Below are 61,097 nucleotides of genomic sequence, written 5' to 3'. Positions count from 1 at the left end.
CTGCGTATTTACATGCAAGGTAACCCCATTTCCCAGGGCCCAGCCCTATCCAATTGTCCAGTGCCAGTGCAACTGTGCCAACGGGGCGTGCCCTGCATCCTGTGGTGGGGAGGCAGTCACAGAGGCCCCCTCGGGGCTGCATTGTGGCTGCACCCCTGCTGGAAAGTTGGATAGGACTGGGCCCGGAGGCTGCAGGTGGCAGAGATGGGGGGGGGGGGCTTGAAACCGGCTTGTTCCCAGCGCCAGCCGTCGAGGGGCCCCTTTTCTGCGCCCCAGCCTGACGCTCCTGCGCTGTCTCCCGGGACTGGCTCCCCCTCGTCTGGGCTACTCTGCAGGGAAGATCGGGTTGCACGGGACCGCTCTCCTGCCCTCCCGCGCCCCGCCCTCGCCCCGCCTTCTTCTTGGGGGCCCCAGCCGGGCTTGCTCCAGTCTCCTCCCGGCGCAGCAGCGATGCAGTCCTCGGCGCACGGCGTTGCCATCCCCATGCAGCCCTACCCCGACGGCAAGGAGGAGGCGGGGGGCGCCAAGGCGCGGGCCGCCCAGATCCTGCGGGTCAAGGACTACGTGCTCTGGTCGCTCTGCAGCTTCGGCATCTGGAACGCCTGCTGCCTCGGCTTCGCCGCCCTCGTCGCCTCCGTCAAGGTGAGCGCGGCCGTCGGGGGAGGGGAGGAGCCGCTCCCTGGGAGCTCGTCGCTTGTCCTCCCGAACTCCTCGTTGCCGTCTCGCAGCCCAGTCCTATGCATGCCTACTCGGAAGTAAGCCCCACTGAGTTCAATGGGGCTTACTCCCAGGAAAGTGTGCATAGGATTGCAGCCTCGGTCTCTTCCCGGAGTGACTCCTGCTTCCCTAGACGAGCCTCTTCCCCGCGCCCACTCGCTGGCGATGCCGAAAGTCCCCGGGCGCAGTCCTCTCTGCGGGGTGCTCAGCCGGACCTTCCTTGTTTCAGGGCAGCCAGGAATTGCCCAGCCTGGGTCAGGAGAATAAGGAGAGTGACTGATGATGGTTAGTCTTGCTGAGGCTGTGTGTGTAGCACCGAGAGGCCATCTCTATGCGTGTCTACTTGGAAGTAAGTCCCAACATAGTCAGTGGGACTTACTCCCAGGTAAGTGTAACTAGGATTGCAGCCTGGGTGAGGAAGGCAGCCCCTTTGAACTAGCTGAAATTAATTCTAAGAATGGGAAAGGGCAGCAGAGCTGAAAGGCAAAATGCTGCTGCTATGTGACCTTGTCCCACTTGGAGTTTGGTTGTCTGATGGGAGCTTCTGCCCCCTTGACTTCCTGGCCTCCTTTGCTCCTGTCCTGCTTCAGCCTAAAACAAAACAGCCTAAAAAAAAAAAGAGAGAGAGAGAGAGATAATAATAATAATAACAACAACAATAACAGGTATTTATTGGTGGTTGTACAAAATTTGTTTGTAGCCCAAGGTAGTGATGGGAGGGGGTGGGAAACCTTCACTGCTTACTTATTGTGTCTGCGGCTTCTGAGAGAGCCACTAGGAGAGGGTTTAAAAAAAATAATTGGCCACCTGAACTGTTGCTGGATAAGCAGCACCCTGATTTTTCTGTCCTTGAGGAGCTGGGGTTTGAGACTGAAGAAAGAGAGCCCAGCTCAGAAAGAAAAGGCCACCCTGACTAGCCCCGGCCCCTGTGCTGGAAACAAGTCTCTCTTCTTGTACAGGCAGAACAAAAGATGCGATTCCAACCACAGGGTGCCACAAGCAAAGAGCAGGCACTCAGCAAAAAGGGGGGGGGGCTTTTGGAAGAAGTAACTTGCAAAGCCAGGTGCTACAGGGGAAGACAGAGGCTTTATGACTTGTCTCTCCACCCCTTTCTACCCTGCTTTGATTCTGAATCAAGATTTTTGAAGGGCATATTTCCCTATCTTGGTGTAACAAGTCTGAGTAAGTACATATTTTGCACACATCATGTTAATCACAAGTGCCCAGAACATGTAACTGTAGCCTTCCAGCTCTTCATATATGGTAGTTAAAACATAGACCTCTTTCATGCTTTGTGTATAATTGTAGTATCTTGGAACTGGCTTTGGTCTGACATTCTCAACCTGGGGCTGAACTGGCTGGAGATTTTGACCTCTTTCGTTCAGTTCCTGCCTTTTACTGCTTTGCTTGTTAGCTAAATCTTAGTGTATTTCTTTTTCTCCTCTATGTTCTAGTCACCCTATAGCATAGATGATGTGGGTCATGCGTTGGAGAGACATTTCAAAATGGGGACTCCTGCTTTGTTGGGTGTTGGCATCTCTGACTCTGTAATTCCCAGAGAATTCCTGGACCAGGGGTGGGAGGGACAAGAGATGGAAGGAGGCCTCAGAAAGCAAGGAATGGTACCAGGTAAGGGGCCAAATAAGAGGGGTGAGAGAGGGAGACACTGCCAAGACATTGGGAGAGCCCAGTTGTCACAGGGGTTGCCCTTTTAGGAGTGCTGCTTCTGCCAAGGTGTCACTTGGCTGACCCCCTCTCAACTGCTGGGCTGCAAAGTGACATCTCTGCAAAGTGGTTCTATTAAAGACATGCATGATAATTGGGCTCTCCCATATCTTGACAAATTTATCAAGACTTGCACATTTTCTCTTATGTTGTTTGCAGCTAAGGAGTTTCTGTGTGAGTGTGGAAAAAATAAGTGGTTTTCACCCGACATACTCATTCTCTCATATTCATATAATGAAAGTTATTTAGACCTATGTATAGGGCATTAGAACATAAGAACTTAAGAACAGCTCCACTGGATCAGACCATAGGCCCATCTAGTCCAGCTTCCTGTATCTCACAATGGCCCACCAAATGCCCCAGGGAGCACACCTGATAACAAGAGACCTGCATCCCGGTGCCCTCCCTTGCATCTGACATAGCCCATTTCTAAAATCAGGAGGCTGCACATACACATCATGGCTTGTAACCCGTAATGGATTTTTCCTCCAGAAATTTGTCCAATCCCCTTTTAAAGGCATCCAGGCCAGATGCCGTCACCACATCCTGCAGCAAGGAGTTCCACAGACCAACCACACACTGAGTAAAGAAATATTTTCTTTTGTCTGTCCTAACCCTCCCAACACTCAATTTTAGTGGATGTCCCCTGGTTCTGGTGTTATGTGAGAGTGTAAACAGCATCTCTTTATCCACTTTATCCTTCCCCTGCATAATTTTGTATGTCTCAATCATGTCCCCCCTCAGGTGTCTCTTTTCTAGGCTGAAGAGGCCCAAATGCAGTAGCCTTTCCTCATAGGGAAGGTCCCCCAGCCCAGTAATCATCTTAGTTGCCCTCTTTTGCACCTTTTCCATTTCCACTATGTCCCTTTTGAGTTACAGCGACCAGAACTGGACACAATACTCCAGGTGTGGTCTTACCATAGATTTGTACAACGGCATTATAATATTAGCTGTTTTGTTCTCAATACCTTTTCTAATGATCACATAAGCACATATATGCATACATACAATTATAAAGCAAAAGGCTTTGTCTCATGGCTTCAACCCGTGGCTTCAGTCTGCTTACATGGCAGAGCACTAGATTTGTGAAAAACAGGGTTATCAGGGCTTGATCCAGGAACATTCCAGGATTGTGTAGCCAAGAGAGGATGTTGGGGTGTGGGACTTTCAAGTCAAAGTGACCTCCTACTTTGATAATGAGTGATGGGAATATCCCACATGTCAAAGTGTTCAGGGAATAGTTGATGGGAATGTTGATGTCGAAGTGACCTAACCTCTTTTATGGAAATAATATGTCCAAAGGGATTTACTGAAAGACATAGCAACTACATTTTGGGGTTGTTCACCTCAGTGGTGTAGGTAATGAGGGGCAGGGAGAGGGTCCTCCCTAGGTACCAGCCTTGTAGAAGGGTGATGCCACAAGTAACCAAAATTGTTAAATTTGTGGTGGTTAGGAATAATACCATCATGCTATATACTGTTGGATGAGGAATTTACAGCAGAATGCAATGAAAAAAACCAGAAAACAAAAATGCATGGAGCCCTATGGAAAATGAAACTGAGCCCTGTCGTGGGTTTACTCATGAGTAGGCAAACCTGTCTTAGTCCAACAGAAAGGACAGACAGAGAGGAATCCAATGACATCAGAATGGTCTCCTTCCGATGAACACAACCTCCAAAAAACACCCAAGAAGGCCCTCCCTCCCTCCAACCAGATGAATATATTGAGCCCTATGGAGAGCTAAACTAAGTGTTTACTCATGAGTAAGCAAACATGCCTTGGCATGTGGTCAGGCCAGACAAAGGGGAAGGTGAGGCCACCAGAATGTTCCTGATCTGATGAACATGGAGCTCAATAAATGCTCCACAAGGCAGCTCCCATCCCCTAAAAAGAATAAAACAGAGACTTTAACTGGTAAGGTCATTTTTTTTCCTATTTTAGACTTGTAAAGCTAGGTAGGTCCTGATAGTGATATGGCTTAAATATAAGAACTTAAATTGAACTGGGCAGGGTTGAAAATCTTACTGATTCTTCTTTTTTTGGGGCGGGGGTGTTATTGCAGGCCAGCTACAGAGAAAATTTACTTAGGGGAACAGGGCTGACTTCCCCTTATTTATTTGTTTTTCTTTAATTTAATTATTTATCATTATTTATTTTTAATTTGCTTGATGATGTCACTTTCAGCCATGACATCACCTCCAGTGAGTCCCAGACAGATTGTCATTCTAAAAAGTGGGTCCTGGTGCTAAAAATTTGAAAACCACTGCCTTAACTCAAAATGGACCAATGTGACATCCGGGGGGGGGGGGGGGTCTGACAACCTAGTGACCAGAATTGTGGAAATGGCAGCTTTTAGGAATAATACCATCATATTATATACCATGTGATGCAGAATTGCTTGTGAACATCCATTGCTTGTGGGGAACATTGCAGAAGAACACCCATTGCTTGTGGGGAAATATTCATTGCATTTATTTTCTGGCCATTTTTATTATTCATTTCATGTCATGACTATTACTTCTCTCAGTTCCACCTACCTCACAAGGTTGTTGTGAGGGCAAAATAAGGAGAGGAACCATGTACACCACCCTGAGAGCCCAATCCTGTGCTCGGTGGCACGGCTCCACTCCACCAAGCTCAGTCGGCACGTTTGCAAGACTCACTGCCTGGCTCCCACCCGTGCTTGCCCAGCGCTGGCCGGTGCTGGACTAGCACCAGGCGGTTGCCCAGCTTCTGCGGCTCGGTGGTCTCCCAGACCGCCGAGCAGTGGCACAGTAGGTGGGGGCGGGGACAGGGGCAAGGAAGAGGCATTCCGGGGGGGAGGCCGGCTGGGGGCAGAGAGAGGACGGGGGGAGGCATGCCGGGGGCAGGCAGGAGGTGTGTCGGGGGAGGGAGGTAGGAGGGTCCGCAGAGCTCCACAGGAACCAAGGTGCTCTGGTAGGGCTGCGCGCCCTACACAAGCACCTTTACATTACCACCAACCTTTTGGTTGGCGGTAAAGTGAGTAGCCCTATTGTGGGGCTGCTTACCTTACTCGGGGGAAGGGGACGAACATCCCCTTCTCCCGAGGTTAATCCCGTGGTAGTGTGGGAGGCGCAGAATTCGGCGGCAACCTTTCTCGGTGCCGCCGAGCCTGGGCACCCCGGGCTGGCTCAGGATTGGGCTGTCCACTGCTTAGAGGAAGGGTGGCATAGAAATGTGAAAAAAATGTTGTATAGGGGGTGACAAAAATTTATGAGCCTCGAGTGGGAAATGACCTAGCTACACCACTGCTCCACCCTAGGGAGCAGAAAGAGGAGGAGCTTTGGGTTTGTCCTATTTGTCCTTGTTTTCTGCATCTCTTTGTTGCTGACAATAAAGGGGATGTCTTAACTGATCAGCAGCTGCAAGTTTTTTTTTCTAATTGGCTGTCCAGCCAAAAGAATCTAGCTGAATGGTAAAAATTTTCTAACATGAGAACAAACTGCTTATTTTTGGCCATCATCTGCTTAATTTTATTTTATTAAAATTAAAATTTATTAAAAGAATTTTGTTTTCTTTGGCAGCTACTAAACCTCTTAGGAAATGAATCCTTGGATAAAGAATGGGTCTTGGCAATGTCTTATAAAATAGGCAGGTGATGAGCATATGTGGGGAACATGCAGGAGGATATAGGTATTTTGGGAGAAAATAGTGTTAGCCAGAAAGGAAAGAAGTTCATGGGGTATGCCTCTGGCACCATTAAGATGCATCTGTATGGGATATAGTTTCTGTAGCCAGTTTGGAATTGGTTCATTATTGGATACAGGCAGAATAATGTTGGCCAAGAACGGGTAGGATAAGCACAGGGAAAGAATAGCATCACTAGTTCTGAAGAACAGTTCAAAAGGGCTTAAGATTCATTATACCTGGTTGTTGTTGGCATCCTTCAGTCTCGGAAGACTATGGTATTGCGCTCTGAATGGTGGTTCTGGAACAGTGTCCTCTCCAGTGTGCAAAGCCTGGGTAAAGTAGATATGGAGGATAGACTGTTACCCATGCAGCAAATCCCCCCTCTCCACGTCGCTGAAATGGTCCAGTGGAAAGGCAGAAGCCAATACGGTTGGTTCCAGCGGTGTCGCAGGAGTTGCCAGAACATGACTGTGTTCAGCCATGAACTGCCTCAGGGTCCGGATTTTGCCTCGAGGTTGACTCCTGAAGCCTTTTCCATAACTGGATGTAGCCACAAGACAGTGGAGGTTTGGAATCAGTTTTCCTTCTCTCAGATGAGCTGCCTTCCCAGGCTAATGAGTCCCATCTACCCGGTGGCTGTTTAGTTGCCTCTTAGGACAAGTACAGCCAAACTGAGGGCCTATTCCCCCAGCCCCCAGGGGTCAAAGCTGGTAAAAGTAACATATTCAGTAAGATCTTGAGAAGTGAGGGAGTGGCTAAGCTTTAATTGTATTGGTAATTTTATTTGGATAATGAGAAGGGAATGAGATATCAGACATAAGCCATTGAAAAATCGTTGTTCCATTTAAATTTTTTAGTACTTTGATAGGATATATTTATACATATATTTTTTAAATGAAGTCTCTTGGCTTACTTTGAATGAAAGCAGCTAGACCAGGAGTGTCCAAAGTTTTTGGCAGGAAGGCCACATCATCTCTCTGACACTGGGGTCGGGGGCCAGGGGAAAAAAAGAATTAATTTACATTTAAAATTTGAATAAATTTACATAAGTTTACATAAATGGATATATTAAAGATGAACTTATATGAACGAATGAAGGTCTTGCAATAGCTCAAGGCCTATAAAAGGCCTTTCTTTTGCTGCTGCTACTGCATCACAGATGTGAAACAGCAAGCAGTGGAGGAAGCCCTCATCCCACAGCTCATGCGAAAGGCCAAACTGTCACCCACATGCTGAGAGCAGTTGCGTCGGGCCAGTGCAGGCTCCAACAAATCTCCAGAGGGCCAGGGGTTTCCTGAGGGCCGCATTGAGAGGCCTCGAGGGCCACAAGTGGCCCCAGGGCCAGGGTTTGGGCACCCCTGAGCTAGACTGAAGCACATGAATTGCTGAGGTGACCATGCAGATGAAATCAGCCTTTGGGTAAATTTTAAAATCTCATTGTTTGGGATTTTTAGTGTCTTTGAAAATTGGTGCTATCTTTGTATTTAATACCGTAAATTGCAGGGTGATGCTCTGGGGGCATTTGAGAAGATACTGCTCCTTCTCTCCTTCCCAATATTGGACTCCTGACAGCTGGAACTAGAAAAGAATTGGTAATAATTCTGCAAATAATAATAATGCCGCAAATTGGAGGGGTATAACTGTGAGTGATTCTGGAAAGAGGGTGAAGGCCAGTATCTAAAGATTATGGATGGAGAAGGGTGAAGCTGAGGACATGGCATAACATTTTAGAGACCTGGAGTTTCTCATTTGTTCATGTCCTTTGGTGGTCAATATTCCATGTTTGTGATATCGTTACATAGGAGCCATGAAAAGTTCATGTGAGGCATGTGCAATGATGTTTTGCTGCTAATTATATTAATTTTTAAATATGCTTTACTTTCAGTCACGGGATCGTAAAGTCGTTGGAGATGTTGAAGGAGCTTCTTACTATGGCAAGAGGGCAAAGTGCCTGAATATCAGTGCGGTGATACTGAGCGTCTTGTTTGTGGTGATCTTCATTGTCCTGATTGCAACTGGAAACTTACCTTCTGTTCAGAGAGAGATATATAGCCCAAGATATCCCTCTGATTCAAACCAATATGGTGGCAAATAAATGATGCCTCCAGGAAATTCTCCCTAGTGTTGTATCCTCAGTAATGATTGCAGTCCTGCTTTGATTGTACTCGCTCTGTTTTCTTGCTTCACAAGGAATGAGGCATTCTACAGTGCAGTAAATGCTACTTGCACTCCTGAAGGCCAGAGGCTGATGTCCTCTGCTGGAGCTCAGTTTGGCCTCTACTTGCCTGCCAAGGCTCGTCACCTAGCTTACCTGGATTGTTGTACAGCAGATGTCATTTGTCCCAGTGCCTGGCTTTGGAGCCTTTCCTGTTGCTGAAGGGGAACATTTCTGATCTTCTTTTAATGAATTCTTCACTTGAAATGCGCATTCAAGTTTTTTATACTGCAATGTGAAGTCGGGTGAATTTTGAACAAATAAAGATATACCAATTGATTTTGCGTACATGGTTTTCTTGTTGATGATGAGTTTCAGAAGTGTCTTCCCATTGCAACAGAAGCAGCTGTTCTTAATGCTTGTTTCATAGATTGTTAGCACCAGACCAGATGCATACAGCTGTACCTCTGGAATGTGCTTTGTTTAAAACCCATATTCTACACAGAGCATGTTTGCACATCACCTCCAAAATTGTGCTTTTGCAACAGTTTCAGGCAGCAGTGTAGCTGGAAGGTGTGTCACCCTGACCTGCCCCCATGCCCCCTCCAAACATGACCAGAGCTGCACTCTGGTCACGTCTGTTCTGAGGCCTCCAGAAGGCCTTAGAAAGTCACTTCTGATTTTTTTGCAAAACTGGAAGTTACATTTTAAGGCCTTCTGAGGCCCAGGGAGTCTGCTTGTGGCTTTAAGAGGGTTAAGCAGTGAGGTAGCCAAATTTGCAGTTGATACTAAACTTTACTTGAGTGGTAAAGACCAGAAGGGACTATGAAGAGCTCCAGAAGGATCTCTCCAAACTGGGAGAACGGCAGCAAAATGGCAGGTGCATTTCAATGTAAAGAAGTGAAATGCAGTGGCGTAGCTAGGTCATTTGACACCCAGGGCCCATAAATTTTGTCACCCCATACAACATAATTATATCAATTGTTAATTAGTTATATTAATTATTAACTAATTAATTAATTTGCATTTTTATACCACCCTTCCTCTAAGCCAGTGGTTCTCACACATTTAGCACTGGGACCCACTTTTTAGAGAATCTGTTGGAACCCACCAGAAGTGATGTCATGACCAGAAGTGACATCAAGCTGGAAAATTTAACAATCCTAGGCTGCAATCCTACCCATATTTACCCAGGAGTAAGTCCATTGACTATAGTCAATTATTATTATTATTTTTAAAATTGTTTAATTGTTTAAAATTGTTTAAAAATTGCTATTATTGTTAAAAGATATACATAGTAGCTTGTTAAAAGTACAGGTCTGTAACATTTCCCCAGATGCAGTCACATCCCATGATAGCATCAAGTCTAATACATTAAAAATATTGAAATGAATGGGGACCCACCTGAAATTGGCTCGCGACCTACCTAGTGGGTCCCAACCCACAGTTTGAGAAACACTGCTCTAAGCAGCTCAGGGCCCAATCCTATCCAATTTTCCAGAACCGGTGCAGCTATGCCAATGGTGCGTGTGCTGCATTCTTTGGTGGGGAGGCAGTCACACAGGCCTCCTCAATGTTAGGGAACATTTGTTCTCTTACCTCTGGGCTATGTTGTGGCTGCACTGGTGCTGGAAAGTTGGATAGGATTGGGCCCTCAGGGTGGTGTACATGGTTCCTCCCCTTATTTTGTCCTCACAACAACCCTGTGAGGTAGGCAAGACAGAGATAGTAATAGTCATCACATGAAATGAATAATAATGGCCCAAAAATAAATGCAGTGAATATTTCCCCACAAGCAATGGACAAAATTCTGCATCAAATTGTATATAACATGATGGTATTCCTGAAAGCCAGGATTTCCAGAATTTTGGTCACTAGGGTGTCACCCTCCCCCCAGGATGTCTCATTGGCCTGTTTTGAGTTAACTACAGTATTTTACAAGGAAGATGGATCAGCTGGTGGCGGAAATTAACCCCAAACTGCAACTAATGTGCAGTTACCAGCCTCACTAAAGAGCGTGTAGTTCAGTGGGACCGATCCCCAAGCCAGGGGGCCTAGGTGTGCTTCCCAGCCTCAAGGCCCCTGTGCTGGGCAAAGGCGGCCCGGGACAGTTCCCTGGTCCGCTTCTTCTCGGCAGGGCTCACTGGAGAGCTTCACCAGGAGGGAGCCCTGCGGAGCAGGAGGGGATCTGCTTCTGAGTCCCCCTGCAAGGGCTGCGGGCCCAGTCCTAGCCCAGCGCCAGTGGGGCGTGCACTGCATCGTGATGGGCAGGCAGTCGCAAAGGCCTCCTCCAGGTAGGGCCTTACCAAGGGGCTGCTGGAGAGTGGCACAGGCTTGGGCCCCGAGTGGCCAAACACAGCCGGGGCCGCCCCGCTCGATGCCCAAGCCTATGCCTGCCTACTCAGAAGTAAGTCAGAGTCAGAAGAGTCAGTGCGGCTTCCTCCCAGGAAAGTGTGGCTAGGACTGGGCTGCCGAGCAGCTTCGCGAGCCCCACTCAGCGCCATGCCACGGGAAGGAGCCTCGCCTGCCCTCCCTCTGTGGTTTGTTCTGGGAGCGGAGACCGGTGGGGGGCGCTCCAAGGGCGGGATTCTTGCCCACCTGGGCAGGGCCAAAGGGGGCGCCGCACTTCTCCTGCCCTGCGGAGGAGGGAGGGAAGACAGCCAGGAGCAGCACAGCCGCCTGAAGCGCAGCAGGGGAGGAGCAGGCAGCCCAGCAACGCCCCTTCCCTGCCCTGCCCGGGAGCTTCCCGTGCCGTCGGGGAGGGACTCCGTAGGCGCCAACTCCTGCCGAGGAAGGAAGGAAGGGTCCCTGAGCAGGCGGCGGTGCAGGGCTTGCAGTGCGCGCAGCCCGAGCCGGGGACGTGCACTGCACGCGCCACCGCGGCAGGGCGAAGGAAGCGCCCACCGACAGAGGCCGGTCCAGCCCAGCAGCGTCCCAAAGGAGCCGCCGGGTCTTCTGCTCCGAGGACTGGGCGCGATCCGCACGCAGCAGCCGTGTCCGTCGTGTCCTGTTGCAAGGTTGGAAACTGGCTGTGCGGGGGCGCTCGCGTTTCTCGGAGGGGCGTTTGTTTAACAGGACGGGGCAGGCAGAAGTTCCACCGGTGCATCTCCCCCTCCCAAGATCCACTGATGGGAAGAGCTGCAATCCCTGACCCCTTCTGTCGATGGCACAGGATCAGCATCCAACAAAGGTGGCAAAGTTCCTTAGAGCCAGGATTAAAGTTCTCCACAGTTACAAATTAAGAAAGTGGCCTGGGTGGCAGAAATTCAGCCAGTGAAGCTCCTAACTGCAGCTGTCTGTTGTTAGAGACATGGGAACCCTGCAGGAGAAGCAAATGAGACATAGCAATGTTGGCTGGCCCCAACCATGAAGCAATCTGATGAAGTTCACATCTGTGACACAGTGCAGGGTTGGGCCAGGGGGCAGTGGATTTGGGGTGCTCTTTGCCCGGGGTCTGCCACTCCTCTCCAGCCTGCCACAGATGTGAGCCACATCTGTCCTCTTCCCAGTCACTCAAGCAGGAAGCAGATCATTTCCTCTCTTGCCATGTTCCAATGTGTGGATCTCCCAAACCTCAAAGTGTGGAGATTCCATTTTATTTAAGGGATGAATAAAGGAGCCCAGACAAAGGATAGTCTGTCCTATCCTGCCAACTATGCCAATTTGTCCCCTCCCAAAAATATTCTGTCTCCCAATGCCCACTTTTTGGCTAATTAACACATCCTTATCTCTAGAAAGAACAGCTGTGGTGTGCAAAGGAATGAACACAGAACTCCTTATCTTTAGCAATTAACCAGAATTTATTGCTACAAATACAAGTCCCTCTTATCCAGAGGCTTTCCCTCCCCAACACCCAACTTAACTCAGTGGGTAAAGGTACAAAGCCTCCAGTCCAAGGCCAATCCAGTCTCCAGAGCACAGTCCAGTCTTCTGCAGTCCAATCCTTCCCATAGCAGTCCACTGCAACAGAATCCCTTCCTTTGTGTCAGAGTCCTGGCAGTCCCCTTCTCCCAGTGTGTTTGTCCCATAGGTCTCAGTGCTATAGTTCTGGGTCAGGCAGCTTTGGGTCTTCTGAAGCTGCCTTTTATTTCTGTATGTCCCATTATCCAAATGCAGCTCAGCTATGAGCTACCTCATTAGCCCATGAGCATTCAAAGTCCCATCAAGGTCAAATGAAGCTCAGGTGTCCATCAGAGTCTCCATTGTCCTTGATTGATTACAGCTGTGGAGCCAGCCCTGCCCTTCCCAGAGCTGTCAACCAGCTGTCAAAACATGAAAATAGCTGTCAACACCACATCACCCACCTGATGATCTTCTGTTCTTCCATTACATAGTCCCTCTAAATAAAATACTTAAAACCTTTTTCTGGTTTTAGGAAAATCATGTGATATAGAGCATGGTAAAAGACTTGCGTTTGTTTTTTTTAAATGATGGCAGAGATGGCAACAGCATATGGTGTCAGTCCAAGTCCCTGGTCACACTGTCCCTCATGGCAACCCTAGGAGGGCATGGGCATTGGGTCTACCAACTTGCTAAACAGTTTGTTGTACAGTGGGGAGAAAAGCTCAATAGCCAAACAATATGAAAAGCCCTCTTGTGGTCTGGTTGCCCTTCGTACAAAGGTACAATGCCCTTGAGAAGGAGGGCTCTATGGTCTGTTTCAGCTTCCTTTGTATAAACAGAGTTCACACCTGGAGTTTGTTTACCTGCTTTCCACTCCACAAGCCTCAGTTGGGAATTGTGGTTACACAAATCACCATGTTTTTTGTCTGGTATAACATTCAGTGTGCATTGCCTTAGCTTCACCTTGAACGTCACCCGTTCCTTCCTCCGTGTTGACAGATTCTCGTGATGTCAGAGGATGATCCTGCTGTGTTCACATCCAGCACTCTGCCCTCGGATCCCCGCCTCCTTGCAACTGTCACCAATGCCTACGTGGGCACACGTGTCTACCGGGACATCCTCCATGTAAACGGAGTGTATAATGGAAGAGTTGGAGACACTCATCGGGCTGATATCCCCAGTCCTCTCAACACCAGGATGAATGCACCTGCTGAGGACAGGCTGAGTGAGACTTTCTCTTTGGACACAAGGACAGGTAAGAGCAGGAGCTACATCCTTCTCTCCTCATGCTGTCTGTGGTAATCACACCAGTGTCTCCTAGGTGATTTCTTAAACTGAGTATAGAGATTAGAATAGTACCTTGAAAGGAAGCTTAGTACCTTACTTTAGATGCAACCACAGAAGTGTGCTGAACACAGAGTGTTGGATTTGGGCTTGAGTTCAAATCCTCTCTAAGGCATGAAGGTCACTAGTAATATCCTAAGGTTAGTCTGATTGGTTCACTAACCTTGAACCCATCACAATATCTTAGAGTGCCTAATACATCATTCTTACATATTCAGTAAATGATACTCTAATGTGAACATTATTTTTTATCCAATAATAATTATAAACTGGCTCTCTGAGTTACAGATGGCTGTGTTAGCACTTTTGCACAGATGCAGAATATCTAGGGGTACTTTCACTCAAGCATGATAGTGCTGGGCTGGCAAGAGCTGGACGTTTCGAATTATGGTTGTTTCAACTTGTGTACAGACTCTTGGACCCTTGCCAATATATAGTGTATTGTCAGCTGTTTTCAGACTACCTTGGTCCCAACAGCATACTTCAAATAAGACTAACCAGCCTGTGTGAAGTTTGCATGACTAGACTTTACATTTCAGAACCAATGAAAGAATGAATTCATACTTGTTGCTCTCTTTTGCTTTCAGGGACTTTTAGCCATGCAATCCAGTCCCCAGATTATATAGCCACTCACAGGATCTATGCCCATCAGTCCCTTGTTCACCTTCTGGCCTTCAACATCACCATCCAGAGGTCAAGTCTCAAAAGCAAGCCCATCACCATGACTCTTGACACCCAATTCATGCCAGAGAGTCCAGACCTGGACTTGCACAGAGGAATAGATTTCCAGGGAGCTCAGTGAGTATTCTTATTGGAAAGGTTTGCTTAAGCCTGACCTAGAAGAGTCCTTCCTTCCAACGTGTTACAGATAGTGGCAGAAGCAACTGGATTCTTGTAAGAAAATTCAGTCAACTCCTAATCTGTAAAAAACAAAACCAAACCTGGTACTTTCTTATCCCAATTTCTCATGTGATTCCCCAAAATAAAACCTGACCTCTGCGCCAAAAGGAATCAGAAGAGTACACACTGTTCCCGATTGAGAAATACTTTTGCTGTACATATTTTCACTTATCCATACTGCACATATTAAGACCATCCTTCTTTATTCATATCAAGATTTTCGATATAAAGTTCAGAAACAGTGGGGAGAAGAAAGGACCAAGTCACTTGTGGAGGCAACATCTACCTTTCAGTTTACTCACTGGGTAGACCTTCCCTCTGCTTTGAGCTCTGGCAGCAGAGAAGGGGACGAAGTTGCCTTGCACCACCCTGGAAGAAGTTCCAGGAGGTTGGATCGAAGCTTGGATTTCTCCTCCTGGTAAGACAGAGGTCCAGAAAGGGCCCCCTTTCTTAGGTGTGCTCCTGCAGGCTTTAAGGGAAGCAGTGGCATACCAAGATCATTTGGCACTCCCATGACAAAATTATTTTCAGTAATAGTGATGACATGAAATGAATAATAACAATGGCCAGAGAAGAAGCGACGACACAGAACATTCTGTTTTATTGACTGGTAAGTTTGTGTATTTATATTTGTATAGTTATATATAACTTTGTAACTTCGTATATAATCACACCAATAAACATGCTTCTCTTGTGGGTGGCTGCAACCAATGCTAGCCAAATAATAGCTACAACCAGCATCACCCTGCTGCCACCATCATCTTGGGGCAGCCTCTTGTACATTCTTCTTCAGCCTGGCACCTGGGACCTCTCCCAGACACCCTCTTCATATGCCACTGAGGGGAAGTGCCCTTCCAGACCCTTGGAGGATGGAACCACTTTGGAACAAGTTAGAATTTTTCCAATTGAAATCAATGTAAGAATTATGCTTGTTATCCAGATTGTCACTACAAGGGCGGTTTTCAGGAATGGATTAGGCTCATATAAAGAGGGAATGGTATATTGTTTTCTTTTCTGGGACAATTAGAATAGTGGGGTTTGAATAGCCTCATGGGGAGAAAAAAAGAAAACAAAACATGACTGTGTGTTTGGGGAAGGAATTCCAGGCTTAACTGGCAGGAAGGAAGTAAAAGTGGAGCCATTCAGGGAGCAGGGAACTTTAAGCAGAGTGGTACAGCTGGAGGAGAAAAGGCACTCAAGGGGCACACTGGGAAATAAAAGCAGAAGGGGCAAGGCAAAGCTGTGGATTAAAGGGAAGGAGGGTCAAGATTTGTGCTGGGTGAAGATGGGCAGGAAGCCTGTGGAGGTTTTTGTTTCAGTGGTGAGATTAGAAATGGAGCTCTTTTTGTGATCTTCTAATCTGGTTTGTGAATTAAAACCATCCTGCGCTGTTTTTCTCCTCTCTGCTTTAGCTATCTCTATGGAAAGATTTTGGTCCCTGAAGTAGAGGGTGGTCCCCAGCCTACCATTCACATGATCTGGACCCCAGTGCCACAGTCAGTGACCCTTCCTGGGGAGGAGAAAGAGAAGAGCTGGGAGTTTCTCACTGCCATTGCAGAGACCGAAGAGGATGTGAAAAGGCACTTCAGTGAAGGAATGGCTTTGATTTGCTCAGGTTCCTTGTACCTTTCCCATACCCAGGCATGGGCAGAGCTCTGGGGAGGATCCTCTGTAGAGGTTGATGGACCACCTTCACTAAGGCAGGCCATTTATGGATGCCTCTATTATCTGCTAAGTGCAATTCCTCCCCTGGCTTCTTATGACTTCCCGTTCTCTGGGATCAGCCCTGGAGGCCTTTCTAATGGCACACAAGGTGAAGATTACTGGGGTCATGTCTTCTGGGACCAGGTGAGAGAAGCTCTTGTATCAGCTTCTGGGGAATGGGGGGGATTTTCCCTGTGACTGTGGCACAGAAAGGAGTTAAATACCCCTTCCCCATGTGCTGTGGAGTCAATCCTCATCAGACCCCTCTGCAGCTCCTATTTTGATTTTTTTAAAGATGAAAATCCTAGTTATGCTTTTAGTGCTGTGTGATTAATTTTTTTTTTCCCCTGGCCCCCCACACAGTGTCAGAGAGACAGTGTGGCCCTCCTGCCAAAAACTTTGGACACCCCTGGGATAGTAGATACTACTCCTGCCAGAAGCTTGGTGAGGCCCCTTTCGTGGTAGAGCATCATAAGATGTACTTGTGGGAATGTCCTAGAACAGGGGTGTCCAAAGTTTTTGGCAGGTGGGCCACATCATCTCTCTGACACTGTGTCAGGGGCTGGGGAATAAAAGAATTAATTTACATTTAAAATTTGAATAAATTTGCATAAGTTTACATAAATGAATATATTAAAGATGAACTTATATGAACGAATGAAGGTCTTGCAATAGCTCAAGGCCTATAAAAGGCCTTGCACAAAGCAAGGCTGGCCTTTCCTTTGCTGCCGCTACTGCATCACAGATGTGAAACAGCAAGCAGTGGAGGAAGCCCTCATCCCACAGCACATGTGAGAGGTCAAACAGTCACCCTCATGCTGAAAGCAGTTGCGTCAGGCCAGTGACATCTCCAGCAAGTCTCTGGAGGGCCAGAGGCTCAATGGAGACTGGGGGCTCCCTGAGGGCCTCATTGGGAGTCCTCAAGGGCTGCAAGTGGCCCCAGGGCTGGGGTTTGGGCACCCCTGTCCTAGAACATCCCAGGACCTCAAATAGAGAGAGCAAACCCGTATCATAGGCCTAAAAATACTTAGAAGATTGGAGTCTTCATGGGGGATATAAGCGTTTTCTATATTTCTGTAGGCAGAGGTTGTTAATGTCCTATGTTTTCATCTAACATTTCTATATGTTATTTAACATATTCTATGTTCTATTATTTCTATGTGTGTGTATATTTCATAATGCATAGGATACCTGGATGTACCCCAACATCTTGCTTTTCTATCCGGAAGCTGCTCGGGCTATCCTGAAATACAGAATCCGAACACTAGATGGAGCCTTGTACAATGCACAGGAGCAAGGATACAAGGTAGGAGCAGCATGATCAGGAATGAAAGGGAGACAGAGACCAAATCCTCTAGAACAGGGATGGCCAAACTTGCTTAATGTAAGAGCCACGTATGATAAACTTCAGGTGTTTTGAGAGCCACACGAGAGATGTTTGTGAGCTGCAATATTAAGAAGCATTTAAATTCTTAAAGATATTTACTCGCCATGAACGTTAAACTTAAGTTTTAATCCAGTGGACTCTTGGTTTATACCCAGTAAATAATTACAAAGCTCAAAAAATTTCTTAGTTACCGTTTGTATTAATTGTGATGCAGAAAGGAGCTCAGCCAACATATTTCCATGAGCCACATATTATATGTCGAAGAGCCTCATGTGGTCCATGAGAAACCTCTGCCAGTCAGGGAGCAACACAGAGTTGCTTCTTGGCTGCTTTAAAATTGGCCAGATGTTATTTTTATTTTTACCCTCCTAGTAGGGTTTTTTCTAACAGCCTCAGCAAAGGATGCTTTGAAACATGTCTTTATTTAAACAAATTGGCATCCAGTTAACTGGTCGTTATCAGTTTTTGCATCCCGAACACAAGTCAAGTGAGTTGGGGACTTCCACTCTGTTTCCGAGTAGGAATATAGTGGTCCAAAGAAGTCCCAGATGTGTTTCTGAGGCACTCCAAGGTTAGTGATGAGATAATTCAGTCAGTTTGCAAAGAACCTCAGGAATGGAGGCAGGCTTGCACAGGAGAGACTTTAATGTAGATTTTTTTACTTTGCCTGGAAGTCCTCAGCCATGACCTTATTATGCAGATGGTTCTCTAGATTTTCAGCATATTCTCACAGCACACTTGCCTCTTATAATGTCACTTCTAGGTGACTCTTCCAGGTTCTGTGGCTCTGTTTCTAGGGCAACTGTCTATAGTAATAAATTGTCTGTCCCACTTTAGTTTCCCTAAAAACAGAGCCACAGAACCTGGAAGAGTTTCTCAGCTATTTTCAATTACTGTGCTTCAAAATAAGGCACATTTGTGGACCTCCAAAGTAAGACAGCAGACCCGTTGAAAATCACTGCTCAAGGCCTTCTAATGGATATCAAGCGTTACTCTTGACAGGCCTCTTAAGATTCTTGGGATTCACTTGGAGTACATTTCTAGTCAATGCTGTAGGGATATTCTTGAAAATAAGTGAGTGTATCCTTAAGACTTACCCAGAAAAGGTAACTAAAATAATCTTGCATTTATTCTATCAAATGTTAGGTTTTCAAAAGCCTCTTACCATTCTGAGGCTTTAACTTATGGTTACATATTTGTGGGGCTTGTAATATTTGTACTGAAGACCATTCCAGAAGTCCACTGCTAGAACTCTCATGGTGTTTGCAGAACTGAAAATACTTAAATACTGAAAATACTCCCTGGGGCATTTGGTGGGCCACTGTGAAATACAGGAAGCTGGACTAGATGGGCCTTCGGCCTGATCCAGCAGGGCTCTTCTTATATTCTTAAATTCAAGCCACTATGCACTTGAAACTTCTGTACTCTGATGCTACTTGCTAAACCTTCATATGAATTAATTAGATCTCACTAAACTCATGGAAGAAGAGCCATTTCCAAAAATGTGCATGTGGTGACAGAAGAAAAGCAGTGCCTTAACTTTGTATGTCATGATATGTATTTCATTCTTACTTCCTCTCTTACTGCCTCTCCAGGAGCGCTCCTGGGTGCCCCTCCTTCGTCGGGAGGAGGCTTTGTTAAAGGGACAGAAGCCAGCAGAGCTGCCAGCTTCTTTCCCCTCAAAGGAAAAAGCGGGTGGGTGGGCGGGCGGGCAGCGGGGGGGAGGCTTGAGGAGGCGCCCCTAGAAGGTCAGCACTCGGGGCATTTGCCCCATCCGGCCCCCCTCCCAGGTATGCCAGTGGAAGCAGGAGGGTGTTAATTTGTGGCTACAATTTGCTCGTTCCATATCCAGGCGGGAAATGAAATACAGAAACAGCAGTTTAAAAATTGGAAGCAAGATCTTTAATGGAGCATGATTGTGCTTGTAGTACTGCCATTTAAATTATCTTCACAGTATGGTTTTGTGCAAAAGTGACCATAATTAACTTTCAGCATGCATAGTGCATAGTGAACAAGTGTCATGCTCCTGAATGAGGTAGTCCTGGGTTTGGAGTTATCCACAGAGCTGGAAAATCCATTTCTGAATGATTAAGCTTACCCGTGCCTATGGAGTATACCCTGACCTGCTCAACATGCTTTCCTTGGGTGTTGATTGTGGCAGGGTGCTAAGTTTCCCTGGGAGAGTGCGGCAACAGGTCGAGAGGTCTGCCCTGAACGTGTTTATGGAGACCAGGAGGTTCACATAAACGGGGACATTATGCTGGCATTTCAGCAGTATTACAACATCACACAGGTAAGCTGTGGCACACCTTGTGAGATATATTGATTTATTTGTGTGTGTTTTTCCTCTCTCTGTGCTTCCCCTTATCCTTTTCCCCTACTCCATGCTATCCCTTTCTAAGACAGGAAGTGGAACTAGACAGAAAATTGAGACCCTCCTCTCTCTGTGGCTCTAGGATCTGAAGCTCTTCCAGCAAGAAGGAGGTTGGGATGTGGTCCAGGCTATTGCTCAGTTTTGGTGCAGCCGAGTAGTGTGGAACCCAGAAGAGGAGAGCTACCACATCACTGGTAAATTTGTGAGAGAAGTGGAAACCATATAAAGCAGTGATTCTCAAACCTTTTAGCACCAGGACCCACATTTTAGAATGAAAATCTGTTGGGATCCACCGGAAGTGATGTCATGGCTGGAAGTGACATCATCAAACAGGGAATTTTTTTAACACCCATTATGACAAAATCAAATTAAATTAAGTAAATTAAAAGTTTACAATAAGTATAAGTTTAAAAAATTATTTAAAATAAAGAATCTTGCTAACCCTCTCAAGCATTTGCTGAGCTGTTAAAAAAAAAATCCCCAAACATCCTAAAGCCTGCAATCCTATGCACACTGACCTGGGAGTAAGCCCCATTGACTATCATTGTTAAAAGCATATACATAGTAGCCTGTTAAAAGTACAGAACTGTAACATACCATGGTAGCATCAAGTCTAATATACTAAAAATAAAATACACATTGAAATGAATGGGTCACCTGGAGGACCCATTTCACCTTCACCCATTTCAGGAACACCTGAAATTGGCTCACCACCCACCTACTGGATCCTGGCCCACAGTTTGAGGAACACTGGTATAGAGGAAAACCCTCCAATGAGATTGTTTCCTCTTCCACAAACACCACATCTGTTGAGATTTTTTTTAAAGCATACATTTTCTCTATAAAATGCAGAAAATGCATTCTTTCCTGGGCAGCCTACAGTCCAGTGCTACTGCATCTTTTTGTCATGGAGACTCAGGATGGTTGTATTTGGTTTACTTGGGTCTAAGGCATATTTCTGGTCTTTGAAGAGAAGCATGAAACGTGGGCAGAGATTGATGAAACCCTGAAGCTAGATTGGGGCAGATGGGGGGGGGGCATTTCTCTGCATAGCTCCTTGCCCCCTTGTCATCCCTAGTAGCAGAATGAATTTGCAGAGTTGGCAAGTATATGCTAATGAGATTCACAAGAACGATTTTAAACATTTCACAGAACCTGACTTTTCTTGACTTAGACTCTGCGCTGCTTTGGCTCAGAACTTGAATACTTTGTTTATCATTAGGATAACTTGTTCCTTACTGCCATGCTGTAGTGGGGGAGGAGGCGGTTTACAGGTCCTCCTTTCAGGCTCTGAATTGTCTGCCTTCTCCTAGGTGTTCTTCCCCCAGATGAGTACCATTCTGCTGTTGATAATTCTGTTTATACCAACACCATTGCCCAAAAGAGGTAAGAGATGAGTTACAAAATCACTGACCTTGCTCTTTGATCACATCTGACATCTGCCTTCTCTCTGCATCAGACTTAGAAATGCACCTTAAAATATAAAACCCAGGATCTCCATTAACCAAGTACTATCTCCAGAATGCTGTATGGGTTGTCTTTTTGACAGCACAGTCCTCAATGCCTCTTTCTCTGCAGAGGCAGAATGATCAGCTCTGCGCCATTCAAAATGATTTGAAGATTTGACACAGTAGGTTAGGTCTGGGCACTAGCTATTGTTTTATGACACAGTTTCCTGTCAGCCTTTGGATCAAGCTGCTCATGCCTCATTTCAACCTTGTTCTTGTCATTGAGGCTGGTTTGCCACCCTAATATAACGAAGAAGACAGGCAGTATCTTCTCATGAAACAATTGCTTTGTATATCTTTTTCTGAGAAGAGTGTCACTTTCTGGTTGACAGGAATGGGAGTCATTTTGAGTCTGCCCTTCTAGTGCAACAGTGTCTAAGGCTGCCTTCTTCCTCTTCCCCTATACCCCTCCTTGAGTCAAAATGGAGGCTGTGTTTATCTCTCTTGTCCAAATGGTTTAATTTCATGGACTTCCGTGTTGACTTTGGCCTTTAATGTTGCCCTTTCTCCTGAGATTTCTATCCAAGTTCTTTCTTGCTATGTATATGACATGTGCTGGCCAAGTCCAGGTTCAGCATCTAGAGAGGCTGCAGGTATCTGAAGTGAGAGAGGGAGCAGTGAAGAGAAACTGGTTGAACACAGAGAGATTAACAGGCCAGCAGCACAGGTAGCAAAATCACAGTTAAGGGTTAGTACACTGATAATTAGACAACCTTGTACTTCTTTACAGTGTTTCCAATACTTTCTGCAACACACACAAAGTTTAGTGTTGTGTAAGGCTGACCTCACGTGATCACTTTCAAGCACTTTAAGGATCAATTGGGAATCTTCCTCCTTTCATGCACATAGCTACTGTACACAGGTTTTGCTTCTCCCACTTTTAATGTTGTCATACTTACATACAGTTAGTACTGGAAAAAGGCTTGCCAATCCCACTTTCTAACTCGTAGTGGTCTCCTGCTCAACTTGGATACAGTCCCATCCCCTCATGACTTGGTTAGTGACAGATTGACAGTACACAGGTTTTTTTTCTGTTTTGCCTGTCCCACCATCTTTTCTTTCACAGCCACTTTTTCTGGGATCTCAAGACTGGAGGAAAGTCTTGTCAGTTTCATAAATATTTCCTGAAAGTGCTGTCTTTTTTCATTACAGGTTGAGCCTCATTATTCGTGTGGGTTCCATTGCAAGCACTCACGTGGATGGCAAAAAACGCACTATAACAAATCAATTTAAAAAACAAAAGTTTCTTTGCTCCGGTGACTTAAAAACACCTTGCTGACATTTGTGATGTAAGATAAGAGTAATTAAGAAGACAATCCATCAATCAGTTCTCCTCCAAGCGCTTAGAAGGGCACTTCATTCAGTCCCTCCCTTCACCAATGCAAAGTGATCACCTTTCTTTCACGTGCTCAGGGGGAAGGGAAGGGTCACCTGGAGAGAGAAGGATTGATGGATTGTCAGCCAGCTGCCTCCCTCCCTCCCTCTCTTTCTCTCTCATTAACGAGGCTATTGTTAAAGGACTGTTCAGTTTTTAAAACTGATTTTAAAGGGGTGCATTTTTCCCCTTCTCCAGGGATCAGCACATTCCTTCTCATTTGCAGTGGCCATTCATGTTGAGTCAAATCAAATCCGTGTATAAAAAATATGTGTATAACAAGGTTGGACCTGTATTTCTTTCCAGCTTGGATTTTGCAGTTGACTTGGGGTCCCAGTTGCAGATTCCTTTTCCTGAAGAGTGGAAGGAGATTGGGAAGAAAATTAAAGTGCCATTTGATCAAAGCAGGCATTATCACCCAGAGTATGATGGATACTGCCCAGGTATCTGGAGGAGAGAAAGAAATTTAAGCAATTTTCCTATTTAAAATCTCAGTGTGCATTTTGTGTTCATGTGTAATCTGTCCCTTGCCCTTTATATTTGGTGCAGCGCAGGTCAAATTGTTTACCTAGTGATTATGGTTTAATAGCCATTCTCGCTATTTAAAAAGTCAGGACATTTGTGTTGATGTGCCGTATACCAAAACAGACTCATGAGGAGGGCAGGAGTGGGGACCCCTCTAGCTATTCAGTAAAACCTTGAGTTTACAAAGCTCTTCGCTCACTGCAAAACTGGTGGATATTGAGGTCTGTGCATTTGCACTGTGCTCCTGGCTGCCATGGAACATAGGCAGTGGCAGCTTACATGTGCAAGGTGCTGGCTGTGACAGGCAGTTTTTAGGCTGCAGTTCCCTTCAGTCTGGGGCCAAAAGGAAGAAGGGACAGGGCTTGGAGGAGGCGTGCTGTTAAGTGTACCACTTCCAAGCTCAGTTCAACTTCCCTATTCTATTCCAAGGCCCTTTTAGGACGCAATCCTAACCAACTTTCCAGCACTGACCTATCCAAAATGCAGTTTGAAGGTAACAAACATGCCCTTACCTTGACGAGGCCCCCTTGACTGCCTCCCCGCTGCAGGATGCAGGATGCACGCCCCATTGGCACAGCTATGTCAGTGCTGGAAAGTTGGTTAGGATTGTGCACTTCATGTGTGAGGACAACAATCCCTTGGCCATCAATGGGGTGCAGGGGGAGAAGGGAACTAGTCAGAGAGGCCATGACTTCTGTGAATCCTGTTTGATTCCTGAAGCATCCATTAATGCCCCCTCACAGTTTAAAGAGCCTCTGGAAAGGAACTGATCTCTGAGAAGGAACACACACCATGGAGGTCCAGTTGCCTTTCCTCCCATCCCCAAGGAAATCTGCTTTAGCCAGTGCTTCTACTTGAAAAGGCACTTCCCAGCTGGAACAGAGATGCTGCTGTGGTTATGCCTGCAGCTGGTTCTGTGTAGGCAAGAGTCCTTATCCAAGGAACAAGTTGTGGTCATGGTTTGGTACACATTTTGGAGTTGAGTAGGGTTCTCAATTGGACTGATTTCCTCCACCATGAGCAATTTAATCCCGGCTCTTTGATTTATCCAAGTATCTGAAACATCCACCATTTTGAACTTCTTATGTACTGCACTCATGTGACATATTGCATTTCCACTCTGTGTGATGAAACTAAGCACATCTAAGGACCAGACAGTCAAACTTGCAACATCATGTAGTGCCAGATTTTAAATTTTTTTTAAAAGGAGGCATTGCTTTCATACCAACCCTTGTAGAATGGGTAGAGGGCAGCTTATGGCTACACAGGAGATGTTATGATGATGAATGGAGTGCTGGCCTCACTCCAGCTTTGTAAAAGCTGAGAGCAGAGAGGCTGCTTTTCTGTGATTTGTTATTTTAGGAGAGCCACATTAGGATATCCTCAGCCACTGAGAAGTCTGTAAGGTTAGGAGAAGTTCTCTGCCCTTTCCTTCCATTGCCCATGAAGCAGCTGAGAGTCCAAGAAAAGATTTGGATACCTAGGTTGGAGTTTTGAGCATAGACCAACAGATATAAAATCTGATTCTGAACATTGTTCTTTTACCTCTCTCATAATCATTTGATCCTTTGTGGAACAAGGGAAGAGGGCTGTTTTCTGAGAGTTGTCAACTATTCTAGATGACATGGCTCCTGTGCCTTTTAACAGCCACACCATGAACAGAAACTCAATTGGTGAATAGAGATTCAGTGATGGGGAATCAGTCCCTACTGATTTTCACTTTGTTTGTTGGTCACGCATCAGGCTTATTTGACTACAAGTAGAAATGTAGGAAAACTGCATTCTGCTTGCAACCAAGAACTTAGTGCTAGGCTTGGAAAATCATGCTGGTTACGTCTTGCTGCGTTCATCATCAGCAGTGCGTTCCCAGTTCATATTTTACTCTTTGTTTCTCTGCTTTGTCCTCAGGTGAGCAGGTGAAACAGGCTGATGTTGTCTTGCTTGGATTCCCTGTCATGTATCCCATGGAACCTGAAGTCAGAAGGAATGACCTGGAGATGTATGAGCCTGTGACTGACCCTCAGGGTCCTGCCATGACCTGGGTAAAGAGGGTGGAGGAAGGGAAATTAATTCAGTGTGAAAGATCGGAGGTCTTGCATGGGTTTCCTGCTGAGATGCACTTGTTCAGGTGACATGGTGGCTTCACCATGGTGCATGCTGTTAATGAGATTGGTTTCGTTTCCCTGCCAGAGTATGTTTGCTGTCGGCTGGCTGGAGCTGAAGGAGACTGAAAGAGCACAGCAGCAACTGTCGAAGTGTTTTGGCAACATCACTGAACCCTTTAAGGTCAGGCTCCTGGAAACTTTGCTTCTTGGCAGTTGTCCCATTGCATAAACCTTTTTCTCCCATTGTAAGTCAATTTCTTTTTCTCCAACTTCCTCAGATCTGGGTAGAGAACTCTGATGGATCAGGAGCTGTGAACTTTCTGACAGGGATGGGTGGATTCCTGCAGGCCATTCTTTTTGGATACACAGGATTCAGGTGCAAACTGAAAATATTTGGGAATAATATTTTAATTTTCCTGATGCTGAAATCTATGGAAATAAGCAAGATGTTAGATGCTGTAAGAAAGGTACTCTCCATGCATCAGTGAACTGAAATGAGAACAGGCTGAAGGTTCTGCCAGGTGTGATCTGTTATAGTCAGGAAATATTTCCATCTGCTTGCCCCACCTCATCTTTAATGCCTCCAAGAAATAATGAAAGGCTCCAAAGTGGTTGCAGACTGATGAAGATTGCAGCTCTGTAAACACTTATCCATGAGTAATTTCTGCTGGCTTCAGTGGGACTTACTTCAGAGTAGACATGCTTAGGATTACACCAGAAAGTATTCAGTGGGATAGACCCATTCTAAAGGGAGCCTCTTGGTAGACAAATCATGATCTCCCCCATGACCTTCTCCTGTAGTGCCTGCATAGTTACTTACATTCAGATTAAACCCATTTCTGCATTGCCCACAGGTGTAAACATTTTGTCCCTGTTGCATATATATGCAACCTTGGGCAGGGAACTGAAGTGAGTACAAGCTGCAAGTTCTACATCCTGATCTTCATCCTGTGGTTTAGTCACCTTCCTCACCCAAATTCCAGGCTGTGAGAAGTGAACAGCACCAGTGAAAGGACACTGGAGGGCAGGGCTTTCACCTCTGGATTAGGGCACAATCAGTGTGATTTAAGTTTAGATGAGCTAAGGTGGGAAGAGTAGGAGAGCTCCTTTTCTCATGCAGTGGTCTCTAGTTTATTTGCTATTGACATGTGAGGAAACGAGGTTGTATCCATCACATTTATTCTCACCACCAACAAGCAGGATACAGCTGAATCAATAATGAATGGGGACAGAGCCTTTCACCACCAGGAAGAACCCCAAGAACTCCACCCCCGGACTGTGAACAAGCCTTCTTTCTTTGAAAGGAACACAGGAAATAGCTGAAGCACCCAAAATAGACCCTCTGCAGAGACTCCCTTACTATGACACACAAGGAAGTAGAGACTTGTTGTACCTGGGGATGCTTCTTGGACTGGCCTCTTTGTTTGTTTGTTCAGCTATGCCTGTTAGCTCCCCAGTGCTGCTGCAAGATAAATATGTAGAAATAACTCAGTTGCAGTTATAAGGTAGCTATTAAAAACAAAATGGATGGCAGTCACCCTAAAAGATAAATATTTTTGGAGATGGCCTCAACCAGACTGACACATGATCAAGTGCCCACTTCCGGTGACTGTGCTGGGGGCACTTCCAGGTACGAGTTCTGTTCTGATTGCACTTCTGCTCCTCATAGTCCATTTTTTGGCTGAGCCCTGCAACCATCTTACTGACCGCAGCAGGACCATGTGGTTGGAAGGGACCAGTTCCGTGTCTGGTTTGCATTGCTGGCTTTTACACCAGGTTGGTCTGGTGTAAATTCTACTTTTCTGTGCCCACTTGCATGCACTGTAATGAATGACCAATTAGGTGGAGTACACAGTGTTCATCCGAGTTCAAGTCATCCCGTGTGGGTGCTTTGAGGGTAAAAATATCTTGCTTTGAGGGTAAAAATATCTAATAATAGAAGCTGCTTCCATAGTTTAGGCTGCAAATTCCTTGAGGTAGTGACCTATCTTGTGCTTGTGTTCCTCTATAAAGTACTAGGTACGCTGATGGTGCAATAATCAGGTGGTTAAACACATGGTTCCTTCCATCCCATTATTGTCAACTTGGGCTTCAGAGCAGTTCTCCCAGATCTTGAGCAGAGGTCATTTCCAGCCTGTTGTGTGAGATCAAGTGCCAGAGATTACAGGGAGTTTTTAAGTGAAAAGCAGGTACTTTGCTCACTGAGTTCCAGCTCCATGGTTTTTTGTCTAAAATGAAATGACATGGACAAAAGAGCAACATAGTTGTAACTGGCAACAAATCCTAGGTATCAAGATATCTTTTATTGGAAAATGGTTTCCTTTCCTAGAGCAGATTGTCAATGACAGGAGCTCCCAGGAGAAGGCCAACTGACCAAGGAGAATAGTTCAGAATGGTTAGCATGTATACACTATTTCCTGCTCCCCACTTTCTCTGTATTGGACTAGCAACTAAACAGGGAGAAGACTTTAGTTATTTGTATCTGTCAGGAGCCTCTCAGGGCTCTTGCCTGTCACCAGGATCCCCACCTGTATAGGGGCAGCTGCCTGTATGGGGCCTCCAAGGCCCTGCTCACCTGGCTTATCTCTTCTGGGCTATCTTCTTCCTCTGGGCTTCAGAGTAGAGGCAGGGAGGGGGCTTGCTCCACCCTACTCCTCAGCCTCAGATACAGGGGCCCACCTATACCTATTAATGCCCAGAAGGTGGAATTTGGATGCTACTCAAAAGTTTCAGCCCACAAGACCCCCCTCCCACCTTAAGCCCCCAAGATCACTCCCTGCTTAAACTGGGGAGTTGCAGGCTGGCTGCAGTCACTTAGCAGTCAAAGCAGGAATATATTTCTTAAACACTATCTAGCTACACCAGGGGTGTCAAACATAAGGCCGGATGTGGCCCGCTGAAGCTTTTCATCTGGCCCTTAAGTTCTCAGCTGCTGAGCAGTGCTGAGGTGGCACTGCTGAAAGGGTGGCCCGCATAATTGAAATATGATCAAGATTTGCATATTTTCTCTTCTGTCATTTGCAGCTAATGAGTTCCTACACAAGAACAGGGCCCTTATTTCTGGTATTTCTGGTTATGACCTGTTTAATGACATCACTTCCTGCCTAATGACATCATATCCAGCCCTCAGCAGGCATCATGAATGCTACTTGGCAAGCTATATGAAACATGTTTGACACCCCTGAGCTAGACTATCCCTAGCTTAAGCTACTTTCCCACAGGTGAGCAAGTGAGTAGGAATGGGTCACTTAGGTGACTGGTAGAGAACAACAAACATTTCCTATGGACAGGAAGTATAATTCTTTGTCATCAGGTTGCTTGATTGGAGGATTGGAACCCTTTTGGTCATTCCATTGCACTCTTGACCTAAGTTTGACTGCCCAGTTGTTAAGCACATGCCAGTCCTGGGATCAGGAGGTAGCCATCCCAGACAGGAAGAGAAGCCAAAACGACAAACGGCACATGTATAAGGAATAATGGCATTTCCAAGCAAAGAACAAAGGCTGCTCGCAAGATGATGCTTCTGCGTTTTTCACTGCTGAACATACAGAGGGGGTAATGGAATAGATCTAGAATAATAACTGTCAACATCTAGTATCCTGACCATTGATTCATTATCTTTCTAGGATCACTAAGAAGAGACTGAACTTTGACCCTGTTTGCCCTGACAACACAAATGAGCTAAAGATCACGGGAGTGTGTTACTTAGGAAACAAGCTGAATTTAACCCTCACCAAAGAAAGCATCACCTTCAAAGTGACAAAGTCCTCCATGGGTCCACAGTCATCCAGCCTGGAGGCTGTGCTGGCAGCAACAGGCGAGCGCTTTTCTTTATATGAAGGTACAACATCCCCATCAGTAGCTTGTAATATTGACATTCCATGTTACTATTCTTTATCATAGAATTAAATGGACAAATGTTTAAAGGGGTCAGGAGTCAATTGGTGTAGTATTGTACAAACACTCATCATTGCCTCCAGTGGTACATGCTTACTGAAACTGTTACTGGGCCTTTGGGGATCTGTATCCAGATCTTTCCTTCCTATCTCCCAAGAGTGGACCTCAGGCTACCAGGCCTTCAGGCCAGAATTTCTTAAACTGCAAGATGTCATTGTATATTGGGGCTGAAGCACAGGTGTTACACTGCCTGAACAGAGAATTTAGGAGACAGCGACTAAGGATCAAACTAGATGTGACCCTAATGTGTACAGTGACCATCTGGGTTTTGTTTTATTTTACTAAAGAGCATGTGGGTTGGGGATAATTGACTAAGAACAAAACCTGGAAGGTTAACTTGCATTTTTATAGTTGTGTCTAAGGCACAAACCATGCACTCCTTGGGATCATCTACCCACCCTTTAAAAGCACTTGTAAAAGAGGCAGGGTAGCATTTTGATGTGATATGCAGAGAATCTGTCAGGTTGACTAATTTAAGCATAAGAAGAGCCCTGCTGGATCAGGCCAAAGACCCATCTAATTCAGTTCCCTGTTTCTCACAGTGACCCACCAGGTGCCTCAAGGAGCACTCAAGACAAGAAGATACCCATATCCTGTTGCCACTCCCTTGCATCAGCAATTCAGAGATAGGCTACCTCTAAAACCTGAAGGTTGCATATCATTCTGGCTTGTAACTTGTAATGGACTTCTCCAGAAGTCTGTCCAGTCCGCTTTTAAAAATATCTTGGCCAGGTGCCATCACCACATCCTGTGGCAAGGAGTTCCACAGATTAATTATTCACTGGCTAAATAAATATTTTCTTCGCATGTTCTAATTCTATCAGTCAACTTATTTTAGTGGATGTCTCCTTTTTCTGGTGTTGTGTGAGAGGGAAAAGAACTTTCCTCTATCCACTTCATCCATCCCATGCGTAATTTTATATGTCTCAAGTGTCTTCTTTCTAAGACTGAAGAGCCCTAACTGCTGTTAGGCTTAACTGATGTTGGGCTTATTGTTGTGTGTTCTGTTTTGTGCTGCCTAACTGGCTTAGAGAGACAGTAGTGGTTGTTTTTAAAATTATTGAAGGTCACTTCCTCAAAGGCAGAGTAAGGTGGGGTGTGCCATATACATTGACAAACCAATTATGGAGCAATCCATACAAATATGCACAATTTTGTAGTGATTCATCCACCTTTTCATGAGACAAAGGTTCCTCTGCCCTGGAGTTTCCCTGATAGAAAAGCAACAAAAGCAAAGGGAGGGAAAGCCTTCAAGAAACTCCTCTTGGAAAACTTGTGGAGCAGATGAATCTTTCCTAACCGCAACTGCTGTTGCAAAAACATATGAAAGATTGCACAGAGAGCATTATGCTTGGCTTTTAAAATCCATCCCAAACAACCTCTTGAAAGCACCTTCCTGACCCTCTGTATACCTGACGGCAAACTAAATAACAGAACTCTGTGCTACCCAAAGAAGCTCTCCTGACCCAGCGTCATTGCATAGAGAAGGCTAAAAAGACAATTGCCTTTTCTCAGGTTATCAGCTACTTTCCAGCTTGTTTGTTTTTCTTTCCATTTCAGGACAGAGTGTCTCCTTCCCCAAGGCTGCTGGATGGATCCAGAAAGCATCGGTTGAAACATTATAGGCCCAACTTGTGTTAGTTTTCATGCCATGCGTGAAAGCCATCAAGTTTAGAGCCAGGCTACACGTGATGCTAAATGGTCAGATGTGCAGGCTGATGTTTACTTGTGTGTACCCGCTGCCTGTTCTCTCTAGCTTAAACCTGAGTCAATCTCTGCTGCTGTTCTCTGGCAGAATGCTCCAGTATTTCCTTGAGGGCAGGTTTCAGAAGATGGTTTTGGTTAGGCTCCTGCTCAATGCCATAGCCTATGATTTATGATGATCTGCAGGGCCTCCCCTGTTTTGCCCCACCCCCCATGTTACTGAATATCTACATAAAACCACTGGGAGAGGTCCTCAGGTGGTTTGGGGTTGGGTGTCACCAATATACAGGTGACATTAAGCTTTGCATCTCCTGTGCATCTGGTATTGGGGAAGCTATGGAAGTCCTGGACTATTTCTGGGTTGAGTAATGGGCTAATAGTAGTAACAGCAGAAGAACCTTTATTGGCATAAATGTGATGAGCTAATGAGGGTGAACAGGTGAGGTGATATTAATCAGGGTATCACATGATTGTGAATGTTTGAGGGCAAACATTAAATCCCAGCAAGGTGATATTAATCAGGAGACCTGTGACCCAGGTAATGGATTGCCAGCCTTTCCTAGATAGGTTTGCACTCCCCTTGCAAATTCTCTTGCAACCAGCTTTGCTCCTGGATGCCCAGAAGGCAGATGTAGACAGGATGTCTTTGTCCGGCTTAGGCTGTCAACTGTGTCCATTCCTGGCTCACAGCCTAATCCACTGCAACTCCCAGCACTATGATGCAGCAGTGCTGACTCTGTTGAATCACAGGGGAGTTTCAACCTTGGGAGGTCTCCTCAGGGCAAGGAAACATTTGTTCCCTTGCCCTGGGCTAAGCCACTGCGGCCTGATGTGTCAAGTTGGACTTGTGTCAGCTCTGTAGCTGGCACAAGCCTCTGCTGACCTAGGGAGACTGATCAGGCCCAGGGAGGGGGTCAGGATTTGGCATGCACTGCTGAACCTTCCCCTCCTGATCTACCATCCTTCCTGTTTCACCCCATGTGCTGCCTTACCTGCTCCAATGGGTCTTCAGTTGTGCCATGGAAGACTGAGCTGGCAGAGGCTGCTTTGCGACTGCCGTAAAACAGCCCCCGCTGGCACAGTGCATGTTACACCAAAGCAAAAAACTTTTTCAAAGTCTTGTAAAGCTAGGTGGGTCCAGATAATGTCATTTTTAAGAATGGTTCCTGGTGCTGAAAGGCTTGGGAACCACTGTGCTAATTATTTTCTAAGTCCTAAATGGCTTAGGACCAGGGTATCCGAAGACAACCCCATCCCCCAACCCATACATGACTGTCCCTGAGGTCAATTGAGGGTGCCCTCCTATGGATTGCTTGTCATGTGGAAGCTGTCAGTGGTGACTTGAGAGAGGGCCGCCTTCTCCTCTTACAGATGAAACCCTGTCTGAAACTCCAAGCCTTTAGAAATCACATGGGCTCCTTCACTGTGCATTTTCCATTATAAGAGCTAGAATGATGGCTAAGACCCATTAGCTTTACTGGGGGCGGGGGTGAGAAACAGGGATAATAAGTTGCACAGTCAATGTTTAGGTTTATCTCTGCTGCCTCCTTGATTTTATGAAGATGTTTTATTACTCTTGTTAACTTCTGTTGAATTCTTTCTTCTTTCTTTTTGAGGTTTTTTGTTTGTTTTTGTGTATTGGCATTTTGTTGTAAGCCATTTGGTGCAATTCCCACTACGAATGGGAAAGGCAAGATGTCAATATTTTAAAATAATTCTCTATGCTATGTAGCTTAACCTTCATTGGGAAATGAAGCAATGAAATGTTATGATCAAACCCTTTGATCATCAAATGTCATTGATCATTGTATGTCATTGTTCTGCTGTTTTCCCATTTAAAATAAGAACATTCACTGCTGCTTTTATCAGAAATTTCAGCAGTGATTGTATAAGTAGGAGAGTAGATACTCCGTGTTGTCATACCAGGTGCAATGGTGGAAAGTCCCTGTGTTAACTCAGACACATGTGGTGGTGTCACTTGGGAATGCAGGGGGTTCACCATACCGGGTGACAGTCTCAGCGGGTGACACCACTAGTGGCCAAAATGTTAGAACTGGAAAAGTAATTTCATGCAAAATGTAATGAAACAATGTTGATTATCTGTATTCTATCAAGTGTTACAGCCAATTAACCGAAAAGAAAAAATGCAACTGCCATGTAACAAAAAAGTGGATTTCTTTAACTAAAATCTGACCAATGAGACTGATTGTTCCAAGAGCCAATGAGGTGTTATGACACAGCAGGGAACCAATAAGGTGTTAGCATCAGTCAGCTCTCATTTCCATGGATCAGAGCTAATACTGGAAACCTTCTTCAGTTATGTGCCATCAGGTTGACAACAGGTTTTTGGCTGGCTACTGATTTGTTTGGTGACTTGTACTGTTCTGTATTAAAATAAAGTTAATGGGGGTGACACCAACCCTAGTGATGCCACTGCATTTAGGCTGAGTGTATGATACTGTAATTTATTATGTAAGGTCTGGTATGGGAAGAGGTCCATCATATGGGTGGAATGAGCTCTTGCAAAGGCTGACACAAACCCTTCTGATGCCTCTGGACACATGACAATCCGATACACTTTGATGTGTCCTTTTTCCTAACTGGGTTTAAATATGTGATCAGATAGTGACAGCAACTCTGGAATTAAGTTCTGATGTGAAACCTGGCTAGCCTTTTTCAATGTGAGCTACTCTGGGATAGGCAAGCACACTGGCTGAGCTTGCTTCATATGAGGTAGATCTGAAAGAGATTTGTGTGCACAGTATTGTGCTTTCTTCATTAACTGATGATGTTTAATTTCTAAGATGAGATGCCAGAGTTTAAACCTGCCTGAAAATGGCATCATCTGATTTGGATATTCTGCTGCTTCATCCTAGAAATGTGAGGATAGATATGTTTACTCAGTGATCAAAAGGAGTTTCTCTGCTCGTGCTCTGAGGCCACATCACCTTTATTGCCTGCCAGGAGTGTCTGGGGCAGACCACCTTATTTGGGATGGATCTGCTGCCCCTCACAACAAACCCCACCCCATTGTTCTTGCTCCCTCCTCCTCCTCCTCCTTTGCCCATCTGGCTGCTTAGGAAAACTGCTGCATGGCAGGCAAAGGCTGGCAAGGGAAGGCAGAGTGTGGAAAGCTGGAGCCTGCTCTGATGCCTCCTGTTCCCTGTTGTTCTGTGAGATTCTGTTTGAATTATTTCAATGCCATTCAAAACAACCGCTTGAGTAAGCCTCCTCGCTGGGCTGGCCATGTTACCCTCATCCAATTCTTCCAGCAAATATACAGAGTCTCCTAAACCTGAGTTTGTTTGAGAAAAGTGATTACTGGCCCACAGCCCAATCCTATCCAATTTTCTCGTGCCAGTGCTGCCGTGCCAATGGGGTATGCACTGCTTCCTGTGTTGGGGTGCAGTCACAGAGGACTCCTCAAGGGATGGGAACATTTGTTCCCTCACCCCGGGGCTGCACTGTGGTTGCACCGGTGCTGGAAAGTTGGATAGGACTGGGCTGCCATAGTCTAATGATGCGAAGGGGGCTCTTTGGACTTTAGAGAGAAATCTGTGTTTCAGGGTTAATGTGAATGGAGATGCAAGGGCCTGCTCCTTTACTGGTCTGAAGAAAAATCTTTGGCCTCTCAAAATAGTAGAATGCTCTCTGAAAGCTGCCCAATGGCCACAGAAGCATCTGTGAGCAAAAGCTAGTTGAAAGCTCAGAATTCTTGCAAGACCTCAGGAGGCGTTGCTTGCTTCCACTTTTAGACTTTGAAAGTCAACAGAGCAACCACACACAAACCAAAACCACTGCTTTGGGCAAAAGGGCCCACTCACAGAAAAAGGATCAGCACCCAGAGGAAAAATTTAAAATATACTTTTCCACAATGCCTGGCTGTGAAGGTTGTTACCAGCGACAATACAGAACAAGGATCCTAAAACTTCAATAGTTCTACTGAGATGTAAGCACATGACAAGACAAATGGTTCATGCTGATGGTCAATTATTTACATAAGTAAGCAAAAAATTGTTTGGGAAGGGAACACCTGGAAGAAGATAGGCTGACCAAGGGAAGTAGTTCCTAGTGGTTAGCATGTACACCTTTTCCTGCTCCTCACTTTCCCTTTACTGGACCAGTAGCTGAGCAGGGAAAAACCTTGATAGTTTATATCTGCTGCCACCATCCCAGGCTATAGAGACCAGGGTTCAGAGAAGGGCAGGTAGGACTAGGAGGGGTCTGGAAACCAAGTCCTGTGAGGAATGGTTAAAAGCAGTTGGTATGTTTAGCCTGGGAAAAAGAGGACTAAGGAGGGCTCTCATAGCAACCAGATATCATAGTACCTGAAGGACTTTCTAAGATGAGATGCCAGAGCATAAACCTGCTTGGAAACTGCATCTTCCAGTTTGGACATTCTGCTTCATCTCAGATATGTGAAGATAAACATGTGTCTTCGCAAACAAGAAGGAGCAGGCTTGCTTTCAATGCTTCCTAATGGCAGGGCTAGAATGAATGGGTTGAAACTACAGGGAAGCCCGTTTAAACATAAGAAAGAATTTTCTAGCCTCATAGTAAGAAAGACTTTCTCCCCAACAAGTCCCTAACTGTTCATCTTGCTGATATGGGCCCGTGGTAGAGCCTGCCAGATCATTTTGAATCTTAATTCAGTTTTAAAGAGAGTTAGCTATTCAACCTCATTCCAGCTTTGTGTAATCTGTAAGTTTGATAAGCCTCCCCAATACCACATCATTCAGATCATTTGTAAAAATGAAGAACTCAGGGCCCCAAACAGAGCCCTGTAGGACTCCAGCAGAGACAACTGTTGAGGTTGATATAGAGTCAATAAATAGCATTCACTGAGAATGGTTGTTCAACCAGCTTTGAATTCACTTAACAGCAGTACCACAGAGGCCGCATTTCACCATTTGATCCACCGGAATATCATAGGAAACCTTGTCTAAAGCTTTGCTGAAAGTTTTACTGCGTCCATAGCAATCCTGTGGTACAAGACCAATTTATCAAAGAAAGAGATGGGAATTGTCTAACATAGTTTGTTCTTCACAAATGGTGGCTCCTAGTGACCATCCCATTATTTTCCATGGGCTCACAGACATTCTGATTAATAATCTGTTCCTGGATCTTTCCAGAAATTGACAGCCGGCTGACTTGTCTATAGTTTCCCAGATGTTCCTTTTCTCTTTTTTCAAAGATGGGAACAGTTCTTCATCTCTGGTCTTCAGGCACCTTGCCCTATTCTTCATGAGTTCTCAAAGCTTACAAACAGCAGTTTTGAGATCACATCCACAATCTCCTTTGGTACCTTGATGGGGGATTTCACCCCAGAAATTCATTTTAAGTAACTAGCAGTGCAATCCTAATCTGCACCAGTACAGCCAGGCTGCAATGGCCTGTGCTGCATCCAACACAGGTTAGGAGCAGGCTGAGTGTCACTCTGGGGTAAGGGAATATATTTCCCCTTACCCCATGTAACACCCCAGCCTATACTTGGGTCTGTACCAGCTATTTAGCTGGAACAAATCCAAGAAGCCCACTAGGCTGGCCAAGAGGCAGCGTGTACTGCCGCTGTTGATCCTGCCCCCTCCCAGGCCTGATCCTCTCTCAGTTCTATGCCCTACCCAGAAACAGTTCCTCCGCATGCTCCCACCACCCTCTGCCACCCCCAGCGCCACCTGGCACAAATCTACCTGCTCCAACCAGCGCAGGATTGGGATCTGGCCTGGCCAAGCTGGCGCAGGCATCCATGTTAGCCCAGCCAGCTCTTGAGTCAGCTCAATGTGCCTTATGGCATGTTTGCAACACTCAGAGCTGGTACAGGGAAGACTGTGCTGGCTCAAGTGGTTCTCTGGATTGGGTTGCTTGTGTTTCCTTATCCTTGCTTTACTGGTCATGGTGCCTTCAGTTCTCCATTAGTGCAGGTGTTAGGTTGACCCACTATCTCCTTGTGGGAGAAGGGAAAACCAGAATTGAGTAGGTCCACTTTCTCACCTTCATCACTTACCACTTCGCCATCTTCTTCAAGTAGCACCTACCACCTCCTTGACCTTCCTTTTTTTTAGTTATAGTTTTATTTTAAAAGATAAAAGATTAAAAACATACAAACTCAGTAAATTAGAAATACCAATTAGAAATAGAAAATTGTTTTTAAAAAAGAACAAAACAGAAACTGAAAGTTGTGTGGCAGGTGCGAAGTTCTCAAACTACATTTCTTTGTTTCTTGAACTTCCTTTTCTTTCAGACATCACAGAAACAAAAAACACTTTTGTTGTCTTAATGCCTTACCAGTCTCAGCTGGTTCTGAGCTGCCCTGGCTTCATTTCTGCAGGTTTGGTCTGTACTTATGTATTCTTCCTTAGTTAACTAACCCACTTCTTGTATGCATTCCTTTTCCTTCTTAGTTTTTCAGGAGGGTTTCCCTTCTCTGAATGTGCTCCAGACTTCATCCTGGAGGCAGGATTCCTGATAGGAAATAGTACTAAGGGGACTTTAGATACCTTTCCACCATTTGCCACCAAACCTCCTCTCTCTGTTCTCTCAGGTAGGAGGTTGCATCTTTGCTTGGAGGTTGTAGACGCAGCATTCAATGTGCCCTAGCTGAGATTGCTTGAGCAATGCGCAAGATCACTCCCGCCTCATGGGAAAAAGGGATTCTCCCCCCCCCACACACACACACATATACACACTATCCCCTGCATCCTGGAAACTCTTCTAATGTATTCTTTTGCAACTTCAAGCTTGCTCTTCTTCATAAGCCTGTGTGATTGGTTAGACAGGGGGACAGTGAAGACCAAAGCCACCCACAGGGACACTCCTTCCCTGTGTCCAGATCCAGTCCATGACAAGACCACACACAGAGATTGCATTGGAAATAGTCCCACTGATGCCCTTCCCTGACATTCTCCATGTCTTAGACGCTACCTGGAGAATCCTGGTTACAAACATATGGCCAGAATGGCAATTATCATACCTTACCACTGCCCATGGTACATTGTCCTCTTTCTCCCTCTCATCCTGCCTTGTTTCCAGATAAGATATAGAAACACCAGCCCTTTCTAACTTTGCAGAGATTTACTTTCCTAGAACCAAATTCCAAATCCTGGGCCCCTGCATGCTTCAAGGCAGCATATGGGAATGTTTAAGAAAAATGAGTTCTGCCTTGTAATCAGGTTGGCTGCAAATCAAGACCTGTCTTTTTTTTTTTTTAATTAAAAACAAATGCATACCCCTAATCACCAGTAGGCCACAATGGCTGGGTGGGTCAAGAGAAGGAAAGCCCCCCTTCTATAAGAGAGTTAAGAAGGAGCTGAACTAGGAGCCCTGCTTTCCTAGGCCTAATTAAAAATAGAAGTCCTGCATGAACCAGAAATATTCCAACCGCATAGAACTCTGGCCATTTGTGTTCTGGTTGCAGGTAAAGGAGAGGCTCACTGGACCTTGTTTTCACAGAAAGACTTTTGTGTTGGTGCACCAACCAGTTAGCATTCCACTCCACAATGCTACCAATCCAAGGATCCCATTAATGGATAATGCATTTCAATTGTCTTTCCCAAACCACAGGCTGCAATATTTAGCTGATAATACTAATTTTGTTCTTGTCCCAGGGGTTTCAACAGTACTGCCAATTTCACGCTGCCACCAAGCAGAACAGCCAGAAACATGGGGGAAGACATCAAAGCGATGCCCCAGAGGGGCTGGCCACAAAGGCTTCCAAGAGCAGAACCTCACCACTGTTTTGCCGATTAAAATAACTCTGTGCCCTGGGAAACATGCAGCCCTGGCAGGGAGAGCAAGAATGTGCGGCCGGCACAGAAGACCGGAGGGTGCAAGCATGGCCAAAGACGACAGCTGCTTTGCACTCTCTGGAGCTATTTTAGAAGCAGCAGCAGCAGCAGCACATCTGCACTTGACAAGGCAAGAGGGATGCCAAACCAGTAGATGACAGGCTATCCTCCTTGTCCTGAAATGTAACCAGAAGTATAATGATGGGGGAGCCTCAAAGGAACGTTAAGTAGTGGTTGTTGTGAGCCAATCGTCACTTAGGAGAACATCATCCGATGTAAGGAAGGCAGGAGAGGCTGGCAGGCGAGATATGGATGGATATTTCCATAGTAAGGGTATGTCAGAAATGCAGGTGTGTTGATTAGTTTAGGAGTTTGGTTCATCTTTTAATTTTTTTTTCCTTTTCGCTATTAAATGGATAGAGAATTGCACATTGCATTGATCATATGGAAACTGCAAACTGACCCAGAGAGAGAGAGAGAGAGATGGAATGTCTGAATGTGAAGCCATCAGTTTCTACTTGGTGACTTTCTACAAATCAGTCCCTTTTGAGCTATGACCATGCTACTAATTCCTTAAATGTGGGGGGAGGGATTCATGAATCATACACTCTGTGAAGAGGGAATGGTGTTGATTCAACACTGAGATGATCCAACACTGCAAAGGAATGGTCAAGCAGTGATACAGAGTCAGCATGGTTCACAAGAAAGTCTGCTCATAGCTGTGAATTGTGGAGTTGCCTTATGGTTGTCTTTGCACCTGTAAATTGGGGAAATATTAAACTATTTGGGCCACCTTTGATCCACAGAGATGCTGGGAGTTGTTCAAATTTGCAAATGGTTTGGTATTATTCTTCAGGGGAGGCCTCGATGCCAATCTAGTTGAACGATTGCTCAAGAATTAAGCATCTAGTCTGAACTTCTTTCCTATTCTCACCCTCACCCTTCACAGTAGACTTGGGTTCTTTGAAAGAAGCTGAAGATACAAGGAATTGCTACCAGGCTTCTTAATTTCATTGTCCCATTAACTCTGTTCTCTCTTCGGCCATGGGGGTTGCTGCACTCCAATCAGTATGAAATCTCACAGTCCCCTCCAATCATTGTGATTCACAGCTGCAGGTTTGGAGCAAGGTTATTCTAAGGTGCAGGGTCTGTGCTTCCAGAGTATGATGGTGCCTGGTGTTTGTTACAACTAAAACAGGTCTGTTTTTCTTATTGTTGGGAATTAGGGCTTGAAAATATGCCCAAGGTGAAAGCCAACCCACCATGTCATATTTTTATCAACACAGAGATACTACCAAGTGCCCAAGATACTAGGGTGTAGTAAAATTGTTTAATTAGTTAAATAGTAACAATCAAGATTGACTGGAGTCAATATTAGGCAAGGATACAAAGACTTATAGAAAACACAAACACATTTAGCGCTATTATTCACTTGATTCCTAGTACGGGGTACATGATCTTGACTTTCCCTTGTCTTCTCCAGGTTAATAGATAATACATGTCTCCATAGATGCATCATCACATGGATAAACAGGTTCCTTCTAGGAGACACCATTGAAATGAATTAATTGTTCAATACAGGAGGTTTGTTCTAGACTTTCACCAGTAATAAAACGCACCTTTATGTACAATTTAATACACATTCATCAAAGCATGTTAATTAATACACATGCAACAGTTCTTGTAAATAAACCTATATTGAAAAAACACACTAACTAATGAGAGTCTTAAAAGACACATTGCTAAGTTTGCATATTTGTATGCAAATATTTACATATTTCTACTTGTACAAACTGAGTACTTGAATATCATGGCTACCTGCTTTCTGTATGATTACTGCCTATTTGTCTGCCATGAATGGGTGAAAGCCCAGCAGCAGAAGAGTAAACAGAAATATTAGCTAGTGAGAGAGACAAGCAATGAAGATGCAAACAGTTCTGCTGCCACGGGTGGAAAACACTACGGCAGACAGCTCAGCCTTGAAACTATGCAGGAAGCATCAGAAAAATTCCTACATTTTCAGCAACCCCAGAGGGTGAACTGTGTGATGGTTCCAAGGCACATTAACATATTGGTGTAAATTAAATTAAAATGAGCAGAGGTTTTGTATTGTACAGTGGTTGGATGATACCAGTTGACAGTCTCTGAAAGGAGTCATCTTAATGGCCACAGAGAAGTTTCGAGGCACTCTCAAGGCCTTCGGCTCACTTGTTGTCCTCCTCATTAGGAAAGAGTCTGTAGGCCAGGAAGTCCATAGACTCCTGAGCCAGCTTGGAGAGGTGGAGGACACCGGTGATCACCAGAGCAATGAGCACCAATGGCACCACCACGTTCCACAGTGTGGCTAGGACATTGTAGCACTTTGCCTTGGAGCCATAGCGGTGGGCAGCTTCCAAGTCACCAGACACCTTCTGATCTCGTGCCTGCAAGAGAGACAGAAACAACCCTGATGGTTAGAAGTATTACAAAGAAAGGCAGTGATGGGCTAGGAAACATACTGTGGAGAGTAGAACTATGGTAACACAAAGCATACTGGGTAACATCAGAAATCAAAGTAACATTAAAAGCTGAGAGCTTAAGTAAAGACATGCCCTGATATATTCAGCACTTTCAGTTCCTACAAGCCACGTGAACCCTGTGCCAGCCCCATGCTGTTCCCTTCTGCTCCACTGAGCAAACTGGGAAAACTGTATGACTGGTACATGTGGTAGAGTCCACATGGAGGAATGTTGTTAAAAGCCCATGCAGCTTGGTACTTGATCATGGTGTCTGATGCTTCCAACATGCTACACACACTTCTAAAGCAAAAGTCTGAAGTAGCAGACTAAGAAACTCCCACATGCTTAGTCAACCTCAGTGATTTTAAGAGCATTGCACAATCTAGAGCAGTGATTGTCAACCTTTTTCATCTCACACTGACAAGGTACTAAAATTGTCAAGGCACACCATCAGTTTTTTGACAATTGACAAGGCACGCTGTGCAGTTGGTGGGGGGGCTTACATCCCCCCAATGGCCCTACTAATAAATGACCCTTCCCCAAACTTCCCCCACAGCACACCTGTGGACCATTCACAGTACATCAGTGTGCCACAGCACAGTGGCTGAAAATGGCTGATCCAGAGAGTTAGCAGTAGCAGGAACGTGTCACAACCAGCTTTCCCTCTAAGCTGGAGACCTGCACAGCTTCCATCACAGGACTCTGGCGCTCAGTGACTACAACATCACTGAATGCTCCGGACCTGTCCCCATAAAGCTCCATGCAGGCACCATATACGCCTGGTAAAAATTACAGGAAACATTGCCTCACAATACAAGTTACACAGTAAAGCCACAACCAGGCTACACTTGCTCCGCAGAGCTCTAAGGTAGTGCCACCCATTCATCTTGGTTTTCCTGGTGCCTCTCACTTTGTAACACAGTTGTTGTGCACCACTCCCACACCAAAATCCCCCTCAAACCCTTCCCCAGGTCTTGGTGGGGTCTGATTGCACACAAGCCAGTTCTCCTTCTTGCTATGTTACATGGCTCTGTCAAAAATCACAAAACACACCTTGAACATACTCTCTTAATTAGTCACTGAGTTATCAGAATTTCCACATGCAGGTTAAAAAACCATGATATATCTCACTCAATGCAAACCTTCTCAAAAGTTCCTCCGTCCTCACAGGTATCTTCCCCCTTTCTGTTCTGCTTCATTTTCATCAACAATGGAATCTGAGCTTGTGTCAGTGCAAGAAAGCACATGGCACACCACCTCTGAAATTAACCCTGTCTTTGCCTCTCACACAACGGGTCTGATTCTCTCCAGAGGTGTCAACTTTCTGTTGGTTCTGCTCTTCTGACCTTAAAGAATAACCTGAGAATAACCTGATTATCTTCTGATAATACAGCAGGTAAAACCTTTTCACCACTTCTATCTCCATGCAAGGAAAGCTTCACCTGCTATCTTTCCATACTCGTCAGGCTGCTGATCAAAAAGGGTTTAGCAGCAGGGCCAATGAGTCCAGACACTATCATCTTTCAGAACACTAGCTGAAAAGGGGGGAGGCAGCTCATGCTGTGGACATTTATCCTGCTTTTGGCTCTGGGCAAATAGGTTCTGTAGGTTTCATAAATGGTTTCAAAACCTGTTTGACCAGAGACAACAGTGGGACAAAGAAATGAGTGGAAATACTATCTCCACCATATCACTCTCAATTCTCTTTAAAATTGTCACCTAGCTTCACCCTAAACAAGGTGGCAACTCCTAAACACCCTAAACAAGGTGTCTGCTTTCTCCAAAACATGCTTCAATATTTTTCTGTGCTTCTGTCCTGAGCTGATGCAGTAAATAAAATTCCAAGCATACATCTGCCTAGACTGCCAGTGGCTTGCAAGCCTCCAACAGAGACTTACCAAATGGAATGATTCATTTGGGGCCTGTGGACTGTACACAATTTTTTCTTTGAAATAATCACCTGTGCATATCTTGAAAGCTCAGGTGACATGGGCCATCGTATTCCTTTGACATCACATAAGGTGCATTTTATCACATTCACATTTGATCACGCCCCCGTTTCACAGTGGATGAAAAGTTCTTTAGAGTTCAGCAGAAAACCATAAATTACTTAAATAAATGAGCAGGAATTACGCTTTCATATTCTTGCTGCAATTCCTGATGAAACACCAGGAATTTAAAACTTAAATCTAAAATTTAATTCCAACTCCATAATTTAAATTCAAATTCTTAGCAAAGTTGTCAAATCCACCATGTGAATCTTTATAAGAAGCAGTATGCAATCTTTTGATTTCAGAATACTGTTCAGATGAAATAAAAAAGATCTTCTTAAAACTCAAAAACTTGCCAATTCCCCCATCAGGCTGGGCCAATAAAGGTCTCAGTGCAATTTCATGCACTGAATGAGACCCAGAAGGAAGTCCCATTGTGTTAAATGGGCTTACTCATAGGAAAGTGTGTGTAAGATTGCAACCGGTATCTCTTCTCCTTTCTGACCAGCTGGGATGTTTCTCTGTAGTTCACTTAAGCAGACAGAAATGACATCTAAGATGTCACAGCAGACTTTGTGCTGTTACTGTGCAGAATAACACATCACTGCAGCTGAGAATTTCTTTCCTCCCAGAATTCCCTGGAAGACACCTCAGGTAAGCAAATGGCTCTGCTGTGGGGGCCGAAGTAGGACAGTGAGCTCACTCCAAATTCCCCTACCTTGACAGAGTAGGCAAGAGCAACAAAGCCGAGGCAGCAGAGGTTCATATAGATGGTGTTGAAGATGGACCAGATCATGTAGTCCCGGGGAACCACAGGAGGCCTTACGGTGATGACGGTGGGAGAAGGGTCCTGCTTGTTGCACGTCATGGGCAAGTAGTCTTCCCGAGGGTATGAAGTGTCCATGATGCCAGCCAGAGGAAATGCACTATCTTGCGCAGGGGCAGTATCTGGAGAAGCCAGGGAGGAATGGCCCTTTATATAGCGCACAGCTTCATCCCCATCTATATATAAAACAGGGAAATTGCAGCTCTTGCTTGACTGTGGTTCTCAGAAATGCCAGCACAAGACGTGGTTTTCAGGCTTGCCCTCCCTCTGTTGAACAAGGAGGGCTTTTTATATTCATGTGGTTGGCTTTGGCTTGCTTCCCAAGCCAGAGCGCAGGCCAGTCATCAGGCACATGGCTTCAAAGGCAGCTGGACAGAGACAAGTTCTGAAAGCTGCAGGGTGCTACTTACCTACAGGTATTGCAAGTGCTCTCATATGCAGAAGCCCCTCGCTTAAGCAAAGTGTCATTGCCTGTCTCTGAAGGCTGCAGCACCATCTTCAAGTTGTTAGCCAAGAAGCTGCCTGTCCCTGCACACAAGCACACACACCCCAGCTCATTGTTTGCCCTGACCTGTCAGTCAGGCTGTACCTCTTTAACACTGATTGTCAGATGTAGAAAAAACTGTGGCACAAACTAAACAATGCAAGAAATCTGTGATTGGGACTCCTGACATTTTTAAAAACAACTTTAAAATAGGTGCAGGGGAGCTCCAGGTTTGACTGAACCAGCAGGCCTGACAAAGGGGGTCTTGAACTTTCCCACCTGATTACCATTTCCCTGGTTTAAGTTACTTCCCTGGAGCTTTTTAGCCTTGAGTGGAGTACTATAGGTGTAGGTGCTCTTGTATTATTCCCTGATCATAGGTCTAATAGCAGATTCGAAGACCAATTTAGACTGGGAAATGGCCTGGGAGAGGGAATCGTTAAGCACAACCTTCCCCCACGATGCTGAATTTTGGAATCCCCTGCACCAGTTTAAAAAGAGTTAGAATCAGTGGATCTCCTGCCTTACACTTGGATTGGCTCTGAATCACTTCTGCACACTCCCGAGTACACTGTTGACATTCAAGCACTGCTATTGCAGAACTGGGAGAACGCCTGCCTGGAACTCTGGTGGCTGCTGACTCAGCCAACATTGGAGTAACTGCAGGCTTTGTTGGGTGAGCTGGATGCTGAGCATGGTGGGTGGATGTGCCTCCAAGAGGAATGAGGGAGAAACAATGAGGAATCATTCCATGCTTCAGCTCACTAAAGGTAATAAATTACTTTAGGCTAGAGAAAATGCTAAGATTGACGGACCAGCACCATCCTCTCTTTAACAGCAGATCCCTTTTGCTCAGCTGCTGACACCTGGCTCATGCACCATTATTCTTGTGTTCATCATGCACCATTATTCATTATTCTTTAAGGAGTTCCAGGTTGGACTACCTGGGAGTGTGACAGTGAATGGGTTCTATGACTGTGTTTTGGCTTCCAGTGTGGAAGGGCTTGGTCCCTTCTCACCCACTTCTCATTAGGTCCCATCACTCAGCCTCACCTCATTGGCATCCTTCAGTCTCGGAAGACTATGGTATCGCGCTCTGAAAAGTGGTTCTGGAACAGCGTCTAGTGTGGCTGAAAAGGCCAATTCGGGAGTGACAATCCCTTCCACACTGGGAGCAAGTGTAGTGTGTCCCTGGTCTGTCTCCCTGGCTACGGGCATTCCTTCTTTGCCTCTTTGCCTCAATCTTTTGGCCAAGTGTCTCTTCAAACTGGGAAAGGCCATGCTGCACAGCCTGCCTCCAAGCGTGACACTCAGAGGCCAGGGTTTCCCACCTATTGAGGTCCACTCCTAAGGCCTTCAGATCCCTCTTGCAGATATCCTTGTATCGCAGCTGTGGTTTACCTGTACGGCACTTTCCCTGCTTGAGATCTCCATAGAGGAGATCCTTTGGGATTCGGCCATCGCCCATTCTCACAACATGGCCAAGCCAATGCAGACGTCTCTCTTTCAGCAGTGCATACATGCTAGGGATTCCAGCTCATTCCAGGACTGCTCCAACAAGATAAAGCAAATCGTGACCTTCAGTTGGGGGGGGGGGAGAGAGAATGAGCAATAAGATCTAGTAATTAATGGAGTGGGAAGCGTGGCAACTACAGTGAGAAAATAAACTTCTTACCAATTGCAACAGTCAACCTTACTCAATCACGCAGCAATACAACAACAGGAGGAAGGCTCATCTTCAAAAGTCTGTAGGAGCCCAGGATGCCTCCCTCCAGCCATTTCTCTAGGAGAGAATAGCCAATTGTGACTCGAGGACAAACAAGGATCTGTGTATCAGCCACAAGGGCCACTTGGCATCATTTCTCCCCTGTGCTCCTTGTCAGTGAACTACTTCCCTGAAAATGTTCCTAACAAGAAAGTACAGCAGCCTTGCAACCTACTCCTAAGCACACCTTCTTGCCCTAGTATTAAAGGTGGAGGAGCCCTGTGCTCAGCTGCAGTTGGTCATCACTGGACAGATCTGAAACCCAATCCTGTCCACTGCCAGTCTGCAGCATCCTCTGCACGCTATTGGCCAGCTGCACTGCTGCTTCGCCAGCGACCCACAAGATAAACTAGTGAACTGTTGAACCCTCGTTATTGAATTGTTTGCTTTGTCCTACAACTGCTTTGTTTACAGCAGGCACTCAAAATGTCCTTTGGTCCACTACTGAATTTATTATTTACTTTAAAACATATGATTCTGCCTTTTCTTCTGATGTTAGTGGATGCCCAAGGTGGCTAACTTCATACCCAGAACAGTAAAATCCATATAGCCACCCCCCCCCCCCCCAAAAAAAATCATAAAAAAAATATTGTCAGACAAGGTCCAGTAGATTGTAGCCCTTTGGTCTAAATAATGAGAAGGAGGACCATGTTGTAAGAGGAGGTTAAACAAGGGTGGTCAGATGCTGCTGCTCCTTGTGCAGAAGTGGCATTTCCCCCAGTCTGCACAAAGGAGCCCATTCCTCCTGCGACAGAACACTGTGTCCCGCAGGGCTTTCAGGCACTGGACCTACCTATGCAAGGAAAAGTTTCCATGACAGGATATACTCTCTTACGTAGGGCTCCACCATATGGCTGCTAGGAAAAGTGCAAGTAGTTTACATGTATACAGGGTGACCAGATAAAGTTGAGGACAGAGTGCCTAGACATTTACTCACCACTCCATAGAAGGGGGAATTTGGGCAGGTGCCGCTCAACATGGAAGGGTTTAAAAAGCTGCACCTCCCCAAATTTCCTTTTCTATAGAGTGATTAAAGGTCTAGGCACTCTGTCCTCCATTGTATCTGGCAAACCTGCATGTATAAAAGAAAGAATATACCCTGCTTCTTATGCATAAGTAAGCTCCCCTTCTGTCCTCTCTCTGTTTCCTGGAACTCTCATCCAATGAAGCCCAAACTCCCATCCTTATAGCTATCCCTTCTTCCCTCGATCTTCCACCCCCACCCCTTCTATCCATCCATAGAGAAGCAGGGCAGGCTGGTACTTTTCCCGTTAAGCCTGATACTTCCTCCCACCTACAGTTCTTTGAAAACATTTCACAGGCAGCACCTGAGTTTCCCCATGGATGACAACATCACTCCTGCTGTAGCAGACTTTCCAGAATTTCACCCCACCCCACCTCATCCCACAAGCCCACCTTCCTCCTCCACCCTCTGACTTCCTTTCAGCATTTACCTGCACCAGGGGTGGCTCCCCTTTATCCCCATCTGCCACTTTTTATCCCTTGGGTTTCTACACACTGCAAGATCTCCCTTCTTTTTCTATGGCATCCTGCTCCACTGCACAGTGGTAAGGGCTAAGAACCAGGCCCATGAGACTACTCCCAGTGAGGGCCCCATCTAGACACCTTCCCAAGCACTAACCTGTTATATTGGAATTTCCATATAATCCAAGGCGTTCCATCAAGAAAAGCAGGGGACCATTTAGTACCCAACCCAGTAGCGCCTCTCCCTGAGCCTTGACTGCCCCTCCTATTGATGTGAATGGCTGCCTTTTATTTGTATGGGGAAACATAAAGCACTGCACTTGGGGGCAAACACACCCACCTCTACCACTGGGTGGACTTCATCACGCCCAGTGAAAACTGTAATGGGGGAGCAATGTGCCTTTTCCCCCATCCTACACATTAAGCAGCATGTTCCTGACCACCTCCTGGCCTGGAGATCATGTTGAGTGTGTTCCTGAAGGGAAATCAGCTTTCATTCACCAGTGAGGCTTACAAACTTGTAGGCACACAAACTTCAGAGGAAAAAGGGTCAGCATTTATTTTGGACATTTGCAAATGGGGGGAGGGGTTGTCTCCACACAAGAGATCAGCAACAAAACCCCAATAAGCTCTGCTCTGCATGTACTTTTTATATTATCTCTTTTACTACACTCACACAGATAGTTTCCTGTTATTCGTCCTTTGTCTTTATCTTTTGCACCAGCTCATGGCTGGCCTTGCAGTTTCTGTTCAGCACCGTTTGCAAACTGGCAGCCCAATCCTGAGCTGCCCAGGGCACCCAGGCTCAGCAGCACTGAGGAAGGCTGCTGCCAAATCCAGTACCTCCTGCTCTACCGCAGGAGGCGCCTCGGGAGAAGGGGAGAAGGGGAGAAGTTTGTCCCCTTCCCCTGAGTAAGGTGAGCAGCCCCGCAATGGGGCTAGTCACTTTAAAGTAAAGGCGCTCGTGTAGGGCGCCAAGCCCTCTACAAGCGCCTAGGATCCTGCAGAGCGGAGCTCAGCTGATCCTCCTCCCTCCCTCCCCAGCACACCTCCCGCCCACCCCCTGGCATACCTCTCTCCATACCCTGCTGGCCTCCTCCCCGCCCCGTCCCTCTCTCCACCTACCGTGAGACCACCGAGCCACGGATGCTGGGTGACTGCCCAGCACTAGCCCAGCACCAGCCGGCGCCGGGCTAGCACGGGCGGGAGCCCAGCGGCAAGCCTCGTGAACGTGCCTTACGGCTGTGCCACCAAGCACAGAATTGGGCTCTAGGTCAGCACTTGCAAGCATACCGCTTCTTATTTAAGCAAAATTAGTACAGGGGCATCAAAGCAGACTGATTATTATTAAGGACAGTGGGATGGTGATGCATTTTCCTGGTCATTTGGTAACAAGTGTGGAGGAGAAGAGCAAAAGGCAGCTTTGGCCTTGAGAAAACAGGCCTGGCCTTAGTCCTGCCCTGGACAGTAGCTGCATGTTTCTGTCCACAGGCATACACACCTACCTCCTTGGAAGGATTGATGTAAATGTGTGTAATTGTGGCTGCCATTATTGTTCAGTGCCACCCAAGAAGTACAGGATGGGGTAATAAGTTCACAGTTCCTTTTTCTAACTCCAGCTTACTTGAAAATACACAGCTGAGCAAGTGCAGCCCTTGTGGTCACAAAGATTTGTGAGAGAGCAGAGCACTGACCACAAAAATCTCAGAATCTAGAATCTAGAATCTAGCTATGATCAAGTGGGCAGAGCAGGACTTTGGTAAACTGCATAAATTTTTAGCCTCCCTATGAGTGAGTGAACCAAAATAAATTCTGCAGAACAGGGTCATTGTGTAACATGATTGGTCTACCACTTGCAGAGAGTCCAGCACTTGCAGAGTCCTCCTGAATGTCCACTTGCAGAGACATGTCCACTTGCAGAGACATGTTAAGAACAGATTTTCCAGCCAATTGTCAAATGCAGAGCAAAGGTTTATTGAAGCGTTTGCAAAGGCTGGTGGACTTCAATATGCACAGGAGAGAAGCCACACCTTAGTTAGAGATCTTGGCAGAATATATTCTCTAAACCAGGGGTGCCCAAACCCCGGCCCTGGGGCCATTTGCGGCCCTCAAGGCCTCTCAATGCGGCCCTCAGGGAGCCCCCAGTCTCCAATAAGCCTCTGGCCCTCTGGAAATTTGTTGGAGCCCACACTGGCCTGATGCAACTGCTCTCAGCGTGAGGGCAACTGTTTGGCCTCTCGAGTGAGCTGAGGGATGAGGGCTCCCTCCACTGCTTGTTGTTTCACGTCTGTGATGCAGTAGCAGCAGCAAAGGAAAGGCCAGCCTTGCTTTGTGCAAGGCCTTTTATAGGCCTTGAGCTATTGCAAGACCTTCATTCATTCATATAAGTTCATCTTTAATATATTCATTTATGTAAATTTATCCAAATTTAAAATGTAAATTAATCCGGCCCCTGGCACGATGTCAGAGAGATGATGTGGCCCTCCTGCCAAAAACTTTGGACACCCCTGCTCTAAACCCTACACTGCGCCCATTGGCTCTTTAGGCCCACAACCCCAGCTAATCCGAAGCGCCTAAACAGAATACAATTAGCCCGCCTTTGTTTGCTTACATTACTTCAAATGAGATCCCACCCTGTATCCCCTTACTCTTATTTAGTATCTCTCCTTTCTGAAGTTAATGCTTAGGTGACACTAACATGACAGCTATAGAGCTAGCAGATAGCATGTAACCTTATGGTTGCAGCTAGCCATTTCCTCTTGCAGACTTGTGGTTAGCTATTTACTCTGACAAGAGTTGAGCTGCTTCTGCTAGAGAGACAAACAAGTTCTGGTCTGGGGATGGAAGATGGACTTGTTCTTTAACTTCTTGATTTCCAGCTATTTGTTCCTAATATTTAGCTATTTTCCCTTTACTGTTAGTGTGCAAGGTCAAGAGCAAAGTTCAAAAGCAAATTCAGTAGGCAAGAGTGGTGATCGTCTGCAAGCTTTAATTCTCTGCCAGCTTTTACCTCTGACCGAGATTCTCAGGAATGTCTGCTAATTAGGGGCTTTTTCATAGACAACTTTACTTATCTTGTTCCTGTCCTTTTGATTTGCAAGTGTCTTGTGTTTGTCAAAACTCCAATTTAATTAGCAGCAGATTTACTGTTTTGCCAAGGTCTTCTTCCCATTAGAATGTTGTGACCTGTGTATAAACTCTTAGTTATCTGCTATAACTCTTCCTAATTAATGGTTCAGGTGTCCTGCTTCCTGCCTCCTTTTAGTTCTCTAATCTGTCTCTGAGTTCCAATTAAACAGAACCTTGAATTTACAGAGATATACAGAGTTCTTATCTGTAAACTGTGACTTCATACCACATTCCTTATAGAGTCTCTTTGTTAAACTCTTAATTAATTTTGCTAAGGTTGTCTCTTGAATTACATCTGAGACTTAAGTCTCTTTCAATTTAATGATTTCTACTTATTCTGTATATTTCTATACTATTATTTATCTTTTAATAATATCAGGCAATCAAACTATTCCCTGACAGCCAATTTATATATTGATTTCACTTTAAAGCATTGAAAAGTATTTGCAAACAAGCAAGCATTATCTATGAAACTTCAACTGCATTTGGTTCAAAAGGAAAGCCTGCTTAAATTACATCTTAAAATATAATACATTTTTTCCCCTCTTTTAAAGGCTTCAGATGACTTGGGGTGCTTCTCAGCAACTCTGTGTTTCAAGCAAAAGGGAGTATATTTTTGATTCAAAAGGGAACTACTCTGTTCAGTCTAGTTTCATCCATCACTCCGCCAATTAAACTTGACAGCTGGGAAATTCCAACTTCTTTGCTTTGAAGCTTGTACCTTATCTTGTGTCCTTGACAGTTCTTAAGAATAATTTACTGCTTGTCTGCTGTTTCAGTTTCAGACTTCTTCAGACATATATAGTGGATTTCATATATTTTAAGCATTATTTTCCTTATTTCTTAAACATTATTTGTTTTAAACTATTTAGCTATAAACACCCATATAACATTGACATTTGGTTCATTAACATAAGAAACATTTGAACATTTTCCCCACCAAACTGCCAAGCATTTGCTCTGTTCAAATGACTTGCTTTAACATGAATGGCTGGCTTCCATTAGCCTGTATCATTAGTAATAACAAGAATTATTTTGACTATCCCTGACAGACATGTGGGTCCCTTTCAGGTTCAGGCTCATCAGGCTGTTGGTTGTTTCTTGAACTCTCCAGTATGATTCCAGTTCAGGCATTAACTTGATGTGATTAAAATTATGCTTGATTGTTCTTATGCAATGACCAGGACAGCAGAAGGAGATAGAGACACTGAGAGCCCAATCCTATCCAACTTTCCAGTGCCGGTGTGTTACGTGAAAATCCCCCCTTGTCAGAAGTCCCTCCCTCCAAGCAGACAAATGTATTGAGCCATAGGGAAAGCTAAAGTAAGCCACATGTCACATTTACTCGCGAGTAAGCAAACGTGCTTTGGCTGCTGGTCTAGTCAGGCAAAGGGAGCTGCATTGTCCCGATCTGATGAAAGTGGAGTTCAACAAATGCTTCAGAAGGCTGCACCCCCCCACCCAATAATAAAACAGAGGCTTGAGCTGTAAGGTAAATTTTTATTTGTTTTTAGACTTGCAAAGCCAGGTGGGTTCCGATAGTGATATGCTTGAAATATAAGAACTTACACTGAACTGGGCAGGGTTGAAAATCGCAGATATTTGTGTGTGTGGGGGGGGGGGGGTGTTATTGCAGGCAGGCTACAGAGGAAATTCACTTGGTGGAACAGGGCTGGTGAGGGAAGGCCCTGGAAGTTACAAGTTGTATGTAGCTATTGTGCTGAACCAAAATATTTTAGATGCATATACATCTCACAAAGAAGACTCATGAGAGAGAGCATTTGGGATATCAGAATTTATATCAATCAAATGTTATGTTATGTTAGAGAGAAATATGTATGTTAGCATGTTCACAAGCACAGTTGCCAAGAACAGTTTAGATCCATTTTACCCAGAAGCCTTAGAGGAAGGACTACAAGCTGGGAGTCCTCAAGGAAAAGTCTGTTAGGAAGGAATCAAGTATACATCCAAATTGCTCTTTTATAAAAACAAAAATTAAAAGAGAAGAATAATAAGTAAAGGAAATGGGTAAAAAAGTTAGTAAATAATTTAGGGAATAAAAGAATATTAGTTTGGAAATAGAGAATAGGGAAAATCAAATGAACTCTGTGTCACCCTTCAGAGTCAGAGCTAGCCTAACACAGAGAGGTCCCAGATAGAGAAACAGAGGTAGTTAATTGCTTAAGCAATAAACCAATTTGACACAATCAAGATAACAGCAATTTGTTGTCAAGCTAACTAGTAAGATTTATAGTCAAGCTGAAGCTTCAAAGAATCCCCTTGACTAACTGCTTGCTGCTGGAATTCCCCCCTCTTCACTTGCAATTCCAAGACAGCATTGAGCAGAGAAGGGAAAAACACACACAGAAGAGCATATTGGATTATTTTAAAAAGCCAAAAGACATTGTTAAACCAAAATAAAGTTTAAAATAATGTATTTACAGAGAAGCAGTGTAAGAGTTAGGCTGCAGAAGAAAAGCTTACATTTAGACAAGAGGGAGCCTTTTATGATCTCTAAAACAGTAGCAAATTAACAGTAGATAGAGAGTGACAGATTCTGCTACCAGCAGAAGTGTTTTGTTTAGGTAAAAGTTGTAAAATCATTAGTAGGAGAGATTAGAGGTCAACAGAAGCCACATGAAATCCACAAGTGAAAATGCAGCTTCTGAACAGTGATTCAGACGCTCCAGCACCAAATAGGGACTTTAAAAGCTGTTCTAAAGTCATTTAAAAAGAAGAGTAGCACATAGAATGTTTTGTTTGTAAACTCAGAAGTTAGCAAGTATATTCTTTGCTGAATATTAGTTAAATTAATAAGAGAAAACAAAGTTAAAAGGATCTAAGTCTGCCTTAGAGTGAGGCTTGCAAAATAAAGGCAGTATAGCTAATGTGGAATGTGGAATTCTTATCTAAGCAGGAATATTTCAAACCTGACAACTAACTAAAATGCCCAGACTTTCCTAGGCGCCAGAATAGATAGTGAATTTAAGAATATTTCTAGTAATGAGAATAATTAATCTTGGTAGGCACAGACTCATTAATAGGGAGTCTGTTCAAACTCAAAGTTGACAGAACAGATATGAACTACACATATCAAAGTTGGCAGAATTCGATAAGGAAGCCTCAGGAATGTGGGATAGAGAGGCCTCCAGCTAGAGATTTCTCTTAAAAAATGCAACTTATATCAGAGAAGAGAGATTTTATAGGAATCAGAAATGTCTTAATAACTTCTTGTAGGAAAAAGATACAAAAAATATTAAATTAGATTGGAAAAGAGGATAAAAAGGTGAATAAAATAAGTATAAACATGGATTTAAATAAATGGATTATTACAAGATTAGTGTAATTGGGAAAATTAGGATAGAGGCACACTGCCCCCTTTGGAATAGTATTGACATTACAGAAAGGGGAGGAGTTCTCCAAAATGGCGAATACAGTAACCTGAGATGTTTAATGTATGCTCCAGATATGGCAATAGCCAATGAAAATCCCCATATCCAACATCATAGGCTCTAACAAATATGATTGGAGTTTTCTCGAGACAAAGAACCTACAGGTATAAATGGTCACACCCAGAAGGGAATGTTGCTTTTTCCTCTGGGACACTGAGAGACCACAGCTCTCTGTGTTCCCCATTTTGAACCACCGAGAGAAGCCCATTGCTGGCAATGAATAAATGTTTGCTCATTTTCACCAAGCTTGCTTACCGAGTCTATTTTTGAGTTTATTTTCAACTTTGCTCTTCAAGCTCACTCTGAGCTTGTTTGAAATTTGCTGCGGACACAACAATTAAGCAATGACCTTGCAACACTGGCTTCCCCTAATTTAATTATTTGTTTTTCTTTAATGTAATTATTTATAATTATTTATTTTATTTTGCTTGATGATGTCCCTTCCAGCCATGACATCACTTCTGGTGGGTCCCAGACAGCTTGTCATTCTAAAAAGTAGGTCCCAGTGTTAAAAGTTTGAGAACCACTGCCTTAACTCAAAACAGGCCAATGAGACATTGGGGGGGGGTGTGTGTGTGTGAAACCCTAGTGATCAAAATTCTGGAAATTGTGGCTTTTAGGAATAATACTATCATGTTATATACCATAGATACTCGCCTATATTAGGTGAAATTTTTGCCAAGTAACCAAGCTCCAATTCTCACTTCGCTTTATCTTCAGGTCAATCAGAGGGCAGAGCCTTTCAACTCTGAAAAGTTTCATTTCTCCAGCGGCAGGCAGGCAGGCAAGCAGAGATAACTTTCTACAGCAGCTGGGAAATTCCAGTCAAAGTTAACCGCTTATTCTCCTTCCTTCTGCTGCAGCCTGGTTCTGCTTTGCAAATGCTTGCAAAGCAGGTCTGTTTTTTGAAACACCAGGATGGGATCCTTTCTATTTGAAGCAAAGTCCCAGGCTACAATTCAATGTACCATTACTTAAGAATAACTCCCATGGAAAGCAGTGGGTCTACTTCTGAGTAAAAAGGGTGGCAAATATATGCAGCTGCATCTCTCTGCTGTGAATTGAATTGCACACTCCCAGTTATGTGTTATGGGTTGAATGTTGTATGTAGAGCTTCCGGCTTAACACACCAGACACCTTAAAGGTGGATTTGATTCATGGTTTCCCAACCCTTTTCATTTGCATATCCCTTGGCAGCCCATTTTCATAAATTGTACCCTTCATATTAGCAAAATGTTGTAATTAATACAAGCCCTTATCTCTTCTTTATGAAAGCCCAGACTTCATGTATTCATCACATATTTCCTCTTTTCATCTGTTTGAAGAACAGAAGACTCTGCCTTTGCACTGTTTTGCACCAGAAGTGTGCTGAGAAATTCTGGGTGATTGATCACTTTTCCACATTATGTTTCAGCTTTTTTACTGTGCTGGTTTTCAGTCACTGGTTCACAGATGAATTGATGACCCAAAACTAGCTATTGGTGGGGCTTTCACAGTCAACTAGCTACCTCCCTTCCTGCCTTGCTGGTCCTTGCAAGGCATTCCTGTCTTGCAAGGCATTCTGGAGCAGGACCTGCCTTTTTCTGCCATTTTTCCTTCTGGAGCTCTTCACAGTCCCTTCTGGTCTTTACCACTCAAGTAAAGTTTAGTGTCTGTATTGGAAACGCAGAAGAACTGGTGAGGAGGTAGATGTGGTGTCAGCAGTGGCCCCTTTAAGGGTAAGGCCTGGGCATCCAGCAGAGTGTGCTGCACAGCTGAAGCCACTGGAAGGCAATAGGGCCCTCAGGGATATAAGGACCACCTGAGGCAGAAAGGATTTGTGGGTTATGAAGGAGGGCAGGTTGGAGGGGAAACTGACTTGGCTTATTGAATTTGGAATCTGACTGTGGATTGTGACTGGACTTTGGCTTTGGACTTGGATACCCTGATGGATTTGACTGACCTACCTGGAACCTGACCTTGAACTGTAACTTGGCTTATTGGCTCTGGACTCTGATTTGGCAACTCTAATTGATTAGACTGGTTTACTTGGCATCTGTGGACTGGACCTGGACTCTCACTTTTGCTTACTGCACTGGTGAGTTTCACCAGGGAAACTAATTGGCCTCAAGCGGGCACAAGGCCAAGTGGATTGGGATTTGGCAGAACAGTGTCAACTGCAAACTTGGCCACCTTGCTGTTTAACCCTCTTAAGGCCACATGCAGACTCCCTGGGCCTCAGAAGGCCTTAAAATGTAACTTTCAGTTTTGCCAAAAAAACCAGATGTGACTTTCTAAGGCCTTCTGGAGGCCTCAGAACACCCTCCAGATGTGACCAGAGTGCAGCTCTGGTCATGTTTGGAGGGGGCATGGGGGCAGGTCATGGGGCAGCCCTGGAAGGGTTGCCCCAGGGTGACACACCTTCCAGCTACACTGCTGCCCAAAACTGTTGCAAAAGCACAGTTTTGGAGGTGATGTGCATACACACTCTGTGTAGAAGATAGATTTTAAACTAAGCACATTCCAGGGATATGCATCTGGTCTGGTGCTAACAATCTATGAAACAAGCATGAAAAACTGCTGCTTCTGTTGCAATGGGAAGACACTTCTGAAACTCATCATCAACAAGAAAACCATGTATGCAAAATCAATTGGTATATCTTTATTTGCTCAAAATTCACTCCAGACTTCACATTGCAGTATAAAAAAAGTTGAATACACATTTCAAGTGAAGAATTCATCAAAAGATCAGAAATTTTCCCTTTCAGCAACAGGAAAGGCTCCAAAGCCAGACACTGGGACAAATGACATCTGCTGTACAACAATCCAGGTAAACAAGGTGATTAGCCTTGGCAGGCCAAACTGAGCTCCAGCAGAGGACATCAGCCTCTGGCCTTCAGGAGTGCAAGTAGCATTTACTGCATTGTAGAATGCCTCATTCCTTGCAAAGCAAGAAAACAGAGCGAGTACAATCAAAGCAGAAGAAAGGACTGCAGTCATTACTGAGGATACAACACTGGGGAGAATATCCTGGAGGCACCATTTATTTGCCACCATATTGGTTTGAATCAGAGGGATACAGTAGGTTATACATCCCTCTCCAAAAAAGATGGGTTCCAGTTGCAATCAGGGCAATGAAGATCACCAAGAGCAAGACACTCAGTATCACCGCACTGATATTCAGGCACTTTGCCCTCTTGCCATAGTAAGAAGCTCCTTCAACATCTCCAACGACTTTACGATCCCGTGACTGAAAGTAAAGCATATTTAAAAATTAATATAATTAGCAGCAAAACATCATTGCACATGCCTCACATGAACTTTTCATGGCTCCTATGCAACAATATCACAAACATGGAATATTGACCACCAAAGGACATGGACAAATGAGAAACTCCAGGTCTCTAAAATGTTATGCCATGTCCTCAGCTTCACCCTTCTCCATCCATAATCTTTAGATACTGGCCTTCACCCTCTTTCCAGAATCACTCACAGTTGTACCCCTCCAATTTTATCACAAATTCTTTTCTAGTTTCAGAAGTCAAGAGTCCAAGAGTGGGAAGGGGGAGAAGGAATAGCATCTTCTCAAATGCCCCCAGTCCATCACCCCGCACTTTACGGTATCAAAATACAAAGTCAGCACCAGTTTTCAAAGACACTAAAAATCCCAAACAATGAGATTTTAAAATTCACACACAGGCTCATTTTATCAGCTTGGTCACCTGGGCAATTAGTAAGCTTCAGTCTAACGGCATCAGTTCTAACTAAGCCAAGTGACTTCGTTTTAAAAATATACCCTGTCAAAGTACTAAAAAATTAAAATGGAACAACGATTTTACAATGGCTTATGTCTGATATCTCATTATCCAAATAAAATTCACAATACAATTAAAGGTTAGCCACTCCTTCATTTCTCAAGATCTTACCGAATGTGTTAATTTTACCAGATATATGGATCTTAAGCCCTTTTGAACTGTTCTTCAGAATTAGTGATGTTATCCTTTCCCTGCGCTTATCCTACCCGTTCTTGGCCAACATTATTCTGCCTGTGTCCAATAATGAACCAATTCCAAACTGGCTACAGAAACTATATCCCATATAGATGCATCTTAATGGTGCCAGAGGCATACCCCATGAACTTCTTTCCTTTCTGGCTAACACTATTTGCTCCCAAAATACCTATATCTTTCTGCGTGTTCCCCGCATGTGCTCAGCACTTGCCCAATTTATAGGACATTGCCAAGACCCATTCTTTATCCAAGGATTCATTTCCTAAGAGGTTTAGTAGCTGCCAAAGAGGGACATCACTATTAACAGAGAACTCCACCTGTGGAATTTCTGCCTGTGCCTCTGCAAAACCTGCAATAGCCACCTCAGGAGTTGAGCGGGGGTGGGGTGCGGGGAAGTGGCGCGCCCAGGGAAGCAGGGGTCAGTCCTACCCCATAGCGCCAGGGAAGAGCCTGAGACGGGAAGGAGAAGTTCAGGAGGACAAGCGCTCCGCGCTCTCCACGGTCTGCGCGTCGGTTGTGAGTGCTTGCACACCTCGCAGGGTGGCGATGGCGCTTTTCGAAGGACTACTGCGGGGAGGCTCTGCTTCACCTGCCTCCCACCTACTGCAAGCCCCTGCTCCGAGGGAGCGGCTCCTCCCCTCCCCCGACGGCCGCGCTCACCCTGAAGGAGGCGACGAGGGCGGCGAAGCCGAGGCAGCAGACGTCACAGAAGATGAAGCTGCAGAGCGACCAGAGCACGTAGTCCTTGACCTGCAGGATCTGGGCGGCCCGCGCCTTGGCGCCCCCCGCCTCCTCCTTGCCGTCGGGGTAGGGCTGCATGGGGATGGCGACGCCGTGCGCCGAGGACTGCATCGCTGCTGCGCCGGGAGGAGACTGGAGCAAGCCCGGCTGGGGCCCCCAAGAAGAAGGCGGGGAGGGCGGGGCGGGGCGGGGGAGGGCAGCCCGATCTTCCCGGCAGAGGAGCCCAGGCTAGGGGCAGCCGGTCCCGGGAGATAGCGCAGGAGCCTCGGGCTGGGCTCAGGCGAGGCCCCCTCGACGGGGACTGCGCTGCGGTCTCTGCCTCCTGCAGCCCGGCCTCGCCCTTTGCTTGGGAAGAGGAATCCCCTTCCACTCAGCGGGTTTCCTTTCCTTCCAGGGAGACGTGCTCGGATCGCGGCCTTTGCAACGGGCTTAAACAGGGTCCCTGTTAAGTATATGCAACGTTGGCTTAGGCTACAGTGCTATCCACGCTTTCATGAGTGTAAGCCCCATTAACTTTAATGGGATTGACTTCTGAGTAGACACACAGAGGATTGGGCTCTCCGAGCCCCGGACCTCATTTCACCGGCCAAGCGGAGGAGGCTGCGACGGGAGCAGTGCCCCCCACCCCACGGAAGGCGATGGGCCAGACTTCCGAGGCGACCCGGAGGGGGCTGTGCTGCAGGTCGGCAGCAAACACACACGACACACCCTGCGACCCACGCAAGGAGCAGCACTGAACTGAGCCGTCGGACAGAAGCAGGGCCTGCCCAAGACAGCCGGGCCCGGAGGAGGTGGGCCAAGTGCCACCTGCCCCTGGTGGCATCTGCTCCTCTCACCCCCTGGACTGGAAGAGGAGGAAGAGGGAGGTGGAGGAAACATGGAGAAGAGCATGGGGGTCGGCCAGTGTCCCAGCGCTCAAGCCCACCACTCTCCTCCATGTGTCCCATTAGTGTCTAGTCCAGGCAGTGGTGGACGGAGGTGGGCATCCTGGCCCAAGCTGCCTCTGTTGGCTTCCTGGATTGACTGCCCTCCCTGTACCAGCTGCAGCATCCGGTCCCAACCAGTCCCACATAGGGCAGTTTGCTGGGGGGGGCGTGTGCTGCAGTGAGGCTCAGCGGTGCGCTCCCACACACTAACGCCCAGCTGCGCTGAGCCTTACTACTAGGGTTCCCCAACCAAGAATCTAGAAAATGTCCTGATCAGGCCTGTCCCAGCACCCTTGCAGCTTCACAGGCGACCCTGCAGCATTAGCCATGAGCGATCTTCCAGGGAGTGTAGGATCCTCCTGTCTGAATGAAACCCCCCAGGGAGGTTTCAAAGCCAGCAGTAGTGTATTAAACAGGAAAAAGGGAAAATAGGGGTAGCTGGGTTAGACAACCACAAATACTGGACATTAGAGGTAATCAGGAAATGAATTCCTAAGGCAGGCTATCTCAAGGTTGGCCCAGTCTAGATTGACTTCACTGTTGCCTTTGGGTTGTTCACCTCCAGGGTCCAGAAAGCAGGTTATCAATAGTTAACTCTGCAAGTGCTGGACAAAACATGCACCATCTCCATCCAACACTCCCTTTTCATTGGGTTTTTTTTTTTGGGGGGGGGGGGGAGTTGATACACTGTGGCTGCAATCCTAACCTCACTTTCCTGGGAGTAAGTCCCATTGAACACAATAGGACTTACTTCTGAGTAGACCGGTTAAGATTGCACCCTGACTTCCCTATAGAAAGCTTAAACAAGTCCCCCGGACCTCCCCTTAAGCCATTGTCCGAGGTTGATTTGACCAGTGAGCAACCCAGCAGGTTGCCAGGGTTGGGCTTTTGATCTGTTCTTCTGTTTGGTGTCAGCCACAGCAGTACTCATCTGACCTGCAGGTTATTGAGATCATAATGGCTGACTGTACTAGTTGATTAGGGGCCCAATCCTATCCCACTTTCAGCACCAATGCAAGTGCAATTCAGTCCTGAGGTAAGGCAACAAATGT

The 61,097-nt window shown here is 45.5% G+C and overlaps 4 protein-coding genes across 5 annotated transcripts; 2 read left to right on the top strand and 2 right to left on the bottom strand.

Annotated features, from left to right (window-relative positions):
* The first annotated feature begins 443 nt into the window (after positions 1-443).
* LOC136636221 (dispanin subfamily A member 2b-like) lies at positions 444-8,588 on the top strand. Its single transcript, XM_066611175.1, has 2 exons — positions 444-642; positions 7,980-8,588. The coding sequence occupies exons 1-2, from the start codon at positions 451-453 to the stop codon at positions 8,187-8,189; spliced, it is 402 nt and encodes a 133-aa protein (XP_066467272.1). The 5' UTR covers positions 444-450; the 3' UTR covers positions 8,190-8,588.
* A 2,601-nt stretch (positions 8,589-11,189) lies between these two features.
* PGGHG (protein-glucosylgalactosylhydroxylysine glucosidase) lies at positions 11,190-39,025 on the top strand. Of its 2 annotated transcripts, none has more exons than XM_066611173.1 (14): positions 11,190-11,266; positions 13,092-13,347; positions 14,024-14,234; positions 15,749-16,184; positions 17,227-17,346; positions 19,589-19,720; positions 19,884-19,995; positions 21,115-21,187; positions 22,991-23,127; positions 25,118-25,251; positions 25,400-25,495; positions 25,593-25,690; positions 28,941-29,155; positions 38,580-39,025. In XM_066611173.1, the coding sequence occupies exons 2-14, from the start codon at positions 13,101-13,103 to the stop codon at positions 38,915-38,917; spliced, it is 2,349 nt and encodes a 782-aa protein (XP_066467270.1). In that variant the 5' UTR covers positions 11,190-11,266; positions 13,092-13,100; the 3' UTR covers positions 38,918-39,025. The 2 variants fall into 2 exon arrangements, with proteins under 2 accessions (XP_066467270.1, XP_066467271.1); XM_066611174.1 differs by lacking the exon at positions 38,580-39,025 and adding an exon at positions 30,832-33,402.
* A 1,938-nt stretch (positions 39,026-40,963) lies between these two features.
* LOC136636334 (interferon-induced transmembrane protein 5-like) lies at positions 40,964-44,152 on the bottom strand. Its single transcript, XM_066611349.1, has 2 exons — positions 43,967-44,152; positions 40,964-41,182 (listed from the first exon to the last, which is right to left on the bottom strand). The coding sequence occupies exons 1-2, from the start codon at positions 44,150-44,152 to the stop codon at positions 40,964-40,966; spliced, it is 405 nt and encodes a 134-aa protein (XP_066467446.1).
* Positions 44,153-57,015: 12,863 nt separating this feature from the next.
* Positions 57,016-59,268, bottom strand: LOC136636215 (dispanin subfamily A member 2b-like). Its single transcript, XM_066611168.1, has 2 exons — positions 59,039-59,268; positions 57,016-57,618 (listed from the first exon to the last, which is right to left on the bottom strand). Exons 1-2 carry the CDS (start codon positions 59,228-59,230, stop codon positions 57,412-57,414), a joined length of 399 nt encoding a protein of 132 aa, XP_066467265.1. The 5' UTR covers positions 59,231-59,268; the 3' UTR covers positions 57,016-57,411.
* Positions 59,269-61,097: the final 1,829 nt, after the last annotated feature.

Source organism: Tiliqua scincoides, chromosome 1 (genome assembly GCF_035046505.1).
Source record: "Tiliqua scincoides isolate rTilSci1 chromosome 1, rTilSci1.hap2, whole genome shotgun sequence".
Lineage (NCBI taxonomy): Eukaryota > Metazoa > Chordata > Lepidosauria > Squamata > Scincidae > Tiliqua > Tiliqua scincoides.
This window is presented reverse-complemented; position numbering and strand designations above follow the sequence as displayed.

Coding starts and splice junctions, on each gene's coding strand:
- LOC136636334 (XM_066611349.1), bottom strand. CDS start 44,152: ATGGACACTTCATACCCTCGGGAAGACTACTTGCCCATGACGTGCAAC. Junction 41,183..43,966: donor CTCTTGCCTACTCTGTCAAG/GTAGGGGAATTT, acceptor TCTCTCTTGCAG/GCACGAGATCAGAAGGTGTC.
- LOC136636221 (XM_066611175.1), top strand. CDS start 451: ATGCAGTCCTCGGCGCACGGCGTTGCCATCCCCATGCAGCCCTACCCC. Junction 643..7,979: donor CCCTCGTCGCCTCCGTCAAG/GTGAGCGCGGCC, acceptor CTTTACTTTCAG/TCACGGGATCGTAAAGTCGT.
- PGGHG (XM_066611173.1), top strand. CDS start 13,101: ATGTCAGAGGATGATCCTGCTGTGTTCACATCCAGCACTCTGCCCTCG. Junction 14,235..15,748: donor ATAGATTTCCAGGGAGCTCA/GTGAGTATTCTT, acceptor TCTCTGCTTTAG/CTATCTCTATGGAAAGATTT. Junction 25,691..28,940: donor TTTGGATACACAGGATTCAG/GTGCAAACTGAA, acceptor TTATCTTTCTAG/GATCACTAAGAAGAGACTGA.
- LOC136636215 (XM_066611168.1), bottom strand. CDS start 59,230: ATGCAGTCCTCGGCGCACGGCGTCGCCATCCCCATGCAGCCCTACCCC. Junction 57,619..59,038: donor CCCTCGTCGCCTCCTTCAGG/GTGAGCGCGGCC, acceptor CTTTACTTTCAG/TCACGGGATCGTAAAGTCGT.